The sequence below is a fragment of the Podarcis melisellensis genome (assembly GCF_964234715.1).
Source record: "Podarcis melisellensis genome assembly, chromosome: 8".
NCBI lineage: Eukaryota > Metazoa > Chordata > Lepidosauria > Squamata > Lacertidae > Podarcis > Podarcis melisellensis.
In genome coordinates this window covers 39483871-39546313 of record NC_138540.1, presented here as the reverse complement: position 1 = coordinate 39546313, position 62443 = coordinate 39483871, and the positions used below count along the sequence as shown (strand labels likewise).

General features: G+C 45.8%; 3 protein-coding genes and 1 pseudogene across 4 annotated transcripts in view; 3 read left to right on the top strand and 1 right to left on the bottom strand.

Moving 5' to 3' along the window:
- Positions 1-2068: 2068 nt before the first annotated feature.
- On the top strand, positions 2069-4194 carry LOC309375768 (NF-kappa-B-activating protein pseudogene; annotated as a pseudogene). The gene has a single exon. The product of its transcript is annotated as an NF-kappa-B-activating protein pseudogene (transcript).
- Positions 4195-6491: 2297 nt separating this feature from the next.
- Positions 6492-15987, bottom strand: KLHL36 (kelch like family member 36). Its single transcript, XM_081921632.1, has 5 exons — positions 15860-15987; positions 13883-13964; positions 11839-12912; positions 9716-9873; positions 6492-8012 (listed from the first exon to the last, which is right to left on the bottom strand). Exons 2-5 carry the CDS (start codon positions 13943-13945, stop codon positions 7457-7459), a joined length of 1851 nt encoding a protein of 616 aa, XP_081777758.1. The 5' UTR covers positions 13946-13964; positions 15860-15987; the 3' UTR covers positions 6492-7456.
- A 5979-nt stretch (positions 15988-21966) lies between these two features.
- Positions 21967-40935, top strand: COTL1 (coactosin like F-actin binding protein 1). Its single transcript, XM_081924136.1, has 6 exons — positions 21967-22073; positions 22240-22485; positions 22654-22732; positions 23204-23286; positions 34664-34821; positions 39323-40935. The coding sequence occupies exons 3-6, from the start codon at positions 22656-22658 to the stop codon at positions 39431-39433; spliced, it is 429 nt and encodes a 142-aa protein (XP_081780262.1). The 5' UTR covers positions 21967-22073; positions 22240-22485; positions 22654-22655; the 3' UTR covers positions 39434-40935.
- Positions 40936-62393: 21458 nt separating this feature from the next.
- MEAK7 (MTOR associated protein, eak-7 homolog) overlaps positions 62394-62443 on the top strand; it is a 14691-nt gene continuing 14641 nt past the window's right edge. The window contains exon 1 of the mRNA XM_081924082.1: positions 62394-62443. This exon is cut by the window's right edge and continues 159 nt beyond it. The gene's annotated coding sequence lies outside the window, so the exon portion shown is untranslated.

The window sequence follows — 62443 nt, the reverse complement described above, 5'->3', positions numbered from 1 at the left end:
AAGAAAGAAAAAAAAGCAAGGCGGAGGCAAACGAGAGACTGGTGATACATTACGCATGCGCAGCTCTTCCCTACTATTGCGCTGGGATAAAGGCAAATCAATGTGAGGGAAAAGGCGGGGCGGGGGTGAGGAGGGTTCTGCGCATGCGGCCCTCAAGGCGGGGAAGGGAAAGAATAAAAGTGCATTTTGCGCGTGCGTAGTTCGACCGCCAAGCTCGAGAGCGCGCATTGGGCTTGCTGTATCAAGAGATGAATGAATATTCCGCGCATGCCCAGCACTGTCAAGGGGTGGGATTGGGCGGTTCCGTTTGGTGCGCATGAGCAAAGAAATGCTGAAACGCTTGTGCTGCGCAGGCGCTGTGTTAGGATTGTTTCAACATAGTGGGCGGAATGTGAATGAATGAGCAGGAAAGCAACACTGACAGTTGTGGATGGTGCTTTTTCTTGTTCTTATCTTGCAATTATATCTTCAGTTATAATAATATATATACACACAACCGAAACAAAACTAATCCAACAGGTGCAGCAAGCGGCAGATTTATGGATCCTAGTTCTATAAATGGGCAATGCGTTTGAAGGAAATTGGTTTGTCATGGGGCGCGGTGGTCACATATATTGCAATTCCTCAAAAAAATTGCTGTAAAAGCAACCATTGTTCTACTGATTCTGTGCTGCAAGCAGGCTACTGCTACAACTAGTGTGGGTGAAGGAAAAAGGTAAAGGTAAAGGTAACCCTGCCCGTACGGGCCAGTCTTGCCAGACTCTGGGGTTGTGCGCCCATCTCACTTAAGAGGCCAGGGGCCAGCGCTGTCCGGAGACACTTCCGGGTCACATGGCCAGCGTGACATCGCTGCTCTGGCGAGCCAGAGCTGCACACGGAAACGCCGTTTACCTTCCCGCTGGTAAGCGGTCCCTATTTATCTACTTGCACCCGGAGGTGCTTTCGAACTGCTAGGTTGGCAGGCGCTGGGACCGAGCAGCGGAAGCGCACCCCGTCGCAGGGATTCGAACCGCCGACCTTTCGATCGGCAAGTCCTAGGCGCTGAGGCTTTAACCCACAGCGCCACCTGCGTCCCTTGTGGGTGAAGGAAACCTGGGTTCAAATTCCCACTTGCCATGAAACATACTGGTTGATCTTGAGCCACCTACCCTTTCACAGGGTTGTTAAAATGAGAGGGAGAATCACACACTAGGCTTCTCAGAGGAAGAGTCGCATAAAATTCAAACTGTAATACAATAGAATACAATGTAAGTAATAAAAGCAATGGATATATAATTAAAAAGCAACATGAATCTTTTACTGCAATGGATGTGCCATCTCCCATCTTTGGCCTCAAACCCAGATACCCAGCGGCACGGCAGACCACATGAATTGATGTTCACACACCACAATTGGGGAACCCCTGCACTACTAGGTAAAACCTCCCAAAAAGTCTTCAAGGGAAGCACCACAGGGTGTATTTAACAGTAGTCAAACCTGCAGTTTATAAAGCACAGATCAATATTTCAAGTTCTCAAGAAGGGTGCAACCTACACAAGAAACAGTACTGGTTGAAAGCGCTCTTAACCACTGTGGCATCCTGCCAAATGAAAACTCCCAGGCTACCTGTTCAGTTGGGGAAACTGAAACTTCATTGATCAGAGGCAAATATCAAGGCAGTCCAGATGTCTGCATGTTTACATTGTTATTACAGTTTTTTGTGTTTACTGCACCAAACACAACGTCCCATTCCCAGGGGTCCTGGGGGGGGCAGAGTTATTACCAGTCAAATCCTTGCATGGGTGGGGAGAGAAGTTAGGGGAGGGAAACCCATTTATTTTAAGTTATATATTTTGTTCCAGGTGAAAAACATTAAATGCCTGTTAGAAAGCGGGTGTGGTACAGGGTGCCTAAATTGAAAGGTGATTTTCTTAACCATGTCATGTGCTCCAGCTACAAAGGATTCGGAAAGAAAACAGGGGCTAGGCCTCCCCAGAATGGTGCAATTAGTAACAGAGACAGCCTGGCTGGCTTTATTAAAGGGAACTCCCCAAAAACAACTTTAGTGAGAAATGTATTAAAAACACTATAATTTGTGGGAGGGGCCAAGCTGTGTTGCAACGGATTGTTCGTACCCTCGGTGGAGCACATCTGTGGATTCCTCCCTTTTAATGGAGGGCTAGGGAGAAGAGAAGGCGAAAAGGGGGGCCCCTCCCTAGGAAAGGCTCCTTCTCCATTAATAAAGGTGTGCAAACGGCAATCCGGAGGCGCCGCTTCCGCCCCTCGACGCAGCGGAGGCACTTCCGCCGAGGCCATGGCGCCCGTGTCCCGCTCGCGGAGCCCAGTGGAGACGCCGCCCTCGCGGCGGAAGCGGAGCGGCAGCTCGACCAGCCCGTCCCCGCCCAGGTCCAGCCGCTGCAAGAGTTCCCGCGCCCGGTCCCGGTCCCGGTCCCGGTCCCACGATCGCGGCAGCAGCGGCGGGTTTCGTCAGCGCCCCGGGCCCCCTCACCCCTTCGGGCCCCGGCCGGGCTCCGAGCACTACGGCAAGGAGCAGGAAGAGTCGCTGAGGCAGAGGCGACTAAACGAGAGAGAGAGAATAGGTGAGCTTGGAGCACCTGAAGTTTGGGGGGTCTCGCCCAAAGTTCCCGACCGGGACTCTGATGAGCACACCCCTGCAGAAGAAGAGGGGGGCGCATCTAAAAAGAGCAGCTCCTCTGGTTCCAGCTCAGAAGAGGAGCAGAGGAAGAAAAAGAAGAGGAAGAAGAGAAAGGCTGCTTCACGTGAGGAGGGGGGGAAGAAAGTCAAGAAGAGGAAAAAGAAGCATAGGAAAAAGAAGTCCAAGAAAAGAAAGAGTAAGAAAAGCAGGGATTTGAGCAGCAGCGAAGACTCCGATGGTGACCAACAGCAAGAGGGGGATCTCTGGACTGAGAGAGTAAGAAATGCAGATGGGGAGGGTTGCATAGGACCAGAAGCTCCCATTACCCATGCCTCTCAAGAGGACCGACCCTTGAACTATGGGCACGCTTTACTCCCCGGCGAAGGCGCTGCCATGGCCGAGTATGTAAAAGCTGGGAAACGCATCCCTAGGAGAGGTGAGATTGGCCTAACCAGCGAAGAGATTGCGTCATTTGAGAAGTCTGGCTACGTGATGAGCGGCAGCAGGCACCGGAGAATGGAAGCTGTGCGCCTGCGGAAGGAGAACCAGATCTACAGTGCAGATGAAAAGAGGGCCCTGGCGTCTTTCAACCAGGAGGAGAGGCGGAAGAGGGAGAACAAAATTCTGGCAGGCTTCCGAGAGATGGTCTACAGGAAAACCCAGGGCAAAGATGACAAATGAAGTGGATGTTTCTTCTTGTGTATATTGACAAGCAGCACCTGTTAACAGCGATCTGCAAACGGGTGTCCAGCGCCACAGCCCGATTTGCAGGACATACTCCAGGTTGAACTTTAGAAAATGGTTTGTGTGTATCAAATAAGAACATTGACAGGTGTATGTGGACAGCCCGGTTTCACCAATTTGCTGCATGGTGTTGTCAGCAGCAGAAGGACAATGGTCTAAATGAAACAAAGCATGCTCTCTTGCAAACCTTCCCAAAATATTGCTAGGAATCCAATATATTGTGCAAGTTGGTAACTTCAAAAAACACTTTGTAAAATCCTGAGCAGCAAACCAAGACTTATGCAACTGAAACTTGGCTTTGTTTAAAATCATTTGCTAAGAGAATGTTGGGTTTGAGCCGCAGAGAGTGTGGATCAAAGAGATCTTCCTATCACCGCTACCTCCTGAAAATTCAAACACCTGCCCACCTAGTTTCAGTTCCTAGGAAAAACACTAAATATACTTGTAATTTGTGGTAGAAGTTAGGCCAGCTCCAGCTTCTTTTTCACCAGTAGGTGCACCTTGTAAACATTCCCGTTTTTCTGTTATGCTCACAAAACATAAACCTTTGGTCTGATCTGGCAGGCCTCTTCTGATGCAGTGCTGACATGCGTGTTGTCTTCAAAGGGCAATGAATTCAAAATTTATGACTACATGGCATAACCACTTCTTTGGAAATGGTTTGTGAAGTTGGTTCACAAACTTGTAGAATTAAAACATGCCCAAATGGAAAGCGGAGAAGAAATCGGAGTCAGCCCATGTTTAGTGTTTATACTAGAAAATGGTTTATAAATGTATTCAACTCCAGCTATATTAAACTCATTCTAGTACATGAATTAGTTATCAGATATTTCTCTCCTACAGATAACTTGGTATGTCTTTTAATGACAGAATTCCTTATTTTTTATTTTTAAAATGAAGCTTTTTCATTGGGTGAACACATCTTTAGAGAATCAGAAGCACTAAGTTATGCTTTGTATTTATTTTCAGTCGCTCCAAGTAGCCCTTCCAGGTCTGAGAAACAGGAATAAATCCCTTAACTCGGGAATGGAAACCTGGCAACCTCCAGATGTTCAGACTACAACTCCCTTCCTGACCACTGGCCACACTGATGGGATCCCACAGCATTTGGAGCAAGGGGGGAGGGGCAACTGGATCTACCCAACAGGCCTGATAGTTATCTGCTACGCCCACCCTGCAGGCCAAATTTCACAGGTGGGTAGGGCTGCATACCTATAAATCACCTGGTGTCAGGCAATACTTTTTTGCCCCCATGGTTGAAAGCAAACTGCAGGCAAATGCATAGCCTGCAAGTGCCTTTTAAAGCACTCCATCAGACCTGATGGATCATCAGGGCTCATGGAGGACTTTGCACAGGGCTTTGCAGACCTCCTCAATCAGGTGCCTGCAAACCTCTTTCAGCTGAGCCAGGTTGGTGTGGTTTGACTGAAATGGCCTTCCGAGCCCATTGAAGATGCTTCACAGCTCCAGTTATGTCTGCAGGTCAAAAATAACTTACCCCTGATCTAAATGGTCTTGGTTCTTCATCCTTTCCTTGACAAGTAATTTATTGTTCAGCCATTCAATTTATTGTTCAGCAGCCATGGAAAAACCCTACCCATCTTGATTCCCAACCCGGGGTGAAGTACTCATGTTGATCTATATAGGTATGGGAATCAGTTCTGTTAGCACATCACCCAAATTTGGCAGTGATTAAAACCATATCCTGTGCATGTCATGGACAGGACTCTAAATCATGCCCCATGACCATCATACATTACTGGTGATGACAAAAAGATATCCCACAACTCTGGGGGCTGGTTGAGTTTGGCTGTAGAGTTAAGCAGTTCTGTGGTTGCAAAGTTCTCCTTAAAGGAGCGGGAAAATGACATCTGACAATGAAGGAAAAGCAAGCTTAGCTTCAGATTTGTTTCTTGCTACAACTCCCACAGAAGCTCCCTCTGATTGGTTCCCCAAGGCTCCATCACTCCAATCACAGTTGTTTCCATGCCTCTCATTTCCATCAGCAGCTGAAATGCCAATCTTGGTTCCCATATTGGATTTTTTTTTTAAAAAAAATAGGCAGTTGTATAAACCATCAGGGATGGGGAGATCTCCGGGGCTGAGATGTGACTAGCCCTATTAGCAAATTAGCCACATTTACATATGGCAGAGTCTATTGCAAAACGAGGCAAAATCTGGCAATACTTTAGGGCAGGGACATCCAACTCCCAATAGACTGCAATCTACTCACAGTATAAAAAAAACTGGCAGTGATCTACCCATTGTTGTAAAAAGACTGGCAGTGATCTACCCAAAGTTGTGGAGCTTTTTTTAGTAAGCCAAAGTTGTTGTTTTTTTGCTTTTTTGTAAGGAGATTGCTGAGGGGCCAGATCAACCAGGATCTACCAGGAGCACCCCACAATCTACCATGCCTGCTTTAGGGTATAGACATGCCTGCTTTAGGGTATAGACATATTGACTCTGGATGGGCTCAAAAAAGTGGATGGAGAAAAGGTTTTCTCCCTCTGTCCTAACACTAGAACTCATAGGGATCCAATGTTGAGAGATTCAGGACAGATAAAAGGAAGTACATAGTTACACTATGAAACTCACTGCCACAAGAGGCAGTGATGGCCACCAACCTATATAACTTTAGAAGTGGAATGAACAAATTTATGGAAGGCAAGGCTACTGAAGGCTGCTAGCCGTGATGGCTCTGCTCTGCCTCAATGGTTGTAGGCAATAATGTTTCTGAATACCAGTTGCTGGAAGCTGCAGGAGGGCACAATGCTCTTGCACTTAGGTCCTGCTTGCACGTTTTCTACAGGCATCTGGTTGGCCACTATGAGAACAGGATGCTGGACTAGAAGGGATGTTGGCCTGATCCAGCAGGCTCTGCATATGCTCTTATGTAATTAGGACTTGTGAAAGTACTGTTACTTAGAAAGGTATTTGATAGCGCATTCACTTTTCAGTTACGCTGGTCTTGTTTTAGAAGAATGGTAGCCACCTAGCAATGCAAAAGTGTGTCCTTGCTTTTTCCAAGGCAAGATTTCACAGCAAAGTTATCCACACTGCCTGGGAAAGCTCCAGTGTGACACACTCCCAAACAGAAATGACAGGACTATAATTATGCATCGGAAGCTTTAAGAGTAATTAACACACCAGGTGACAAGTTACAGGCTAGGTATTAGCAAAAACGTGTCTCATTTAAAAAATGATACAAAAGGTTTCAAAAACTCTTAGAAAACAAACTTTCATTGTCTGGAGTGAGAATGGGGAATCTTCCCCACCATGTCATTGAGACTCCATCCAAATGGCAGCATTTAAGTTCTTATAAAATTATACAGTAGTACATTTGTATAAAATAAACATACTGGCTGATGGACACAGATGGACCATTCAAGCCAAAGACAAGTGACAAGGGCCTCAATGCAGCAGGAGACAAAAGCAATGTTTCCTTGTTTCAGGTAACCGACCCAGTTGCTGGAATATACCAGTTACTTACTCCAGAACAATGTCCAATTCAAGCTTGGGAGACTTTAACAAATGCAGCTTTTAATACTCGGCACACCTGAATTTTTAAACACAAGTAACCCTCACTTCGCTCTCACTTCAATGCTTTCCTTACACTTGAATAGGGAACACACATATTGCCCACAATTAAAGGCATACCTCCCAACTTGTAGCTACACTGGATGAGTGAGAATTGAAGGAGAACTCTTTGAATTACCGTTCCAGTTTCTTTTAGGACAACCTGCTTTTCTCTCAACTCCTGTCTCCTTCCTTTGATTTCTAAACAGATGTTCCCAACCACCATTTTTTACATACATTTTACCATTTCTTCTAATGGATTTTGTTCAATAATGACATGACAGTCCCAAGAACAATATGGCATTAACATTCAACTGCCTTTCCTGGAGCCATGAAGATATTTCATCATCAGAAATCACCCAGTCCAACTGACAAGGGGGTGGAAGGAACCCTTTGTTGTAGTTTTATGGAAGTTTCCAAAGCCGTTTACAATGCTATATAAAATATGATTAGAGGTTTGGTACACATTCTTTCTCCATGGCTGAACTGCCCAAAAGTTTGTCATCTCCCTTGATTCTGATGCCGTTTCATTTTTGGCCTTTTCTTTTTATCTTCTGATCTTGGTTTTAACGCGCACACACAAGCAGAAACCCCAGCAATTGCTTTTGGAAGATCAGTTCCTTTTTGCCACTTGTTCTTCTCTTTGTTGTACACCTGGACGGTTCTGGAGAAGACAGTGTCCTCCCAGCTATAGCCACCAAGGATGTAGATCTTGCCTTCCCACATGGCCACTCCAGATTCACTGTTGGCTTGCAGCAAGGGGGCCACTCTGGTCCACTGATTGCACTGTGGGCTGTAAGACTCCACAGCCAAAATGTCAAAGCGGGTCATCGTTTCAAGGTAATCGTCACTGCCGCCAATGGAGTAAATGTCATCCTCCAAGGTGCACATGCTATGCCAGCCGCGGGCGGTGATCATTGGCCTCTTCTCTTCCCACACGTCGGTGCGATAATCGTAGCAGAGCAGATTTTTGCGATAGGGGCCAATTTGGTAATCGTGGCCTCCTGATATATAAACCAAATCATTGTGGGCTGCGCCAGCATGGCCATAAGTAAACCTAGGACAGAAAGAAAGGGGAAGGGGGAAAGATATACCGTATTTTTTGCACCATAACACTCACTTTTTTCCTCCTAGAAAGTAAGGGGAAATGTCTGTGCGTGTTATGGAGCGAATGCCTATGGATGGCAGGGGGATCTGCTGCAGTCGTGAGCAGAGGATCCATGGTTCCTCTTCCCTCCTCTGTGGCTCACTTTGAAACAGCAAAGCGGGAGAAGAGCCGCTGAGTGGGGAGGAGAAAGGGACAGGGAGCCTGCTTGCTTTAAAGGAGCAAAGCGGGAGAGGAGAGGAGCCTTCTCCCCTTATACCCCTCTTCTGCATTATTAGCAGCATCCTTCTCCACACACCCCATGCGTGCTCCTTGTCCCCTGAGCGCTTTTAATTCCCTCCCCACCTAAAACGTGGTTACAAAGCATGCATCCACATGGATCCTCAGGATTTTTGCATTGGGCTACCCCAAACTCACCGTCAGATCACATGTCTGTGGCCACAGCATGAACCACAAAAATCATACACCCACTGTTTCGTTATAATATTTTTTTTCTTGTTTTCCTCCTCTAAAAACTATGTGCGTGTTATGGTCGGGTGCGTGTTATAGAGCGAAAAATACGGTAATCAGTTGTGGGGTTCCCTTCAAGGTACAGAAGGAAACCCTTTCAAACAATATGAATATTTTAGAAATCCCACTAAACTTTGAAGTACCGTTATCATAATAGTAATAGTGGTGGTTGGGGTCATAATAACAGCCTACAGGATGCAACACTAATGGTGTTCTGGTCCTGAATAGGGGCCCACACAATGCAGAAAGGCAGGACATTTGCTTTCAGCACCAAGGAGAGCTCCTAGAGACCCACTTGCTCCTATGAAGGTTGGAGGTGAAGTGAAGTATTTTCAACCTCAGCCTCCCATGCTCCTAGGCTCCTGGCTCTCAGCACCAAATAGAGCTCCTAGTGAGCAACTTGCCCTTTAGAGGGGCTGGAGGTGACCTGAGGCTTTCTGAGCCTCTGCCTACTGTCCACAACCCCTATGCAATGCCCCCTTTGTTTGAGGAAATACAGACAAAAAACTCTGCTTCTCTTGTGTGCCATGTGCCATGGACCCGATTCAGTGTCCCAGTCTCTGCTGGATTCCACTGCCATGACTCCCAGTTACTGCTGAGTTCTGCAAGCCAAGAGATCAAATTCCACTTTGCCCCTGGACAGTCTGAGGATCCTTACAGCTTTTCCTTCGAATTGCCACCACAAAGAGTAAGAGGCAAAAAGCAAACCACTTAATTTTGCAACTTTCCCCAGGAAACTCACATTGTTCTTTTTGCAACATAAAACAGCCCTCCACAACCTGGTACCTTGTTGGACTCCCAACTTCCACCAGCCCCAGCCAACATGACCAGCGGCCAGTGAGGATGGCAGTTATACTCCAAAAACATACAGAGGGTGCTGGATTGAGTGAAAGCCAAAATAAAACAAGGGTGGGGGATAATCTTCAGCCTGAGACCCCATTCCCTTCTGCAAAGCCTTCCAGGGCTCACCTGCCACTAGCGGCCATGGCAAGAGGCAAAACACACAGACACTATACACATACTTGACAACTGCAAAGCAGGGTCATGGCTTGGGGAGGATTGATAAAAGAGGCTTGGAGGGCCAGATCTGGCCCCCATATACACCCCCATATGAATGATTGTCTCCAGATCCTGATCCAGGTTACCTTGGCAAGCCTGCTACATAGGTCCATGTATCTTTCTCCGGGCTGTAGATCTCAACAGATGAAAGTGCTCCATTTTCATTCCTTCCACCGACAGCCACTAGCATGCCCTTGATGGCAGCCAGATAGAAGTCTACACGACGCTGCCTCATGGAAGCAAGCTGTGAAAGAAAAGGAAGCCCCACAACATACCTGAATAGTCATATAGACACACACACACACGTATTTATGTATCATTTTTTAATTTATGATTTTCAGTTATATTCATTTCAATAGTTTTACAGTCATTTTAACATTCCAATACTTGACTTCCTTCCTCCTCTTTCTGAGGTTCCTTAAATTTATTTTTATCATTTCCTGCATATTCTAAATTAACTTATATTTTTGATGGCCAGACAATAGTCTAGAAAACAGATTGGCTCACAACAATGCCAGATAAAGGAGTTGGTCATGTCTAGATTAGGCTATTCTAACCATATCAGAAGAAAGATATCTTCAGGAAGCCTGATTAATTCAATAACAGATGTATCCATTTACAGAGAGGCACCCAAACCCCATCCTCACTCGAACGTCTCTCTTGATGAGAACAGGAAATCAAGGAGTTAGTAAAATAGAAGTGACTTGCTACAGGGGAGAGACTGTTGGAACAATTGAGGAGGAAGAATTTGACACTTGTACTGTATTTAAATTTTTTTAAAAAGCTTTGATTAATTTATTCAGAATTTTGTACTGAAAACCTCTAGAAAGAAGCTATTTTAATTTAATATACAGTGGTGCCCCGCAAGACGAATGCCTCGCAAGACGAAAAACCCGCAAGACGAAAGGGTTTTTCGGTTTTTGCGACGCTTCGCTAGACGATTTTCCCTATGGGCTTGCATCGCAAGACGAAAGCCCATAGGGAAATCTCGGGGACCTTTTTTTAAATGCTGGCGGTGGGGAGCAAAGCCTTTTCCCCCCCTCCGGACTTCAGAAGAGGTCCAGGAAGGCCGGCGGGGGCGAAAGGCTTTGCTCCCCACCGCCAGCATTTTAAAAGCGGTCGGGATAGCAGGGAAGCGCTTCCCGCTATCCCGGACGGCTTTTGAAGCCTGCCTAACCGGGGGCTTTTAAATCGCCCCGGGACTGTCCGGGGCGATTTAAAAGCCCCCGGAAGGCTTTTGAAGCCTCCACCCGCCGCCCGGCTTCAGGGCATCGTCCCGATGCCGGGCGGCCGGGCGGGAAAGCCTCCCCCCGCCGCCCGGCTTCAGAACCATGTCCCGAAGCCCGGCGGCGGGGCGGGAAAGCCTCCCCCCGCCGCCCGGCATCGGAACGATGTCCCGAAGCCGAGCAGCGGGGCGAGAAAGCCTTTGTCCCCCCTGCCTGCCTTCCCAGGGGCTTTTAAATCGCCCCGGACAGCGGAGAAGTCCTCCGCTGTCCCGGGCGATTTTAAAATGCCGCCCGCCAGAAGAGGTCGGGGGAAGGCGGTTTCCATAGGAACGCATTAATTGATTTTCAATGCATTCCTATGGAAAACCGTGCATCGCAAGACGAAAAACTCGCAAGACGAAGAGACTTGCGGAACGAATTAATTTCGTCTTGCGAGGCACCACTGTACAATGTAAGTTTTGCTTTATTTTGAATTTTTTTTTTTTAATTTTGTGGTTTAGTATTTTGAATTAACTAGGAGGGGGAACACAATCTTTTCAGTACTCAGGGCATCCCAAGCTCTTCGAGTTACTTACTTCCTATAATAAACTGCTTTGTTATTTTCTTACTCCACAAACATCTCTGTGCACGTGTTTGCAACAAGTAAAGTCTACCTCTATCCAAACTCACAAGCCTATCAAAGCTCCAACACCACCCCTCGCCCCAATTTCTGACCTTTCTTAGAGAACAGTGCCTCATTTTCTCAGTCTTCTACGCACCACCATGAACGCTAAGAAACTGCTCCCCCCGCCTCCATTGAATCTGGAGGGGCATGATATATTGCAATATGGAGACCAGATTCCGCAGTTCACAGCATAAGCATTGCTGCACAGATGGCTGCACTCCTTGGTTTTCATGTTTTAAGGACAGAAGTCTTTTACCTTCTTCTAAAAGCATAAAATTTTACAAGAACATATATGTGCCCATTGCAGCTGAAGCCTCACCTTTATCCAGTGGTTACACCGAGGGTCATACCTATATAGAAGATTGGAGGCGGCATCCCCACCATTATCTCGTGAAAAGCTTCCTCCGGCAATGAAGATGAACCCTCCGAGCACTGCAACGCAGTGGTGGCTCCGTGGAGCAGGGAGCGGTGTTTCCCTCACCCACTGCCCCGTTTTGGTGTCCAGGAAGCAGGTGTCGTCACTCAGCTCCAAGCAATTTTCCGAAACCTCCCCGCCGACGAAGAGGAGCTTTTCTTCACTCGTGCGGAGAGTGGTCCGCTTGTTCTGAAGGACCGGCTGAGCCGCGACGTTGTTGTGGTAGTGGACCGCCTCTTCGACGAAGGTCTCACAGTTGGTTTCTTTTGAGAGGAGGGAGCAGACAGCCGGCTTGACGCGGTGCAGCAGGTCACTCTTTGGTATCAAGGGGAAATGGATGTTTTCCAAGATGGAGTAGGCCTCCCTCTCCCTCTCTGGTGACTGCGTCAGCCACTGCAACGCGGCCTGCAGCAAGTCGTGCTCACATTCCTGCTGGACGTCGTCACTGCCCAGGTACTGGCACAACTTCTGGATGGAAATGTTCTGCAGGAAGAGTGGCGTGAAAGACAGCGTACCAAAGTTCCTCAAGATGAAGGAATCAATGTACAAGTCCAGGCGCCTGAGGTTGTAGAGAGAGGCCAGCTCCTGCAGGTACAAGTAGTTCTCCTCGTTGACCTCGTTTTCCAGGTACTCGCAACAGAAGTCAACCACCTTCCAGATCTGCAGCAGGTGGGCAGTTTCCAAAATGTAATCAATGTTGCCACCATCGAGGGAGAGCTCGCTCCCATACAGGAAGTCCACGATGGCTTTGAGGCCAACATAGGATGCTCCAAAGAGCTCCACCTCTTTCTGGTAGGCTTCCCGCATCCCAATGGTGAACATTGAGTTGAAATAGTCACTGCAGACCGCTAAAATGTTCCGATGGGCGGGGACCCTCTGCTCGTCCGCAACCAGAACGACATCACAGAAGAGACCACGTTGCCTCTGTTCGTTCAAGCTCTGAAGAACTAGGTTGGAGTGGTCAGCCCATTTGTATACCTGAAAGGAAGAGAATGGGTGTCAAATTGCTATTCAATTGAGGGGTAATAAATCTATTCATTTATCTGGCAGAGGGCCACGCTCCCTCGGAGGTAATCTTTTGGGAGCAACATGGCAGCACAGGGAGTGGTTCCAGCGCCACCTCACACTCTCTCTGTTTATCTCTTAAGAAGACCACCACCCTTCCATCTCTTTCTTACGGGAGAATCAAGAGGGAGGGAGGAGAGAAAGCAAATACAGCAAATACATTTTCTTAGGAGAGAGAAAATGCTGGGTAGTGATGATCTTAACTGGCCGCCACCTTCCTGGTATATGCCTGGAATTAGGCAGGGGGTCACACAAAGCCCTGCAGTCACAGGTTGGCCGTTTGCCCCTCTCCTGGGCAGTTCAGGAGAGCCACATCTCAGAGTGGTTGCTATGCATGCAGAAAGTCCCTGGATCAATACCCAGCTTCTCCAGGTAGAACTGGGAGAAAACTCTGTACGCGGACCAGTGGTTTGACCAATATGGCAGCTTCCTATATCTCTTGGGAAGGGTCTTAGTTCATAAGGGGAGCACCTGCTTTCCAGGCAGAATGTCCCTGGCATCTCCAAGTAGGGCTGGGAGAGGACCCTGCCTAAAACCCTGGAGAGCTGGTGACAGCCAGTAATAACTGCAGTAAACCAGATGGATGAATGGTCTGACTCAATATATAGCAGCTTCCTAAGAGACAGTGGTCTCCTCATTGGACAACAGAACTATGAACCAGGGTTAGACATTTTTGGAACAAAGCAACTTCTAAAAGCAACCATCAGCACATGTGGAAAACAGGAGAGGTTCTTTTCATATATTATTTGAAAACCACTACATTCCACATGTAAAATGGGCGTTAATTCTGGCGTATTATACAGAGAAATGCAAGTCTCCCATATCTGTGGGAGAAGTTCCAGTCTGCCAACGTAACAAGCAATACGTGCAAAAAGTCACAGACCTTTGAGGATTCGCTTATCTTGTGTGGGCGAGAAATCCTTGCTTGTCTTGTTCCTTCCATCATTGTGCAGCTTCTTGCAATCCTATGAGTGTGGAAAATATACAACAAATTAACAACCCAGTCACCTTTGAAAGAGACAGCAATATGAACTCTAATTACAGGGGCCTAGAATACAGTCAATGAGTTCAAGTTTTAACTTTAGTCAATTGCTTAGATCAGGAATTGGGAAACCCTTTTTGGGCTGAGGGCCACAGGGAATTCCAATAGTGGGTGGGACCCAACTGAAAAGTGGGTGGGGCCCTACCCAGGAGCAAGCCCCACTGAGTTCAAGGGGCTGTGGGTATAGGATTGAAACCTCCATTGAATAAAGAAACACTTTTTAATCAGATAAAAAATTACCTCCAATGTTGTTTTTTAAACAGATAATATTGTTTAAAACTGCAGGCTGCAAATGCCATCTTAAAAAGGCATCCTCTTCCGTGCAATAAAGAAGTGAAAAGGAAATTGTTTTGAAGGAAATGAAAAGTTTTGCAAGCTTAGGACAACAGCTTAATCAGTTTATAGTGCAATGCGGTGGTCCTTTGCTATGCAGCAGGTAGTCTCCTACACATAGGATTGTACCAAAAGTCTCATAGGTTTCATTGACAGGTTAGGCATAATCAGGAGGCTCCCAAAAGGTTTCCCCATCATAAAGTTAGAAAGAACGACAAAGGTCAACTAGGCCATCCATTTGCTGATGCAAGAAAACTGCTGCTATAGCATCTGCAATAGGTAGCAATCCAGCCTCTGCTTAAAATCCTTTAACCAAGGACAGTCCACCATCTTCCAATGCAGCCATTATTTGGCAGGCAATTCATTCCCCCCCTTGCAGAATATTTCAACTGCCAGAGAGGAGGGTGCACTCAGCTAAGGTAAGACATCATTCCTTGGAATCTTGGCACAGCCTTTCCACTAGCACAGAGTGGTGCCTATTTATCTCCTTGCACTTTTTGGCGTGCTTTCAAACTGCTAGGTTGGCAGGAACAGGGACCGTCACGGGGATTCGAACCGCCGACCTTCCATCGGCAAGTGCTAGGCTCAGTGGTTTAGACTACAGTGCCACCCGCGTCCCTCTACACATATACAGGACTGCACTATTAACAAGCAAGCCCAGTTCTATGTGGTTTCCTTCTAGGTAACTGCATATAGGACTGAAGCCGCTTTTGGATTGCCCTTAGAGGCGTAAAAAGAAGATTTGAAACCAAAACATGTAAAAGAAAATGTCCTTAACAAATATTTCAGCATTCTAGTCAGTTAAGGATGACATTTTCACTTAACTAATGTGTTAGTTTGCTTTTAGGTTATGAAATTAACAGTGCAGTCCCAGACCTGTTTACTTCGGACTAAGTCCCTCTGATATCAATAGGGGTTACTCTCATAATGTAAATGGGCACAGTTAACAAAGTTGATTAATCTGACCCTTTCAGAAAAGGGGGAGGGAATAGTGGGTTCTCCTAGCTTGACCTAAACCTGAGCCTGTTCTGCAAAGCCAAAGGAAAATAGGGAAAGGAAGTTGGTGAAAGAGGCAGAAAAGGGAATTCAAATTCAGCAACTCCAATGCATAAAGAAGTGCGGGGGGGGGGGAGGGATAACTCAGTAAGCATGTGGGTGGGGAAAAACAAAACATCAATCTTAAAAGTGCCCAGGAAGGGATTGCAACACGCATATCCTGCCCAGAAAACAGCCAATGGGAATCGGCCTTCACACACAAATATATACACACACACATTTTCCACCACGCTTCCAAAGATCTGTCGTCACCCCAAATCTGCCCAACCACGCTGAGAGTCAATTAACATCACGGGGTAGGGGGAGGCAGCCGATGGTGAGGCGGGTTTGCTGCTGGGCTCAGGGGCTCGAGGCAGCGGGAGTTTCCCATCATGCTTCGCCCCGAGCATCTCCCCAAGGAGGCGCCGAGGGCCCTGCTGTTGCTCTTACCGCAGGGCTCAGGAGCGCTGCTGCTCTCGTAGCCGCAGAAAAGGCTACATTGCTCGCCTCTTCCTCTCGCAGCCATGTCTCCCTTTCTCTATCTTTTAAATCATCCAGGAACTGTGGCCCAGATTGAAAGGGGAGCGCGCCAATGAGAGAGAGGGACGAGGAGGTTGGCAGATAGGGTGGGGCTAGCTCGGGCTTGCGCCTCTCCGCCAAATCGGGCGCGAGCAAAGTGCGGAGCGAAAGCAAAGCTGATCTCGCTGCTGCAGCAAAGAGGTCAGGTCTCCCTCGGGCATTGAAATTCCGCTCAGGCTGCAGCAGTAAGCGGAAGGCGCCTCTTTCCTTTGCCTGGGTAGAGGCAAGAGAGCGTCTGCTTGCAGCCAAGGAAGAGCTTTTGCACTGTTTTTTTTAACAACAACAACAACTAATAATAATAATAATAGTTATAATAAAGCAGTCCTGTGGCATGCTCTTCCAAGATAGATTGGCAGGCGCCTTCTGTTTCCACCTCCAAATGCTTGCTGAAAACTTTCCCATGCCGCCAGGATTATTATTATATTAGAATCATAGAATTAGAGAGTTGGAAGTGACCAAGAGAGTCATCTAGTCCAACCCCCTTTTGGGGCAGGAATCTTTTTGCCCAACAGGCTCGAACCCACGACCCTGAGATTTGGAGTCTCATGCTCTGCTGACTGAGCTATCCTCAGTATATTGTTGTTGTTGTTGTTGTTGTTTTATTAAATAAAACCATACCCCAATGTGATTTATGAAAAACAGTAAAAACAAACAAACCCAAGAACAATAAATACATTTAAAACAAGACTACCACAAGTGTCTGTCTACCTGTTCTGGTTTTAGTCTTGTTTTAAATGCGTTTATTGTTCTTGGGTTTGTTTTTACTGTTTTTCATAAATCACATTGGGGTATGGTTTTATTCCTCTGGAAAAGCCTGTTGGACCAAAAACGTCTTCATTTGTTTCTGGAAAGTGCAGGTAGTGGGGGCCTCTCAAACCAGCTTTAATACAACTAGAAAACTTAAGCCTTAGGAATGTTGTGTGAATTTGAGACAGCCATTGCACATGTGCAGATGACTCCTTCATGAATAGGAGTTCCTGGGGCAGGGAAACCAAAAAAAGGTCATGCGCATCAGGCGAAGACCTGCCCACCTCCTCTCTAATGTGCACAATACCACAAACATGGCTTTAAATGTAGAAGAGCAAAAATGACCTCCCAGCATTGTAAGCCATTAATGTGAACACACCATAAATACAAATGTCTAGCAGTAATGCTAAGCACAGGTTGCAGGAGCTAAATCCCAGTGTGAGCTTAACAGCACCTAACTACTGATGTAACGTGCTCAGGATTTTGCTACTGTGTGGCTGCATCCCAAGCATACCCAGGGTATGGTCCCAAGCTTAAGGCACAAGAAGCCGCCACATAGCTGAAGCTAAGCTAAGCTAAGCAGGTGTGGATCTGGTCGGTACCTGCATAGGTGACTGCCTGGGATCCAAATGTGTGCCAGTAAATAAATGAATAAAAATAAATAGGGAGACAGCTCCCTTGAACTTAATTGGTCTGCTTATAAGCAAACACACTTTCAATTGTGATTTAAAGGTCCTTTCCAGGTGAAGAAGAAGAAGAGAAGAGTTTGGATTTGATATCCCGCCTTTCACTCCCCTTCAGGAGTCTCAAAGCGGCTAACAATCTCCTTTCCCTTCCTCCCCCACAACAAACACTCTGTGAGGTGAGTGGGGCTGAGAGACTTCGCAGAAGTGTGACTGGCCCAAGGTCACCCAGCAGCTGCATGTGGAGGAGCGGAGACTCGAACCCGGTTCCCCAGATTACAAGACTACCACTCTTAACCACTACACCAGTGTTTCCCAACCTTTTTTGGGCAAAGGCACACTAGTTTCATGAAAAAAATCTCGAGGCACACCACCATGCCAGATGGGGAAAGGTCACTTTTTACTTATGTAAAAAAAAATAAAAAAATAGTAACTTCCAACGAATTCTGTAGGTCTTGTTTCTGAATCATTAAAGCTGCATTTGGGAAGGATTCGTAAGGGCGCACAGCAACTCAGTCCCACCAACTCCACAGCAGGGTTCTCAGGTTCAGTGAAGGGCTCCCTCAGGGGGGCACATATATACACCTGGGCTCCCGAAAAGCTACCGCAAGAGCCCTTCAGGAGTTCACATAGCGCAGGCCTGAAGGCTGCAGCTTCCCACTTAGCATCCCGCCAGAGGAGGAAACCTCAAGTGGTCGACCTGTTTTTTTCCCCTCCCGCCTCCCTTTTGGAGCGCAGAGTTTTGAAGGCCGGCATCAACTCCGTTTTCCCGGATACTTCCCGCTCGAACCGAGGGCTGGGTGAAGCAAGGGCGGCGCTGCGCGTTTTACCTCCACGGCGCAGGGGCTCTGGCTCGCCTTCAGCCACCGCACGACAGCGCTGGCTGCCACTTCGTCCTGCAGCAACAGCTCCAAAACAGCCGCCATGCCCACCTCTCTCCTCCTCTAGCACTACCGCGCGTGCGAGCCTCCGGGGCGGCCGCACAAGGAGCGTGGGCGCCACCCCTCGACGCTGTCCCAAAAGCCGCCAAAAAGCCCTAAAAAAAGAGGAGCAGCAAAAAAAACACACCACACACGGGGGGCGTGTTCTAATTTGCTTCTAACTCCGGGTTAGAGCGCAGCACGTGGAGGATGGGTGGGGAAAGAGAGAGGAGGCGCACTGATAGAACGCCAGGCACGGGGGCCGCCAGGGAGAGCCAGCGCGCGCCCCGCCCCGGACGCTCGCGGCCACCGCCGTCCCTCCCTCCCAGGGAAGGCGGGATTAGAGCAAGCGCCCGGGCAGCAAGAAGCGCGCGCGTGCGCCGGCCCTGCCCTGGATCCCTCAGAACTGCCAGTCTCTGGGAAAGTGGGCGTGGCTTCAGAACTCTCAGGCAGCAGCGCCCGCCGCCCGGCAAGGCTTCCCATTGGGAGGCGCGAATGCTTTAGTGGACGGGGATTGGTGCAAATATAGGCAGGGCGGGCTGAGAGGAGGAGCCGCCGCCGAGGAGCAGCGGCACCAGCAGCGTTTCCTCTCCCCCCTCCCCTCCCGTGTCAACAAGCGGGGCGCCTGCGCCGGGGGTTTGCGCGTCAGGCAGGCAGCCAGGCAGGCAGACGGCGAGAGCCCCGCGCTGGGCGGCCTCTCCTCACCGCCGCCGCCCCGCCTCTCGCCGCCCGACTCGCCCGCCTCCCTCCCACGGCACACCAGGCAACGCCTGGCGGCACACTAGTGTGCCGCGGAACACCGGTTGGGAAACACTGCACTACACCACACTGGCTCTGGCACTGAAACACTGGTGGTTTCAAGGGAGCCTTTTGAGATGCTCCATAAGATGGGGGACATTTAATAATAATAATAGTAATAATAATAATAATTTATTTCTACCCCACCCATCTGGCTGGGTTTCCCCAGCCACTCTGGGCAGCTTCCAACAACAAATTAAAAATACATTAAAACATTTATCCATTCCCTATCATCACTGTGGCTTATGTGCCCCCCACTTCTCCCAAGTTCTCTCAACCCAGGAGTATCAAAACTTCTGCAGAACAACAAGGCAGCAGTAATTTCAATGAGCCAGATAGGAGGGGAGGCCTGATTCCTAATCTCTGCTGCAACCTAGATGCCAACCGTCATGCTTAGATTATTATGCACCTGGGTTTCTGTTACCCTAATGCCTCTCTACCTGCTCTTTGTACAGCCTTGGGATCATAGAGACTGGAAACATTCTAGACCAGCAGGGGGAGATAGCTGCATCTGAAACAAAGCGGGAGAATTATACTTCAAGGATATCTTTACATACATTAAGTAAACTAGAAACACCACCCCCACTCGCCATTCCCCCCTCCACCTCTTCCCTCCTTTTCTTCCTAATGTAACCCTAATGTCTCAACAAATGAAACTGACCTATGGAAAACGTAACTTGAAAAAAGAGACATTGCGCATACCTTTGTAAACTGAGAAAACTTCATATTATTATTTTTTTAAAAAACTCAGCCTTAGAAGGTAAGAACATAAGAGGAGCCTCCTGGGTCAGGTCAGTGGCCCATCTAGTCCAGCATCTTGTTTTTACGGTGCCCAGCCAGAGGCCTGTGAGAGGCCTGTGAGACACGAGTGCAATAAAGTTGTTTTCATTTAATACAGTATATGATGCAGGCACATCACAGGCTCAAACTGCCATTCAGGGTTTACTAAGAGCTGCAATGATTTTCTCCTGTCACAACAGTATAGTTATGAGATTGGACGTCTCATACTCGTATTCATCTGAATGCCATATTTTGGTTCCCCCTCAGGACTGTAGCTTTATATCTATAAAGTGGGATTTTGTAGAATGGCACTTCCAGCTGACCTGTTTATTCAGCCCCATTTGTTGGTAGGGAGATTAGATGACGTTTGTGAGAACATGTGTTAGCTGATGTTGCGTGTCACCCTAAATTTTCCAGTGCGTTTTCCCCATCACTTTCCATATCACAAAAAGTCCAGCCTTATGGGGGATGCGGGTTTGTAGGCAAGACCTCTCTGCAGACTGTAATTGCATGACCAGAGATAGCTGATATGTGATTGAGTCCCACCCTAAAATGTGACAGTCTGAAAGCGTGTTAAGAAGAGGCAGTGATCAGACTTTGGCTGGTTATACACATTAGCAGCTTCAAACTTCTTTTCTTCTTCAATTCAAAGCTGGCTTGGAGGTAGGAAACACATCCACATGAAGCATTTCATTAAACAATTCTAAAACAGGATACAGGATAGATGTGGATTGTGGTTAATGTCATGTGTACATCGCTCCCCAAATCAGCAGTGGGGGCACATTAGATGCAGAGCAAACATGAGCGTGTACACAGCCTTTGTTAAGTTAAAGGCAATAGCTGGGACTGATAAGTATCTCTTTGCAGGACTAAATAATACAGCAATTACTAACTGGAGATGCTAACAGAAGGCATGCCTCCTCTGTCCCTCCCCTGACTAGAGGTGATGTCATTAAAAGAAAACAACAGACCAGGAGCTGGTTTTGTCTTGAACCTCGGCTGGCCTGAATCCAAAGCTATGGCTTTGAAGGATGCCGTAGAAATATTAAGAATGTTGTGGCCCACAGGCCCAATTTTGCATCAGGTTCTGGTAGACTTAGTATAAAAACAAATATAACATTTCAGGGGATAAGGTCTGATGTCAAGAGGTTTGGGGGAGGGCATCAAGAGCAAAAAAGTTTAGTAACAGGCCAAGGTCTCTCTCACACATACACAGCAGTCAAGTTCGCAGCAAGGAAGCGGTCAAGAAGCTGGAGTAAGGAAATTGTTCTAGCAACTTTCTTCTTCTTTCCTGTGAAAAAAGGCTTGTTGATCACAGTGGGACTTCCTTTGGGGGGAAACATGCATATGGTTAGGCCAGCCTTTCCAGAACAAAGACCCACTACTTCAGATAACTTCTGCAGCTGCTGCGTGAGAATTATATTATAATAAATTCAACTCCTGATAAAGGGCACTGTTTATTTGCCTATTCTCTCTCCCCGTGAACTACCAGCCATTTATCATACCTTCAGCCTTTTGTTCTTTTGTTGTTGTCAGTATTCCAAACATTGTTAAGCCTTCTTGTCTCTTGACAATGTGCAAAGGTCGCATTCAGTGCTATTCATAGTAGACACACTGAAGTTAAGGGATATGACTTTCAACGGGTCTTCGTTGAATGGATGCAGCCCTTGTGTACAGAAAACGGGTCTAGCGTACAATTCATTATGGAAAAAAATTAGGGGGAGGGGATGTGTTTAAGGATTGGGCTTAATGGGCTCCCGTACCGTCAAGGGACACCCCTGCCCCAGATTGCGCCAGAGCACATATCCTCTCCCCCCAACTCTTGTCACACTTTGTGCTCCAGCCAGAGATTGGTTAGTTGCCATAGCAACCTCTGCTCGACATCCAAAGGACAGCTCTAAGAACCATCAGGGTCTACTTAGGCAAATTCCAAGTCAGTGGATATAATTTTATAGACCCACATAAACACATCATGTCTACTTAGACAAGTCGGTGAATATTATACGCACGTACATTATATATATATATGCACGCGTTTCAAAGACTTCCTACGTCTTTTGCAACACAGACACACACACCCCAACCTATTGCATCACCGCACAGAAATCCTAGCAATGCTTTGCAGAACAGAAAAGACACAGTCGGCTGGAGTAGGCGGTAAGGAAAAGACCACTCGGTTTCAGAGAGAGGGAGGGGGTGTTTCGTAAAGGAGCAGAAGGTGGGAGGGAAAGGGCACCCCCCCGCCTCCTCGTGACAAAGGGACCAATAGAGTCGCGCCAGACGTAGGCTGAGCTTTTCTTTTTCTTCCTTTCTTCTCCGCCAGGCAGCGAAGGGGTTAAAAGCAGGATCTGCTCTGACTGATCATTTTCAGCGAGGCTGTGCGAGCAGGACCGCATGAGCAACTGCAGCAGCAGCAGCAGCAGCAACCGGCTACATCAGCAGCAAACCTTTTCCTTTCTCTTTCCTTTGGACTTTTACCAATCGGCTCCTGGGAGCGGATCCGAGCAGCCGCTCTGAATGAGAGGGTCGTCTCCTTGGGGTTCTTTTCAAGTATCTTAAGCCTATATCGGTGAGGGGGAGCATTATCGGTATTACTATTAAATTTAAATATATATAAATATATTATTATTCGTCCGGATCCCATCTTTGCATTTGCCCACCATCCCTGGAATCGTGAGAGAGGAGCCTCCCCTCCACCCCGCGCCCCACTCTTCATAAAGAAGTTTTTCCTCAACAGAAATGGCAACGAAAATCGACAAAGAGGCGTGCAGAGAAGCGTACAATCTCGTGAGGGACGACGGCACGGATGTCAACTGGTAAGGCGCAGCGTTAGACTTGGGGTGAAAATAATAATGACGATTAAAGACCAGTGCAAATATAACAGAGAGACAAAAGAAAGGTATCTTGGGGGCGGGGGTGGGCGAGCGAGCGAGCGATCTCTTAAGCTTTAAAACCCAGCAGTACCACACCCCTTGGCTTAAAGACTGAAGCAGACGCCCGTGGACTTCAGCCTTGCTCCATGTGCCCATATCCTTGACCGGTGGATATAATCACTGGCAAAAAGCAGGCAGTTATGATGAATGCCCCAGAGGTTAGCATTAGGCCGCTTATACACTGGTGGGGAAGATTGGAAGTTGGGAATCACATTACTCATTCCCCCCTCCCCCCTGTGTCCAGTGTGTGGTCCATTGTGTGTGCGTGTGTGTAGGAATTTTTTTTCAGAGTCAAAATGCAAATATCTCCCCCACATATTTAACGATGCTTTTTCCTCCCCCCACTTCTCCAAGGGTGACGTTTAAGTATGAAGGATCCACCATCGTCCCAGGGCACCATGGAGCCGATTATGAGGAGTTCATCAGGCAATGCACAGGTAAGAAGAGGGGAGAGATGTACTGTACTTTCTTCCGAAGATGACCTCATAGGGTTGGGGGTGGGGAAAGGAATACAAAAGGCTGAATGAGAGGTGAGCTGTGGATTGCAAATGGTTTTTACATCCCCCAAATGTCTCATTCTTTCAAGATAGTTTGAATGTCTGGCTTTTTACATGATCTCACCCTGGATGTCTAAGCAGCCCAATGGAATGATCTCATTCAGCTAATCCTTCTTTTGTTTCACCCTTGGCTTAAGTTGGGGAGGGGATTCCTCCCCCCCCCCCTTCAAGAACAATTTCTTCCTTTCTTCAGGAAATGTTCTCCTTTTCATTGCTGGAGTGTAAATGATGAATTCTCTTTACTATGGGCATCTTTTTCTTGTAGGGGGAAACATCTTAAAAGGTAATGCAATTAAAGTGTAAAGCAAATGGAGTTTTGTTTTAAACCTCCTCCCCCCCAAAAAAACTTCAAACTAATGATGGCAGTTTTTATTACTTTTTCCATTGGTGACCCCTCCTATCTCTCTTTTTGGTCTTTTTAAAGTTATAAACTTTCACCCAAGAACCAGCAGTCTTTTGGTGACGAGAAGGCAATGAATGTAGAATCCAAAAATTGTTGTATTAATTAATTCAGCAATCCACCCATTTTATTTATTTGATTTTTTTAAAAACCCTGATCACGCCCCCTCCCAGAGATAGAAAGAGAGAGAGAGTGTGTCTCCCAGAATCTTATGAATCACAGTGATGCCTTCAGTCTTACAATCTAAGAAGACATGCCATAAAAGGAAAATGAGTTGGAAAGGAGAAGGAAATTAGCTTTGTTACAAGAGGCTGGAGGATGGTGGGCTTTTTTGTTTTGGGCTGTTGTTTTTTTTACAGGAGGTTATACCTTCTTGCTTGCATCCCTTTTGTGCTTATGGAGCAGCTCCCTCTGTTGAAACACCATCAAAGTCCTAAGCACACATTCCCTCTCTTTGTGCATCTGTGCATACATGGAGCTCTGTGTGAATATTTTGTGGCAGTGGTGGGTTCTGGAGCAAGAGAAAGCTCTGAAAATGAAATACACTGCAACTTTTTAAAATAAAAATAAATTCATACATTTATACCCCAACTTCCTGTTACCACGCCTCCATGTAAGCTTATAAAACCAGCATATTGCTGCAGTGCTAAGGAGCAGAGCCCACTAGGTGCAATGGAACTTCCTTCTGAGTAAACATGTATAGGGTTGAACTATTTATAAAATAAACAAGAAACTATTTATAAAAGAAATAAGGAACTGTTTATAAAAGAAATAAAATAGTTTATTTATAAAATATTTATAATATTTCTTTAATTAAAAAAAACAAAAAACCTAAAATTTATCCAGCTACACAATCCAGTAAAAGAAATGGCAGAAGCAATGGGATAGCAATTAGGGTAACACAATTATCTATAAGATGCTCAAGAAACCAGCGGATTGTCCACACTTCTGCTTGTCCTGTGCCTAGGACTTGAGGGGTTTTCTGCTTGTCCAACTGCTTTCCTCCAGGAAAACTGCTCTTTATTGTTGAATCTGAGCAAACGTCAATCCATTGAAAACCCCATTGACATTTCCTCCAATTCAGCAGTAAAGAGCGGGTTTTCCTGGAGGAAAGCGCTGGGACAAGTAGACATGTGGACGAGCACTTTGTCAGTTATGAGTTGGCATATAAAAGATAGATCGGTCAATGCTAAATGAATATTTCTGGGCAGCTATTGCATGACCAGGGCACCACATGGAAAAGGCCCTTTCCCTGCTCTTCAGCAGATGCACCTGTATTAATATTAGTGTTATTAATTTGGTTTATTTAATTACTCTAGGGTACCTAGAGTATATAGAAGAGAAGGCAGTCCTTCAGATACCATTTAGAGCTAGCTGGAATATTGGGCCCAGAAGATCTTGAGGAAGTGATTCAGACAAGTTGCTTTGTATGCATTTCAGATCGAAAGACTTGTGTCTTAAAATACAGCTGGACGCAGTCTTAGAGAGCGAGTCAATTGCACTCCTATGAACTTTTGGGTCACCTGCTTCCAGGGGGCTTTTTATATATAAATTCAGCTGTGAAACGGAGGGCCTCACAGCCTTCTGGGCAACCTTCTAAGGGCCACATGCCAGGGGTGGGCGGGGCCAGAAGCAAATGTGAGCACATCAACCAATGGAAATTGTACAGTAGGCTGGTTTCTAGGCACATGCAACACACCCCTCTTTCTCCTCCATCCAGGTAAGCAAGAAACATCATCAGAGTTCAAGGACACATTCCACCATGCAGAAGCCATTGGGGGGCCATGAGGGGTGTGGCCTGGGGGCATTTCTGATGACCAGGGAAAGAGGCCTGGTGGGGCGCATTCAGCCCTGCAATATTAGCTAGATACCAAGACACATTGCACCAGGACCTCTAAAATGGAAAGAAAGAATAACGTCTTGCTTTGCAGAGGAAAGTGAAATTGGAACAGACAGTCCAGAGGATTCCTTATCTAGATAGAGCCCTCGGCAAGTGTTCGTGTGTGGCTCAGAGTGCTGGGGAGAGAGCAGGTGTGTGCCTTCTAGCTCTGCTCGCCACTTGCTGTTCCAGTCATCCTACACAACTTGGAGGGCAGTGAGCTGAAAAAACAGGGAACAGCCTGTACTTGCGGAGGCTCCCCCCGCTCATTTTATAAGAACCGGGGTTCAAAAATTACAGGGAGACACCATGAGTGACAGGAGGCTTCTCCACTGCAGGCACCCTCCAACTTGTGAAGGACAACGCAGGTAGAGCCAGAACATTTGTGAACACCAGAATAGGGATTTTGTATCAGTCACACATCAATCTGCAAGGAGGAGTGAGCTGTTTTGTTTGAGTCACACACACGTAAGGATCACTGAGTCACAGCATCTTTGATTTGGCTGGGAGAAAACTGATTTGGATTTGCAGGTTGGGCAACAGAGCTGATGTGGTCTTGGGAGCCGCATGGCTCAACTGTGTGCTTCCTTCTACAGTATCATAATACCTACTCAGCCTACATGTTTGTAGGAAGATGGAGTTGTATATGATGCTTGTACTCAGAGCAGACCCACTGAAATTCATGGGCATGAGACTTAATGTAGGGCACTTCCAGATTGTGACTTTTTCAGGTGGGATAGTCAATCACATAGGTGATTTGGGTGGTGTTGCACAAGAAGTGGTGTTGCTTCCTTTTTTGCACTGGAAAGTGTGGAATGCAACACTGTCTAACCTCCCTGCACACAAATCAGAATGCATATTCAATAAACAGGTTGTCTGGAAGTGAACTGAGCTTCATCAGTTTCAATGGGTCCACTCTGAGTTAAAACTTAGTTGGAATACAACCCATTATTGCAAAAGAGATGTTCACTCTCCAGTGTTCTCTCTTTTCCAAAGTCTGCACAGAACTTCATATTGCTTGCAGAAGGGGGGGGGGCACATGCACCATGAAGCAAACTTGCCCACAAAATTATCCCAACCTCCAAGTATTGCATCTTGAGCCTGAACAATTTCCTTATTAACTTCCTCTGTTTATTTGCAGAGCTGTACATTGTGTTTGGCTCTGTTTTTTTCCATCTGGGAGGCAGTCAGTGGTTCCTGCTTGTCTTTAGATTTAGAATAACAAAGCAGAAGCAGAATGGCTCAGCAGGAAAGCAGAAAAGATGTGTGTGGCTTTGTCAGAGAATGAATGACTTTGTATGAATCTTTTGAGGAATGGCTTCATGTGCATCTGTTTATTCAGGCAGGCGGTTGGGTTTCCCCCTCCTTTCCCCAGCCAATAACCTTTGGAGGGGGTGTCACCCCCTTCTTATGGGGCATCAGTTCACATGAAGAGAGACAAACAGCACAACCTTGCAAGGAGAATTTGCCTCCCAAATGCTGTGAGGAAATGTTTTCATTCCGAGGGCCACATTCGATTCTAGGTAACCTGCCGTGGGCCACATGCTGGTGGTGGGTGGAGCAAGTGGCAAAGTGGGTAGAGCAGGGGTCAGCAAACTTTTTCAGCAGGGGGCCGGTCCACTGTCCCTCAGACCTTGTGGAGGGCCGGTCAATATTTTGAAGAAAAAAATGAACAAATTCCTATGCCCCACAAATAACCCAGAGATGCATTTTAAATAAAAGGACACATTCTACTCAAATAAAAACACACTGATACCCACACCACCCGCGGGCCAGATTGAGACGGCAATTGGGCCGGATCTGGCCCCCGGACCTTAGTTTGCCTACCCATGGGGTAGAGTAACAGATGCCAATTTTGCCATGGTGCAGGAGGGTAGTTTCAACACACACTCAAACATGCATGAGGAGAGAGCGAGGAAGTTCCCCATGGAACAGCCAAAAATCATTGGATACTGTCCTGCACCTACTTTACTGTTTTTTTCTTTGGGTGGAATTGGGGTGGTGGTCAAAGTAGGCCCCCAAACTGAAAGTTAGGCACTCTTGGGTCAGGCCATTAGGTATAGCATGTGCTACAATGAAAAATCATAGACTCATAGGATTGCAGAGTTGGGAGGGACCCTAAGGGACATCTATTCCAAACCCCGCAATGCAGGAAGGACAGCTGAAGAATCCCTGACAGATGGTCATCCAATCTCTGTTTAAAAACCTCTGGTGAAGGAGTGTCCACCCTCTTCTGAGGTAGCCCAGTCCACTGTCAAACAGCTCTTCCTGCCAGGTTTCTAATCTTTAGTTAGGATTTCCTTTCTTGTACTTTGAATCCATTGGTTCAGGTCCTACCCTCTGGAGCAGCAGAAAACAAGCTTGCGCCATGTGACAGCCCTTTAGATATTTGAAGATGGCTCTCACATTCTCCTTCTCAGAGCATGTTACATCCATGCCTCTCATATGCACAGCATCTGTCTTTCTGGTGGCTTTCAGATGGGTTCCCTCCCCCTCCTCCCCCGAAAAATAAAGGAAATGGCTAGAATGTGTTTGAAGCTAGTGTGCAATCAACCCCATCCTGTTTCAAGAACTCCTCTTGCAGGGCCTGGATGGCTCTCTGTGGGCTCCTTGAGCCTTAACTAAGGATTTAATTCAAGGCTTTTGAGCCTGCTCCCTTTGGTCCATGAGGGATGGCATCCCTCCAGAGGCAGCATTAATAATGGGCATCTGTGAGCCATCAATCCACTTTGAAACTAGGGAAGGGTGCATTTCAGAAACGTCTGCGATAACCTTCAATGCCTTTCCATCATCCACTTTTTTAAAAATAACACTTTAATGCACTTATAATTGAGGTTAAAAATGAGGTCACTAAGTGGGAAAAGATCTGATTTTATAGGGCACATTTAAAAAAAGAAAAGAAAAGAAAGGACAGGGATTAGCCATCACTTGACATCTCCAGATTCAAGCCGTATTCTTATAGAAAGCATATTTTTTGGCCAACTTTATTGAGATATAGCAGATTGTTATGGCTCTCTGTTGGAGTGGGAGGTTGGCCTGGCTGCAAGGTTCATTTGATTAAAAGCTTTTCAAATGACTGAAAAAAATTCATTCATTTTTAAAAAAAGTTATCCTGCCACACCTTCTCTCACCTACCATTGCAATGGATCCGGATTAACTCAGTTGACCTTAAGTCAACTCATTGATTTCAGCAGACACTAAGTCATGTGTTACTTAATACTAGGACTTAGAGACATTCAATGAAGCTGAATGTTGGAAGATTCAAGACAGACAAAAGAAAATACTTCTTCATACAGTGCATAGTTAAATTATGGCATTTGCTCCTATTGGATGTTGTGATGACCACCAAATTGGATGGCTTTAAAAGGAGGTTGGACAACCTCCTGGAGGATAAGGCTATCAATGGCTATTAGTCACGATTACTGTGTAGTGCCTGCACTATCAAAAGTATTATGTTCTGAATACCTGTTCTATACTGGGAAGCATGGATGGGAGAGAGTGATAGGCACTTATGTCCTAGTCATGGACTTCCCATGGGGCATCTGGTTGGCCGCTGTTAGAACAGAGTGTTGAATGAGATGGGCTTTTGGTCTGATCCAGCAGGGCTCTTCTTATGTTCCAAACTTGTTCCATTGAGTTCAAAGGGAACTAAAGCTTTTAACTCAATGGGGCATTGGAAGAAGCTTCCCATACAGAAGTGTGTTGTTACCGGTAATTATTTCATTTCTGTAATGCTCTTCAAAAAAAAAAAAGTGAAGTGGTTCACAAATAATAGCATAAAATAGATAATACACACAACTAAAACCAGCCAATCATCATCATCATCATCAAAGAACACCAAGATATATTGCGTTTCGTAGACCATTCAATCAGTTAGTGGTCTTCGTGAGCTCCTTAGGTACTGGATAGCTCAGTTGGTTAGTGAGTGGTGCTGATAACGCCACGGTTGCAGGTTCGATCCCAGTATGGGATGGCTACAGATTCCTGCATTGTAGGGGGTTGGACTAGATGATCCTCAGGGTCCCTTCCAACTCTACAATTCTATGATTTCTGCCACACCAGCACAGTGACCCAAAGCCCTGAGTGAAGAGCTGCACCTCCAGCAATACATTGCCACAAAGAGGGGGCCACAACCAAAAAAGCCTTCACTTGGGCCACCACCCAGGGCTGTGACCACAAAGAGGGCTCCCTCCACAGAACTGAACTGGTGGACTGTCAAGTACTGGGAGAGGTGCTGGTCTCTCACTTACTTGGGCCAAACCATTTAGGAGATAGTCAGCTGCTGCCAGCCAAGTGGGCCAGTTCAGCAGAAGGTCAGGGATGTTGTTAGGGTGTGGCACATGGGCCCTGGAACTCCTGGCACTTTTCCCTCCTTTTTATTTTTTAAAAGCTCTGCTTACAGGGTGGCTTCTGAAAGTCAATCTAAACTTAGTCTCTATGTATAAAGGAACCTGTGCAACTTGCATGCAAATTCGTGCTATGGTCCTGTGCCCTTGGGTCTTCTAAGGGCCTAGCGGTGTCCTTGATGCTCAAGAAGCCCAGCAGACCTCAATCACTCTGAAATGACTAGCTAAGATCTTTGGCGGTGTGGCTTGATGAGGATCCTTTCCCACTCCTAAGGCCTGCAGCGGAAAGCTTTTGGCAGGAGGAAAATATGCAAGGGTTAATGGTTTACCCTTTGGTTTCTAATCTTCTCCCAACTTCTGCTTCTGCTGCCAGCCTCTCTTTTTCATGTTTACTTTAAAGGGTAAGCCTGTAAGAAAAAAAGAAGGAAGAAGAAGCAGCAGCAAGATGAACCCTCCTTATGGCAATGATTGTGGTTGCGATTCTCATTGACAGGCTGTTCCTGTCTGCCTGCAAATCATTTCCCACCTCCACCCCCTCCTTTTCTTTCTGCCTTTGCAAAATGCACCTCCCTAGGCTGTCAGGCAGATGCCATTTCACTTGTTCCTCTGCTTCCCCAGTGGCCATCTGGAATTGGGTTTTGATTCTTCGTCAAATGCAAAATCTCTAATTGCAAGGCCTTCTTCTCAGAGACATTGTTTCCGTGAACACACAAACGTAAAGGCATGCATGCTTACGCTTTAATTTATTAAGATTTTTTAACTTTCCTTTCGCTACAAGGTCCCAGGGCAGGCTGCAACAGTCTTATGCCTGTAAAAACAAGTACAGCCCTTCCAAGCAATAGTACAGGATAGTACCATATCAGAGGTGGGCAGCTAATTTGTGTTTTTACTAGGACCCACCCTCCACCAACCAGAAGCGGCTAAAACTCATATTTTTCCCAGTGGGAGTGGCTCCATTGACTCTACTAGACCCGTTCCAGTCTAAATGGAGATTGTCGCTTTATGAAAAATTGAAGGGCCTGGGGCTTTCCCCACAAGAACTTATAGCCTCAGGTTTTGAAAAGGCTAAAAGGATGGTGAGCCAGCGAATAGGAGATGTAGAGCTTCAGGACCATATGAGCAAGATAGATAAATATCCAGCTATCCAAGATAATGGAAAAGGGTTTAATCTAACACCATATTTGCTGGATCTACAAATCGCAAAATACAGGCGGGCGTTTACCCTTACCAGATTTGATGTACTGCCATCTGCCTTACTAAAGGGCAGATACGAGGGCACACCCTATGCTGAACGAGTTTGCCCATGTGGTCTGAAAGAGGTGGAAACGGCTTCACATGTGTTGTTACACTGCGACCTTTACGGGGATATTAGGTCACTGTTTATCTCCCCTATCGTTCAGAAATTTCCAGGTCGATCTGAATCTCAGCGGCTGAAAATCCTACTAGGAGATAAAAACCCAGAAGTAACACTGAAAGTGGCCAAATTTTCTGCGGCTGCGATCAAGCGGAGGGCATTAGCTGTAAAAAAGTAAAAGACTTGACCCCTGGACAAGCCCTCCCATTTTTTTAAGTCTATACATATACTGTAGTGCATATATATGTGTGTGTGTGTGTGTGTGTGGGTGGGTGGGTGGGTGTGTGTGCATATGTGTATTGCTTTTATGTATAATTTTACAATTTTTAATTGACACCATTATTCCCTTTGTAAACTATTGTTGCTTTTTATGTTTTTTCTGGTCTATGACCGTAATAAATTCATTCAAATTCATTCATTCATTCATTCATTCATTCATTCACCAACCAGAAGCAGTGTAAAATAGAGGCTGGTGTGGATGGGAGGTGCATACACTTACAATGAACCATCAATATACTTCTGAACTACCTCTCAGTCCTTTCACACAAAAAGTCCACTCTTGGTTTTCCTCCAACCTTTCTTTTAGCAGTTTGATTTATTAGTACAGTATTAGTTATTGCCTTTGTTAACCTTTTAGAGTGAGAAATGCTTGCCTGATCTTCTGTAAATCACCAGGCTGGCAATCTTAGCTACTCTTACTTGGCAGTAAGCCCCATTTAACATAGTGGCACGTACTTCCAAGTAAACCACCTTAAGACTGCACTGTATTTGCACTAGAACAGGGGTAGCCCATCTGATGTTCTCCAGATGTTGGGCTCCAACTTGTAACAGGCAGCATAACCAGTGTTCAGGGATTATGGAAACTGTAGTCCAGAGGGTACCACATTGGCTACATCTGCACTAGAATATTTCAGGTTTATTGGAAGAAATTGTGATTCTGGGTGGTTGAGAATTGACCTGCCCACTCAGGAAACCAGTTTGGTGGAGAAGAAAAAGCCACCCTCTGATAAGTGAGCAATGAACTTTGGAAGAGCTGATTAAGTTGTGTGTCTTTTAGGTGTGAATTGCATGGTTACTCACTCATGTGCAAAGCAGCCCCAGAGTTTGCTTAGATGTCACTAGTCTGCAATCCTCAATACATCTGCTAGGGACTAAGTAAGCCTCACTGGACACAGTGGGACTTACTTCTGAGTAAAGACACATTGCGCTCTAAATCTCCTGGTCACATCACCACCATACATTTAAAGTGCATGGCTTCCTTGAAAGAATCCTGGGAACTATAGTTTGTTAAGTGAATTGTAGCTCTGTGAGGGGTGTGTGGATGTGAACAATGCCTGCTCATTAGTAGCAAAAGAGCTTTTTGTTTATGAGTCTTAGGGCTGTTCCACACACACCAAACATTTAAAGCACAACCAATGCCTTGCAGGTTTGTTGTGTGAGATTTTTTTTAAAAAAACTTCTAAAAGGAATTTTTTTTGGGGGGGTGTCTTCTATGGCTGCAGTCACACAGCAGGTCTCCCCCATTTTCACAATGTTTCCCTAATTCGAGCTCCCCCAAATTCCAGAAACACAGTAGCGTATCATGCTAGTTTAATGCTCATTTCTCTGTTGTTTGTTCCCAAATAAAATCTGTGTGCAAAGAACACATAAATGAGTGCTAAACTTGTGCTATAGTTCGCTATGTTGCTAGAAGTGCCCATTATGTTCTCTGGAAGCTCAAAAAGAATATGGAAATTCAGAGTTAGGTAAACATATTGAAAAGTGAATACTGTAAACTGCTGTGGGAAGGCAGCCTGCATTGGGTCCATTCATCCTGGCATTATCTGTGAGACTTCCCATTTTTTGTTTATTTTGGACCTCAGCAATGTATTTTCAGCTACCTGGCAAGGAAAGTGGCTTACCTCCCCTCACACCGCCTGCTTTTTATTTTTTGCATGGTGACAGTGGCGTTTCCTCCTTCAAAGGGAAGTTGCTTTCTTACAAAAATACTTTGTTGCAAGCATTGCAGAAATGCCAGCCAACTGTGGAAGAGTGAATTAAACTCCTTTAAGGGCTGGTGGGGAGGAGGCTTGTACAGGGTGTTTGGGGCAGGTTGGAGGGGGGGGAGGGAGAGAGGCTTCTATTAGGAATTTAGAGTGAGTTTAAGAAGAAGGTTGAAACTGCAGTCCTGCCCCATTGAAACCAATGGCACTTACTGCTAAGTAGACTTGCATACGATGGCACTGAGAGGTGGTAGCAGGGGCTGCAGCATCCTTCAAATATGTGAAGGATGTGGCTCTTTGTAGGCTACACTGCACACAAGTACACAACTGCATTGTGCATTGAAAGCACATTCAATGCATGTTGCTCCCCCGACCCAAAGAATCCTGGGGACTCTTAATTTCCCTCTCAGAGCTACAGTTCCACTTGTGACACATCATGCAGGGCCATCTTTAGCATATGCGCTGCCGGGGTGCAAAGATCTGCCCAGCGCGCCCAAATATAGTTTAGCTCCCACATTAACTTTTATTATGCTTATGGCCTGTGTAGTAGCGACCTAAGTACTGAGTAGTTAGTCAAAGAAAATGCTGACAATTAGCGAAAACAAACATTTTTTTTTTAAGATTTCTCTAAATGAATTTGAACTGTAAGTGATGAAATAAAAATGCACCATTGTGAATGACAAGTGCCGCCGCTGGGGCGGCGCCAGTGCATCTTTGGTCAATGAGCACACAAAGTCGAAAGTCGTTTAGTGAAACAGTAGGTATACATTTTGTTAATACCCAGGTATATATGTATTTTGTTTTTCTAGCTTGATCAAAATTATTTATTATTTCATAACAGTTAAGAGCTTAGGTGGCTTCAGTGGTGGGCGTCTAGCACCCCCCAGAATTTGGTGCCCGGGTGCCCCGCACCCCTCGCACCCCCAGGCAAAGACGGCCCTGACACCATGTACTGTATTCAGATGGTGTCAGAGCCAGGAAACGGATCCTCCAAAGAGGAGGTTAGCACTTTGATAGATTCATAGAGCAATAGGCAATCCTTAAGGAAGGGTTGAGGAATCTGCGGCCTGTTGGACTCCAGCTCGCATCATCCCAGGCTGTTGGCTGGGGCTGATGGGAGTTGGAGTCTGACATCTGGTGGGCCACAGGTCCTCCCCCCCCCCCCCGTCCCTGCCTTAAGGTATCCTAGGTCCAGGCTCATTGCATCTGCAAGCTGTTTGGTTACACATTCTTCAGCTAGTCTTATTTTACTCCACCAGCTTTGTAACCTTTCTTTCGTTTTTTCTCCCCATCCAGATGACATTCGGTTGTTTGGCTTCGTCCGATTCACCACTGGGGATGCCATGAGCAAGAGAGTCAAGTTTGCCCTGATCACATGGATCGGTGAGAGTGTCAGTGGTTTGCAGAGAGCCAAAACTGGGACAGACAAGACTTTGGTTAAAGAAGTAGTACAGGCAAGTTTAACTATTACTAATATTAGTCATTGTATTGTTGTGTTTCTATACCGTAAACCACCCTGTGACCCTTGGATGAAGGGGGCGGTATATAAATTTAACAAATAATAAAAATAAAAATAGTAGTAGTAGTATCCCTACTCGTGTGCCTTTCACAACAGCCTATATTTACATATGTGTAAGGGGGTACGTTTGCATGAACATCCCCATGCATGATCTACATATTAACCTTGATGTTCCCCCTCCACTTAGTAATGGGCCCCCTGGATCTCCAGGTCCTGGAAGTGTATCCATTTCCACTTTCTCCCGTCTCCATGCTTTGTGGGGAGCATTTGGCTTGACAGTGAAATTGAGGAGGCTAGAGCTATACTGGCAACACGGAGCATCTTGCCTTTGACAATGTTGAATTTTACATCTCCTTGGCATTCTCCTTTAGTCTCCAATATTTATTTAAGTTACTTTATCTGCTGCTTCTTATCAGGGCTTGGTAATGTGCATAATGGCATACCATGGTTTAGCATTAAGTCACAGGCGTGCATACTTCCCTCCTTTCCCCCTTCTCTACCAGGTCCATGAGAAGGAGATCAAGTGCTGCTACTTCTGTTTTGGATTAACCACAGTTTAATGTGACGACCGGACCCTAAACTGTGGCTAATCTTAGCTACAGTTAGTGAAAACAATCCAGCCTCACAAACTGTGGTTGGCTTGCTTCCACTAACCACATTTAATACTTCTCCCAGTTCATATATCATGATAAGCTTGTGACCACACCAGAGGAGGAAGAAAGGTGCAGACCCACTGTAACACTTCTTACATTGCCAAACCATGGGTAGTGATGATGATAATGATAATGATAATGATAATAATAATAATAATAATAATAATAATAATAATAATAATAATAATTGTTATTATTTATTATTTGTACCCTGCACATCTGGCTGGGTTTCCCCAGCCACTCTGGGCGGCTTCCACAAGGACCAAAAATAAACTACGATGTCACACATTAAAAACTTCCCTGAACGTTCCCTAATAGTGAATGTGGTGACGTCAAGATGTTGTGGACTAGTAACTCCCATCAGCCTCAGACAGAGATGATGGGATTTTTAGTCAATTACATCTGAAGGATAATTTGTTGGCTAAACCATGGCTTGGTGTTACAAGTGAACACAGCTTACGTTTTATTGTATTTTATTGTCTTATGTCATTTTATTGTGTTGTTGTTGTTGTATGCATGTATGTATTTTTTGGAAGAATTTTTTTCCAGGATGCAATTTTTAAAAGATAAATTCAGGTTTCAAAAGACAGATCTCCTTACTATATATTTAACATGACTGCACACAATTCCATCTTTCCTGGATTGTTCTGGGCAAACCAGTGAGTGTCACTTGGCCAATCTTGTGCTGTCATATGAACACAGGAAGCTGTCTTACACAGAGTCAAGCCATTGGGTCTATCTAACTCAGTGTTGTCTACACTGACTGGCAGCAGCTCTCCCAGGTCTCAGGCAGGAGTCTTTCTCCCAGTCCTGTTGGGCTCCCAACTTCCATCAACCCCAGCCGGCATGCCCAGTGGTCAGGGATTATGGGAGCCATAGTCCTGAACATTTGGAGGGTGCCAGGTTGGCTGTGTCCCTGCAGCCAACTAAAGGTCCATCTGATCTGAAGTTAAATCCGGTGCCTCTGAGTAAATTGCAAGGTAACCAGGCTTCCCTCTTTCTTTACCACTGAGTCATGGCCCTTTGATTCCAGAAGACTGGAAACACCCCAGATAATTTTATCTGACTGTGTGCAGGCTCCAGGGGCTGTTCTTCCAGTCCAAACTAATTAACAAGTGAGCAGCTTTTAATAGTTAACTAGAATATAGGAACGGCCTCCTGTTTGACGTTGGACGGAAACAGGAAAACAGTGGTGTGTGTGCCTAATCCTTTCCTGATGGGAGTTCATCCACCCCCAGAATCAGCTGCAGTTGCTAATAAGCACAAGACAACTTGTCATTATTTCTTTTAAACACATCAGGGGCAACTTTCAGCCAAAGCTTCCAATATTTTGGAATTAACAGTATATGTTTGTAAACTGCCCTTGTGATCCAAGGGTGAAGGGAGGTAAAAAAACTTTATATATATATATATATTTCCCAAAAACAACAGCGGCATTAAATAGCCCAACCATTTAAAAGAAAGTAAAATCAAGTGTAACAATAAAGCAACAATATGACTAAAGTGAAACCATCTGCATAACAGCAAACTGTAGCAATAAAACAAGAAACCACCACAATATCTGTTAAAAGTCTGGAGAGAGAAACATGTAAGGGGAAGGGCTGTAGCTCAGTGGTTAGAGCACCTGCTTTTCATGCAAAAGGTCCCAGTTTCGGTTCCCAGCATCTCCCAGTAGGGCTGGGAGAAACCCTTCTCCCATCTGAAATCCTGGAGAGCTGCTGTCAGTCTGTGTTGGCAGTACTGAACTAGATGAATGTCTCTGTATCAGGCAGATACTATGTTCCTATTCTTGAGATAGTGCTGAAAAGATCTAAAGAGTCAGTGCTGGTTGAGGACATTCTACAGCCAGGGCACCACCACTGACAAAGCCCTGTTTCCATTTGCCACTCAACTACTTATGGGACAAGCGGTAAAAACAGAATACAGTATCTTAAGGGCCCTTCAGCAACTTCAGCCAAAAAGCTGCAGAGTGCCCAAGAACTTGTATTTATTTATTTGGAATAGTCAAAGCACACCATCCCTATGGAAATCTCCCTAGAGAAGGAATGGGGGAGCCTCTTTTAGCCCAAAAGGCAACCTTCCAGGAGGTGCTTGTTAGTGGTGGATGACGCCAGAAGAAAAGTAGGCGCAATAATCATCTGGCCAGCAGATGATATTCCAGCCATGCAAAAGCCACAGGTTTCTACACACTTGATGCCACCCGCTTTTGCTACTGGTGATGCCACCAGAGCTTGTTTTACATAGCTGTTGTTTTGACGGAATGAAGGAAATAGAGGAAGTCCAGCGAAGCTGTGCTTGTGTACACAGGACAGACCCCTTTCTAATTCAGAATGTGGCATTTGCACATGTTCTTAATAGCCCCCCCAAAAAACAAGACTTCCAGATTAAGGAACCGTGGCGTCCCTTAGCAATTCTGATTCATTGCAGCAGTCAATGGATCAAATGAGAAATTCGGATGGAACATTTGCTGTCGGCTTCTCCACTTCATTGCACAGACTTTGCCTGCTGCCGCTGTTGTCTTTGTGAAGCGATTCAGGTTGTTGCTGCATCCCGGCCTCCTGGCCTAAAATAAATGGCCATGCTTGTTTGTGGTGCCCATACGCTCTGGAACAAACACAAAGGCGGCAATTCATTCCTGGGGCACAGCCGAGGTCAGGATGGGAGGACAGAGAGGTGGGGGCAGAGAGGCGAGCTGAGAGGCTCTTGTCCTCAGAATGCGTGTCTCATGCCTGGAATTTAAGAGGAGCTAGAAACAATGTCTACGTCAAACAGAGGAGAAGGATTTCACGAGAAGCTGTGAGCGATGGTCCAGGGAAACAGACATGACCACCCTGCCTGGTGTCCTTGTAGCTTCTGATGCTCCAGTGAACATGAGAACGGAGCCCTGCTGGATCCAATCAAGTGCCCCAACTAGTCCCACATGCTGTTTCCCATGGTAGCCAACCAGAAGTATCTGGCAGGGCTTGTAGGCAAGAAACCACATGACATGCAGCAAGGTCAGCAAGAGGCAAGGGCCATAGCTCAGTGGTACAGCATCTGTTTTGCATGCAGAAGGTCCCAGGTTCAATCCCCAGCATCTCCAGGTAGGGCAGGGAGACATATAATAATTTAATAATAATAATTTATTATTTATACCCCCCCACACAAATCTGGCTGGTTTTCCCTGTCTGAACCCCTGGAGAGTCACTGCTAGTCAGTGTAGACAAGTGTCCTAAGTCCTGTGAGGACATTGTGGTGGTTGGGGGTCCAGATGAGGAAGAGTGGGAGGAGATCAATGTTTTAATCAGTCTGAAAAACACTGAAAAACAACATCCCTGAAATATTGTACAACTGCTTAAGATATTTTTAAAAAAATAAATACTAGGATACAGATTTAACTGGCACCAGGAATTCATCAGGCCACATCGGCCAGGGAAGGGCATTTTTCAGCCATCGTGCCACTACAGAGAATGCTCCCAGTATCTGAGTTGCAGTCCAGCAACATAGGAAAATAGGAAGCTGCCTTATACCAGATCAGACCATTGGTTCATGTGGCTTAGTATGGTCTACACTGACTGGCAGCAGCTCTCCAGGGTTTCAGGCAAGGGACACTCCTAGCTCTACCTGGAGATGGCAGGGATTGGACCTGGGACCTTTTGCATGCACTGGGACCTTTCCTTGCCACTGAATTAAGGATGGGGTGGGGACCCTTACCCTAATCGCAGGAACAGAACGATTCCTATCACTGAAACGCTTGCACCGCCTCCCTCCATGAGCCTCATGCTTTGCTTTTGTCTCTTGCAGAATTTTGCCAAAGAGTTTGTGATCAGTGACCACAAGGAGCTGGATGAGGATTATATCAAGAGCGAGCTGAAGAAAGCTGGGGGTGCCAATTATGATGCGCAGGCGGAGTAATTGTGTGTGTGGGGGGGAATGCACTGTGCCTCTCACAGCCACCTGCCTGCATCCAGAAGGGGAGGGAGGGGGGAAAAGCACAATGTATCTTCAAAATCAACACCGGGAGGTGAATGGAGGCCAAGTGGGAGGACCAGCCTCCTTCGTCTTCTGCACCTTCAGAGTCCCTTCCTGCCTCCCAAAGTGGACATTGATTTTTCATTCCATCCAGTGAAACATCTCCTTCATACATGATCTCTCCTTTTTACATTATTGGGTGTTTTGTTTTTTTTAAAAAAGAAATTATTATTATTATTATTGCTTATCTTTTGCTTTTAACAAATGCTACATGGGTACTGGGCTCCATAACACATTGGCTCTTAGACTTTCTTGACAACAGAGCATGTTGACATGTTCCAATCTCAATATTTTGGCAGATCTGTTGTTGCTCTGGGAAGCCTGCAGTTGCAGCATAGGGGAAAAATATGCATTTTTAGTGAATTCGCACTCGACCTTCCAACTCCCGGACAGAAGTGTTCCCAGGAGCAGTGCATGCAGTTAGTTAGGCACAGTCTGATCATATGCACACTTATTCGGAAGTAAATCTCATTGTGCTCATTGGGACTTGCAGTGCAATTCTATAATTGTCTGCTCAGAAACAAGTCCCAATGCATACAGTGGGGCTTACTCTTAGGAAAGTAGAATTGTAGAGTTGGAAGGAAGCCTGAGGATCATCTAGTCCAACCCCTTGCAATGCAGGAATATGCAGCTGTCCCAAACAGGGATCAAACTTGCAACCTTGCCATTATCAGCACAAAATCCTAAGCAGGAAAGTAGATATAGGCAGCAATTCTAAGCAAACTTTATGGGGAGTAAGCTCTAGTGAAATCAGCGAGACTTCGGTTTGGGTGAATACAATTGCAGCCTTTACTGTCCTATATGGAACATGTTCTACTGAGTTCAGTGGGTTTTACTCCCAAGCAAGTTTGCAAACGATTGCAACCTTACAGCACAAACCTAAACATGTTTATTCAAAAGTAACTTCCTCTGAATTCAAGATGACTTATTCCTAGGCCCGTGTGTATAGGACCTAAGCTTTAGGCAGCAATCCTATGCACACTTAATTTACCTGGAAGAAAGCCCCATGACACAGCAAGACTTACTTTGGGATAAACAAGCATAGGCATGTGCTATTAGCAAGTTAGGAGGTTGGTGTTTTTAAAGAACATTTTGCTCCCCAAGTCTGTGATCAACTCAAGCCAATGCCAGTCAAAATCACATGTTGAATCGAAATATCCAGAACTGTTGAGTTCTAGTCATGAGAAGACATAAATCTATATTTCAGCTTTTAAAGGAACAAGAAGAAATATAATTTGCCTTAACAAAATTGCTTGGCTCTGTGCTATATATGGGTTCTCCCTCTCTTTTAAACAAAGTGCTTTGTTTTTATTGGATTTTTTTTAAAGGTTTGCTATAATAGCAGTAAACAAGGAAGAAGTAAAATATCTCCTCTTTTGATTGTACTGTTTTGTATGTATGTGTGTGTGTGTGTTAATTATGCATTTGCATTTTGGATACTGTTGCGTATAAGACAAAATATGCAATGGCATTGGCAACATTTGTTTGAAGGTGCCATTCTGTTTAAGTGTTGCAAGCCACCCCAATCTCTGAGTGGTGCAGGATTCCAGGGGGTTCCAGGGTTTGTGTTTTCTTTGGAATGAGGGACAGCTCAGAGTGTGGTGTCTTTATGATATATGGTTTATTTACACATTTATACAACCTGGGAATAAATACCAATGAATTCAATGGAAACATTTCCAAACCTATGATAGTCTCTTGCAGCAAAAACAACAAAGCACCTTGTGGCATCTGGAAGATGAAGAAATTTACATTTACATTTTTTAGTCTTTTAGGTGCCACAGGTTTGGTTGAATACGATAGGACTCACTTCCAAGTAGACATGCATAGGATGATTTTTATCAGGAATAGGGAATCCCTTTCCACTCGAGAGTTACTTTTCATGTGAGACAACTTTCTGAGGGATGCTTGCAGTGGTGAGTAGGACCAGCAGCAAAAGTGGGTGGCAAAACAAAGGTAAAATTTATGTAGTCAACTGGTTTGTATAGTCAACTGGTTTCTGCACACCCTCAACCCTGCCTTCCATTTAGACAAGCAAGAGTTCAGGGTCTCATACAAGCCAGGCAGAGTTATCAAAGTTCAGGGTCTCATACAAGCCAGGCAAAAACACTTGGGGGGCCAAGCAGAGCCAGTGTCCTCTGTGGCACAAAGCAATGAAAGCAGCAAAAACAAGGAAAAGGAGGAGACCCCTGCCCTTGAGAACCTTATATTCTAAAAGTGTGGGTTGGGGACTTGGGAAAGGGGGAACGATCAAGAAGTGGGGAGCATTGGAAGGGCAATTGAAGTGATGACTTTACCCTCCCTTGGGTCACTATCTTTTTCAAAGTTTCATCAGAACCCTATGTATGTTTAACTCAGAATGAAGTCTTCCAGGACTTCGTCACAAGTGCATTATTACTGCTGCCTTTGCCTCATTCATGCAACAGCCTTTCAGGGTTGGCCACTGATGTGTCCCTTTCAGAGTCAGCCAAACAACATCTGCTCTCATCTGTGGGCGGTCTTACCCCCGCAAGAGCTTTCATGGGCACTTGGGTGCCATGTGTGCTCTAGGGCTTCTTTCTTCAAGGAAATAAATGCTGGAGGGAACCCTGCGTGCCTGGCTGCTGAGATGCTTCACTTCCTGTGTTCCTCTTGCTAAGCATCTATGTGCCAGTGCACCATGAACTCATCTGTGCCACTCCTCCAGTGATCAGGAATGCTGAGCAGATGCCTGGCCATCGGATGAACTGAGAAAAGGGCTTGGCTGTGTACATACTACAGTGGTACCTCGGGTTAAGTACTTAATTCGTTCTGGAGGTCCATTCTTAACCTGAAACTGTTCTCAACCTGAAGCACCACTTTAGCTAATGGGGCCTCCTGCCGCCGCCGCCGGAGCATGATTTCTGTTCTCATCCTGAAGCAAAGTTCTTAACCCAAGGTACTATTTCTGGGTTAGCGGAGTCTGTAACCTGAAGCGTATGTAACCCGAAGTACCACTGTACTTTTAAAGCGCATCTTCACCCCACCCGCCAAAAGGAAAATAATAATCCTGAAAAGTTTAGTTTGTTAAGGGTGCTGGGAATTACAGCTCTGTGAACGTAAACTACAGTTCTCAGGGAGAGATGTGATTTAACTATATGGCGTATTTGCAGCCTTTGGGTCTCATCCCCAATGGGATTCTTTTTAAAAAGAATAAATTAATGACTGGAAAAAGATTGGAGGAGAGGAGCCACATTCTCAACCTTTGCAATTGGCTGCCCTAGCAGAGGTGTTCCTAGATGCTTTAAAAAGCAACAACACCCCACCATGATTCTGCATAAAATGTGCACACATTAATTCTATCTATTATTACACTTATATCCCTCCTTTTTCCTTCAGGGAAGCTCAAAGTTGCATAGAGAGAGACAGTGACTGGCTCACAGTGACCCAGTGAGCTTCACAGCAGAGTGGGGGTTTGAACCCTGGTCTCCCAGGTCATTGTCCAATAGTCTAACCAATACACCACATTATGTATATGTAAGGAATCAAACTTGGGCCAACTTTCAGAGCAAATAACTGAGGGTGAAGTCCTAACCTCATTTACCTGGGTGTAAGCCCCAGTGGATTCATTAGAACTTTGGGGCCCTCTGAAAGGTTTTTGCAACATGATATTGACACAATAACAGTGCATTAGCAGTGGATTTATTCTGCTTTAGTTTGTTCTGCTATGCTTTCCCACATTTCTGCTACCCAGAGGGGCTGAAACACAAGAAAAGCAAATGAAAATAAACCAGAACAATTTGTTGTCCCACAAATTTACAGGATTTCACCACGAAGTTGCAGGAAATGCACAGACTGGAAATGAAGCAGGGTTACCACCTGAAAACCTTTGCAGGCACAAGTAATATTTAAAGCAGGTGACTTCTGATAGCATCAAGGGCACTAATCCTCAGTCCTGGAGGTGGCCTAGCATAGGGAGCTGCCCTATACTGAATCAGACTATTGGCCCATCAAGCTGAGTATTGTCTACACTGACCGCCAGAGGCTGTCCAGGGTTTCAGACAGGGAGTCTTTCCTTGCCCTACCTGGAGATGCTGGGGATTGAACCAAGGACCTTCTGCATGCAAAACATGGCCTTTACCCCTGAGCCTGTCCCCCTACTTGTGACTAGACATGGTTAGGATGGTGCTGTAGCTTCTTTAAAAAAAGAAAATAAATGTCAGGAATTAGGGACCCTGTGCAAAAGGCTACCTGCTAACACTTTGCCCTATGATTCTCAGGTTTCGACTGAAGACTCCTTGCAATCTATGGAATAACAGCCCCTGACCCACATACATTTTTTTCGACACCCTGGAGACTGGGAGCACATTAAGCTGGATTAATGGTTGGTGGCAAAGCAGGACATAGCGCCCTGGAACCCCATGGAGATGCTCCTAATCTTTCCTCCTCTTAAGCGTCAAGGGTACTTAACATCCAAGTAGGTGGATGGCAATTCCTTGGTAATTATTCTATTTGCTCTGGCTGCTTTTCTGTGTGCTTTTCAAGGCTCCAGTTAATTCTACTGGAGCTTTTCCCCAGATCACCTGAAAAAGCAGTGTGTGCAAGTGCAGTCGTATACTGACAAATTCAAGAGTGCAGGGTCCCTTCGTGATACTCCCAGTCACGCCTCCCTCACAGCCCCTTCCAAGGATATTCAACCCTCTAAGATCACACAGTAATCTTATAATTGTACAAGAATAACAATTAGGGGTGCATTGCAGCAATCATTTCAGATCTCCACATCTTGGCTTTCAGCTAGATCTATTTTCTGTGCACGTGCATGGGCAAATGATTTGGAGCACCTCAATTTCTTTCAGAGTGATTTAAATTTTATTTTATTTAGACATTTTTAAACCTGTTACTTAAAAAAACCCCCACACCCCTGCTTTCAGTTTTCCCCATCTAGAGCTGTAGGTCCACCTAGCTTAGTGTCGATTATTGTCAGGGACAAAGAGGAGGGGTGGGAGGCACTGGCTGGGAAACCCCGAAGGGAAACCCCAGAGGAGGAAGGTTCAGACCCTGAGGATTGGTGGTGGGACACTGAGGAGAGGTGGGGGGGGGAGGAGCTAGATGCAGAAAGGGCAACAGGGTATAGTGAGCAGGAAGAGCTGGTGGCAGGTAGCAGTTCAAACTCTGAGGCAGAAGCAGAAGAGGGGGGAGGTCAAGGGATTGCTGAAAACTCCAGGGAGTCTACCTCTCCTGCTGCGACAGGCTCCCTTCCCGCTTTGTCTCCAAGAACGTGCAGAATAATGAGGAGAGCAGAACAGAGGCCAGAGATGCTCAGGTGCTGTTTGAGACTGTTTGGGAAATATCCAGGAGAGGAGAAACTATAGAAAGGTTGGAAGGCAGGGACCTCCAGTCCTGGCAACTGCTCCATAAGGGCAAGACCTACTGGGAAGTGTTGCTGAGTTGTATGTCATTTCCTTGAATAAAGAGTTAACTTCAGAGTTGACCTGAGTCTGACTCCAGCCCTGACATTCATGCTGTACAAACAGGGACCAGCCTGACCTGGAGATTGAATCTGGGGCTTTCTGCATGCAGAGCAGATGCTATACCAATGAGCCAGGGCTCTTCCCAATGGTTGGGGAACCTGCAACACAAATGACCACAGGGGATGCTAGCCTTAGTCCTCCAGACATTGCTGCACAACAATTCCCAGCATCCCTGACCACTGTCTCTGCTGGCTGGGGCTGATGGGAGTTGGAGTCAGCCAGAAGTGAGCCGCTCCAGCAATACTATATATAAAGAAAGCTGGAAATGGTTTTCTCTCCGACTGCAATACATTGCTAACATGTGGCGGCATGTCACACACTTGGCTGGTCGTCCCATTCTCAAGTTCTGGCATGTTCTGAAGGGCCTTTTCTCCTCCAGCATGTGCTCCTGGTGCCTTCCATGCAAAGTGCTCGCCCCTTGCAGGAAAGCACAGCCGCTGCAAAATTAATTCGAGCACAACGGCTGAATGATTGAAGGAAGAAACTTTCCCGTGACCTTCTGGAATGGCACAGTTTACATCTGAGCTATAAATCCCTCAGGCCGTAAAAGGTTTACTGTCCTCATCTCTCCATGTTATTAAATGGCAAAGACGATGTAGGGCAGCCGACCGGTCTTGTGGCAGTAAATCAAGGGTGGGAAACCTCAAGCCCAGGGGCTGGATGTGGCCCTCCAGGTTTCTCTATCTGGCCCTTGGAACTCTTCCCAGACACCCCACCACCACCACCACCTCACCAACACTCCTTTGTAACCTGCTTGAGTGTTTTTTGGCTGGTCTGGAATTTGCCCTTGAACTGATAATGTCTCTGACTTACGTGGGTGGAGAATGGAAAGGGATGCGTGTGTGCAGAAACTAGACTATTCTTGAAATATTCGCATTCATTGCTCCACTCCTTTTTGCCACCGGCTCCGCCCACTGCTGGCATGTGGCCTTTGGAAGGTTGTCCAGAAGTTAATGTGGCCCTCCAACTGAAAAAGCTTCTCTACTCCTGCTAGAAATCATTATACTTAGGAGAGACCTCCTCCCACAGAGATGATGAGGGTGGGAGGAGAGCCTTGGAGTTAGCAGGATACTAGCCCTCCTAGCTGGGTGGGTAACCCTCAAAGGCTCATCTTGTTGAGCATCCTGTTCTCACAGCGGCCAACTAGATGCCTATGGGAAGCCCACAGGTAGGAGATAAGCAAAACAACACTCTCCCAGCTTGAGATTCCCAACACTTGGTATTCAGAGTGGAGAGAGAATATAGCCATTGTGGCTAGTAGTCACTGATAACCTGATTCTCCATGAATGTGTCATCTCCCTTTTAAAAGCCATCCAAGTTGCTGGCCACTGGTATATCTTGTGGCGGCGAATTCAATAGGTCAACAACGTGGGCTGCATGGAGATGCACTCTCTCTGGCCTGTCTTGGACCTCCCACCTTTCAGCTTCATTGGATGACCCCTGGATCCAGTGTTGTGTAGTGCATAGAGCAGGGGTTACCAGTCTGGGGCCCTCTAAATGCTGCCCGTCAGCCCCAAACAGCATAGCGAATGGTCAGAAATCAATGGAGGAATCTACAAGTTGTAGCCCAGCAACTTCTGGGGCCATCAGGCTCCCCATCTCTGTGGTCAAAGGCTTTATGCAAAAGGAGGGGTTTAGTGAAAGATTTGAAGGAAGTGATAAAGAGAGCCAGCATGGTGTAGTGGTTAAGAGCGGTAGTCTCGTAATCTGGGGAACCGGGTTCGCGTCTCCGCTCCTCCACATGCAGCTGCTGGGTGACCTTGGGCTAGTCACACTTCTCTGAAGTCTCTCAGCCCCACTCACCTCACAGAGTGTTTGTTGTGGGGGAGGAAGGGAAAGGAGAATGTTAGCCACTTTGAGACTCCTTAGGGTAGTGATAAAGCGAGATATCAAATCCAAACTCTTCTTCTTCGTCATCATCATGTAAGCAGAGGTGGCATTAGAGTAGGATGACCAGTTTGGCCGTACTAGGTGCCCCATCACACAGTGTGCTGCAATAATGATGTAGAGCAGAGTGCAAGAGGCGGTGGCGGGGGGTTGTTTTGCCAAATTTTAGCATCACACATGGCGCCACTGAAATTTGAGAGCCCAAAGTCCACAACTGCACATAGGTGTTCTGGATAGCAGTTCCAAGCATAATGGGAAGCCAGGGGTGCCAGCACAAAATGACTGCCACAAACCACAAAAAGAAGTGATTGTACACCATATCAGTGATGAGTAACAAAAAATTTCTCTCATCATAAAAATGCAAACTTTCTGCAACAGTATGCAAACTGAAACACAGCCATCCTTCAAAATTCACAGTTCTCTGAATTTTGCAATGCAGTTCTCCAGCCAAGCAATGTGTACAAAAATTCATATGATAGAGGGGAAATGTGCATAGAAATGCATATATTAGTGAAAAATAACATGCAAAATGCATGGGAGCCAGCATGGTATAGTGGTTAGAATGTTGGATTAGGACCTGGGAGACCAGTGTTCAAATCCTCACTCAGCCACAAAGCTTCATGGGGTGATCATGGACCCGTCTCTCAGCCTAACCTACCTCACAGGTTTGTGGTGGAGGATAAAATGGGAAGGAAGGGAACCAGGTATACCATCTTGAGCTCCCTGGAGGAAAGGTAGGCTATAAAGGCAACAAATAATCGCTCTGCAAAAATGTGTAGATTGCATACAAAAGGTGTACAGTATATTTGGAGCAATATGAACTAAAGTGCAGATAAATTTTCATTTTGGTTTTATGTTTGGTTTGATGATAAACTGTGCTTGTTTTATTCTCCCATTTTCAGTGGATTGTTTTATGCACTCTGCTTAGAAATGTGAATAATTAAACAGTATAGAAATGTCGTAAATAAATAAACAAATGAGGACTTTTTTTTTAAAAAAAGAATAATTTGCAAAATGATATGGAAATACAGAGACCTGATCTTAATATGGGGAAATGGAGAAACACAGAGAACGTGAAACAAATGGATGCATCCATTCCTAGATTGAAGGGAACCCTTCTATTTTTCAATGTTACAAAACCATCAATAATAAGACAGTTCAGTCTAGGGCTTTTCTTCTCAGTAGTGTTTGTCATCCGCTTGAATTTAATCAAGTGAGAGATTTTCCATAACCACCAAGCACAACTGAGCAAGCTGCATTAGGGATTTAAAGTCTCCTTTGGGCGGTTAAGTATCTGTCCCCAGGCAGAGTTCAGCTCCTCGTGTTGTGAATCCCACGGCAATTTACTTGGAAATAGAAGCTCAGGTATCCTGGCCACACTCCAACTTGGGTAATTACATTCAACTGACCTAAATCCTGCCAGCTGTTTCCATTGGATGCTATTCTCGATCTGCTCTCTGAACTCAGTAGGCAGCGTTGCTGAGAGCTGTTAAGCTTTGCCCAAATCTCGCCCCCAGAATCTGGGATCTGCATCTTGGAAGCAGTTGAGTAACGCTCATCATCGCCATTATCTGGGTTACAAAGATATTCTTTGCTGAGAAGTGGTTCGATGCTTTAAGCGTGAAGTCAATGGCACAAAGTAGGTGTTGAAATGTATATTGTGAAATGCTGTGCACTGCCTCTCAGGGAATGTTGCAATCATAGTGCAATGTGGTTGATGATGCTTTCTTTCTTTCAGCAATTAAAGCATAAAGGCTGCTTCGAGATTTTTTTGCTCTTTTGTGGGTGGGATTCAATGGCAAACCGGCAAATTCAGGTCATGCAATTAAAGCAGATTAGGCACTCTTGTGAAACAATTCTGCTTCCAAAAACCCCAGTATCAAAGCACTGATTTTATGCAGACAGAGAAGTGCACCAGAAGATGCACCAGAAAGTGTGGAATAACAACATCATATAACTTCCTTGCAAATTGTTGGAAGTTTAGGTACAGGTCAGCTTGCTGAGAGGGGTTGCAAGGGTTAAGGCAGAAAGAGTGGGGGACCTCCAGCTTCCCAGACTACCCTTGTAACTTTATCTCTATGCTGACTTCCCTCTATTTCTTTGAAGTTTAGAGTGATATTCTTAGGTTGCATCCAGTTTACAACTTCCTGCCCCTCCTCGCATTCTTTCTCGGAACCTCCAGGCAAGAGGTCATCTGGAGCCATCTTCTGAGAATGAATAGACAGGCATGTCTCTTTGTTTCTTCAACTAGATGGTTAGCTGGGAGTTATAGAACTCTTTCCTGTCAAGAAAGTAAACTTCTTAATAAACACAAGCTTTCTTATTTTATACAAAATCTCTTTTTTTTATAATATTTTTATTGATTTTCCAACACATATTAAACATACTACAATACACTATACAAAGACAAAACAAACACATAAACACACACAAATATAATTTCACAACCTTCTTTTCATAAATATTGCTTCTCCGACTTCCCCATATCTCTCCTTTCTGCATCCCTATTTCCAAATTTCTTTCAGCAAATCCTCACTTAATTTATCATTTACAGCTGTAATCCTCTTTTTTTCTTAACCTCGACATTTTAGCACTCATTAATTTTATAATCATTCTTAAGATAAACTTTAAACTTCTTCCAATCTTCCTCCACCGTCTCTTTTCCTTGGTCACGGATTCTGCCAGTCATCTCAGCCAGTCCCATGTAGTCAATCACCTTCGTCTGCCATTCTTCCAGAGTGGGTAGTTCTTGTGTCTTCCAATACTTTGCTATAAGTACCCTTGCTGCTGTAGTGGCGTACATAAAAAAAGTCCTGTCTCTCTTTAACACCAGTTGGCCGACCATGCCCAGGAGAAAAGCCTCTGGTTTCTTATGAAAGGTACATTTAAGTACCTTCTTAATTTCATTATACAAAATCTCGATTGGAATTCCTTTCAGCTAAAGGTGTGCTCCAAGCAAGGATTCAGTTAACCTTTGCCGCTGTGTGTAAACTCTATATGCTAACACAAGCAAACCAGAGTGAATGATCAGTAGCCTGTGGGTGTTGTATAACCCACCAATAAACATTGTGCTTACAAAGCAGGATGAATGTTCAATAAACGGGTCACCTGGAAATGACCTCAGCGGACTTCCACCGGTGAACAGGTAGGTCAGGTAGCCCGAAAAGAGAGATCCAAATCAGACCACTGTGCCACCTCTTACTTCCTGACCTGGAGCTGAACCCTTGCAAAGCTTTCAGAAGGCCAAACTTCTTAAGGTCAAATTCCTGGATGATATGTTAAATGCATTTAATCTGCCTGTTTTTCCTTTAAAACGATGTGTTTGCTTGTGTTGAAGAAAATCCTCCCCCTCCTGAAGCTGCTATCAGTTCCACAGTTACTGGTAACCAGCAGGGGACATGACCTCTTGCAAGGATGTAGCAGCTGCTTTCTCATAACAGAAAATTCCTAACACTTCCCAATTAAACACAGAAATATTTACAATTCTCTTACCCACTACCCTACAACCAATTTATTGCAAGAGATCTCGACAACCATTGTCATGGCAACCTAACATTACCCCACGCAAGAGACCTATTTATGTATATAATAATGGACTAGCCAAAAAATCCCCATTAGGAAGCTGGTTTGTGTGAACTGTCCCCTGTACAGGCTGGAAGATGCAGGTCAGTCGGGGGATTGGTTCTAGTCATGATGTATGTTCTAGCAGGGATAGTGCCATCAGTGGAGTCAACCTTGCCCAGAAAAGTCCAGATTTGTCCTGGATCCACCCGCAATATCAGCGAAACAACCCACTGTCGCAGTTCCTAGCCACCAAACCTTAAACGCGGTCAAGTGGAATAGCTAAAGTCTTGATGAATGAATGGTTTGCCTCTTCTGTCAGAGGCAGCATGGACTGGAGGCCCCTCCCAACTCTACAATTCTATGATTCTATGAATGTCAGCTGCTGGGAAACACAAGTGGGAAGAGTGTTGCTCTTGTGCTCAGGTTCCGCTTGCTGGTTTGACCATAGGCATCTGGCTGGCCACGGTGAGAACAGGATGCAGGAGTAGATGGGCAAGGAACCTTGGAAACAACTGTTGTGTTTTTTAGGCTGAAAATATTGTTGGATGGGGGCGGCTTATGTGGGGGCTGGAAGGGTTTGCCATGGAGAATCAAAGAAGAGGAAATTCAGCCTCCCCTCCTCACCCTCGCATTCTCTGTCTGGGGACAACATGCAAGCTTGGTTTGCCCCACAGTGGCATCCTGATTTGCACTACTCTAGGCTGCTGTGCTGGGAATATCTGAAATGTGACCTCTCAGGTCGAATCCTGCAGAAATGCTGAAGCAACCTATTGGTGTTTCCTGTAGCGTAACCCTTCCCAGCCACAGAGGAACCGGCAGTGCGGAGGGAGCACTTTTGTCGCTCGTCTCTGTTAACTCAGCAAAAACCAAGAGGGTCAGCTCGCGAAGAGGTCACTCTTTGTGGGAAATGCCTTTCCGACTTGGCTGAAGCTCTGTTGCCATTTGGGCTGATAGGGCTCTGCCGCGGGTGCGGAAGGAACGGGAGGATTCCCAGACGCTGCAGTAGCCGCTGGAAACTGAGATGGGAGATCAAGGAAAGCAGCAGCAACAACAATAACAACAACCCGCAGTTCCTGGAGGATGAAAGCAGGACAGGGAAGCATTCAGATTTGAAGAACATTGTGTTAGTTTTCTTTCCCATTTTCTAATTTTCTGTTTACACTGCAGTGCCTGTGGTGTCATGGAACTGCGGCTCTTCCGACAGATACACTAGCATGCCGCACTGAATTTCATTCACAGCAGTGGGCGCGGTGTGACACAACAACAAGCATCACTGGACAGCATCGCTACTCTCTCACCACCCCAAATTTTGTCACTTTACTCCCACAGTTTTCTGGGTTGAGGGGGCTGCAAGTAAAAATTTTTTTTTCCTAGAATCAAATAAAATGGAGAGCTAAGCAGGCCCTAGGTAAAGGTAAAGGTACCCCTGCCCGTACGGGCCAGTCGTGTCCGACTCTAAGGTTGTGCGCCTATCTCACTTAAGAGGCCGGGGGCCAGCGCTGTCTGGAGACACTTCCGGGTCACGTGGCCAGCGTGACGAAGCTGCTCTGGTGAGCCTGCACCAGCGCGGCACACGGAAACGCCATTTACCTTCCCGCTAGAAAGCAGTACCTATTTATCTACTTGCACCTAAGAGTGCTTTCGAACTGCTAGGTGGGCAGGAGCTGGGACCGAATGACAGGAGCTCACCCCGCCGTGGGGATTTGAACCGCCGACCATACGATCGGCAAGTCCTAGGCGCTGAGGATTTACCCACAGCGCCACCCGCGTCCCTGTAAGCAAGCCCTAGATTCTAATAAGTTTCCCGAAGTGGCTTCTAAATCATGTGAAAGCCCCAATTTCATGGGGAAACTAACAGGGAGGAAATGGAATAAGCTGTCCTGTAGATGCAGCCTAAGAGTGCTGTGTGGGAAGCAGCAGGCAGGCAACCAGCCAATGGGGACTGCGGTGTGGGAGGTGGCAAGCGGGCATCTATGGTAGTGGGAGAAGGAACAGCCTGGTGACACAGAGGATGGGGCCGTTTTAGCTCAATGTTTTCAACCTTCCTTGTAATCCCAGGCTGTGTACACACCATGCATTCAAAGTGGATTCCCACCCACCACAGAAAGAACCGTGGGAACTGTAGTTGACCCCTCGCAGAGCTACAATTCCTAGCACGCCTCAAGGATTCTTTGGGGGAAGGCATTTGTTTTAAATGTATACAGCTCTAGAATTTGGGAGTGAAATAGACTGGTTTCCAGGTCCTCACGAGACACACGGTAGAGGCCCACGGGGACAGCTTGCGTTGAGCTTGCTTCTGCTTATGTATAGATGCAGATTTAGGTTGACGTGCAGAGAGAAAGAAATGAAACTCTGGTTGTCCCTGTCAGGGCTTGTTCTGAGCTGTGGGGCACAAACAGGATTCCTGGGGATCAGTATGCTATGTGTGGATTGGGCCCTCCACAGTTGAAGAAGGAAGATGCCCAGGGTCTCACTGCCACTTGCAGTGTGTTTATGTGATCCATAAGCTTTTTTTTAAAAAAAAAAGTTTTAAAGCAGGGGTGGGGGGTGGAAGGCAGGAGATCCAGAACCTTAAGGCAAAGACCTAGGGCTCAGCCATTACCTGACAACAACCCCGACTGGCAGTATGGAGAAAGTGGACAGAGGACAACTTTTCTCCCTGCCTCATCATCCTGGAATTAGGGGACAACTGATGAAGTTGAATAATGGAAGGTTCAGTGCAGGCAAAAGGAAGTCCTTCTTCACAAGGCACATAGAAACTACGGAATCTGTTCCTACAAGAGGCAGGGATGGCCACCAACTCAGATGGCTTTGAAAGAGGATTAGACAAATTCATGGAGAAGGCTACCAATGACTACTAGCCCTGATGGCTATGTTCTACCTCCACTTGTGAGAAACCACAAGAGGGGAGAGTGCTGTTGAGCTCAGGTCCTGCTTGTGGGTTCCCCATGGGCATCTGGTTGGCCACTGTGAGAACAGGATGCTGGACTACATGGGCCACTGGCTTGATTCAGCAGGATCCTCTTATGTACTCAAACTCATTTCATGAACAGGAGACCCAGTCTATTATCCCCATCATGTTGGGCTTCCCGGTTCTTTTTCCACATTTGGCAAGTTAAGGAAGTCTCCAGATATATTTTCCTTCAGACTGCAAAGCCCACTCTCCAGACTGTCTCCCATCTCACCCAAAAAGCAGGCAGCAGCATTGCAGTATAACACCTCACCCTGTGATGCTTCAAAGCTGCTAAGAAATCTAATCCATTTTTCATTTCCTCTTTGCCCTAGCATTTAAGAGACCTGTGAACTCTTGACAGATCTGGCTGCTCCTTTACGAGATTCTGCTTTTTCCTCTTTGTCTTAAAATGTCAAGCTTTTGTCCCTTTAGGTGTGAGGGGGCTCCAAGCAAAACAATTTAACGCTGAATTTGACCACTGAGAGGGTCTGAGGAAAACTGATCCATCTGCAGCTCTCTCCGACATTGTCCCTTTTTTAACCCCGGGTTTGAGAATGACTCCCTCTGCTTCTGAACGTCAAAGAGCAGCAGCTGATGTCAGACTAAAAACCAAAGTCTGGAGATCTCGTGGGACACTGTCCTGCTTGACTCAGTCAAAAATCAATCACAACTGAGAGGAGATTAATTAGGCTCTATGGCAGCGTTTCCCCTCTAGTGTTGACAGGCAATGGTTTGGCATTTGCTCACATTATTTGTCAGCCACAGACAAATAGAGACACACTGATTGGCAGCATGATTTAAGATAAGAACATAAGCAGAGCCTGCTGCATTAGGCCAGTGGCCCATCTAGTCCAGCATTCTGTCCTCTCAGTGGCTGGGAGTTGTTAGGAGACCCCCATTTCCCTTCCAGAGCTACAATTCACAGAGTGGTTTAACAATCAATCCCTCCCAGTGTGGCGTAGTGGGTAAGAGCGGTAGACTCTGTAATCTGGGGACCCGGGTTCGCATCTTTGCTCTTCCACATGCAGCTGCTGGGTGACCTTGGGCTAGTTGCACTTCTCTGAAGTCTCTCAGCCCCACTCACCTCACAGAGTGTTTGTGGGGGGAGGAAGGGAAAAGGAGATTGTTGGCCACTTTGAGACTCCTTAGGGTAGTGATAAAGCGGGATATCAAATCAAAACTCTTCTTCTTCTTTCCCCCAGGAACTCTTATGGGTTCCTGGAGGCTTCTTATTAGCTACTGTGGGAAGCAAGATGCTAGGCTTGACTAAGTTCTTATGTTCTTGACTCTTCTTATGTTCATGAGAGCAGTTTCTGTGTGTGAATCTATTGCTCCCCAGGGAAGGGCTGTAGCTCAGCAGCAAAAAGGGATGGGGGAGAAATTTAATCCCATTCTTCCAACCTAATTCAAACTTTCCGAAACAGAACACAAACTGAAACACGGCCATCCTTCAAAAATCCACATTTCTCTAAATTTCGCAATGCAGTTCTCCGGCCAAGTCATGTGTACACAAATGAGTATCCCAGCATGCATAAAGAATGTATATATTAGTGGAAATAGCATAGGAAAGTACATTATATGATGGCTAATTGCTTTGCAAAAATGTGATATACAGTGGTACCTCTGGATGCGAACGGGATCCGTTTCGGAGTCTCGTTCGCATCCTGAGCAGAATGCAACCCGCGTCTGCGCTTCTGCACATGCACATGACATCATTTTGAGCATCTGCGCATGTGCGAGCGGTGAAACCCAGAAGCAACCTGTTCCGTTACTTCTGGGTCGCTGTGGAACACAACCTGAAAATGCTCAACCTGAATCTACTTTAACCGGAGGTATGACTGTATTAGGCATAATTGCATTAACACGTCTATATTAGGAGAAATCAACATTACGTGTTGAGTGATTTTCATGAAGTTTTATTATTATTATTTAATTGCAAGCTGATGTGGATAATTGGATTTAAGACTGGGGGGAGCATCTGTTCTGCATCCAGAAGGTCCAAGGTTCAGTCTCCAGCATCTTCAGGTAGGGCTTGGAATGTCTCTTGTTTGAAATCCTGGAGAACTGCTGCCTGTCAGTGCAGGCAGTACTGAGTGAGATGGATCCATGGTCTGACTCTGTACAAGACAGCTCCCCATGTTGCCGCTCTTTGCCCACATGACAGGGAGAGATAATTAAAGGCAAGTTATAGCCTTGCAGCCAAAACACTAAGGTCAACCTGCATGTTATGTCCAGTGAAGCAGCAACAAGAGAGATCGGTCGCACTAAAATCGAAAATCAAAAGAACAGAGAGGAGAAAATACTAGTAAATCATCATGAGTTTATTTGGAAGGAAGCTTCCTCAGGACATGAGTTGGTTGGCAAAGGTTGCCTATAAATTAGTAATGCTCGAAAAAGGGAGTTTCCTTCAGCTGTGAAATTCCCAAACAACCCAGTCCTGAGAAATAGAGCAAATAGAGATCATTGCTTAGATAGGGAGACCTATGTTTCTTTTTTGAAATGGACCCTAGGAAAATATGATAGCTTCGTTTCTCCATGCAATAGCATAATGGCAAATTCAGGGTCGCTTCGTGATAGTAACAGCCACACTCTTTCCCAAGATTATATAATCTTGTAAGGTTATGCAATAATTGTATACAGTAATAATAATTCTGAACGCAGTACAACAATCTATGCAGATCTCCACATGTTGCCTTCTAACTAAATATACTACAGTGGTACCTCGGGTAACATACGCTTCAGGTTACATGCACTTCAGGTTACACACTCCGCTAACTCAGAAATAGTGCTTCAGGTTAAGAACTTTCCTTCAGGATAAGAACAGAAATCAGGCTTTGGCGGTGCAGCGGTAGCAGGAGGCTCCATTAGCTAAAGTGGTGCTTCAGGTTAAGAACAGTTTCAGGTTAAGAACGGACCTCTGGAACGAATTAAGTACTTAACCTGAGGTACCACTGTATTTTCAGTGTACATACATTGACAAATGATTTGGAGTGCTCCAATATATTTTTTCCAAAGTGATTTAGGCCTTGAAGGGCCATTATCTTTAACAGAACTTGCACCCCATTCTCTTCAAACTAAAACATGTTCACTGTTCCTAAATGCGTACAGAACGTTATCCTTTCTTGGTGTTCTTTCCACACATCTTCTCCAGGGTAAGCCCAGGAGCCAATCTTCAAGATGACTCACCTCTTTTCACTCTGAGAGGCTTCAATCAGCACAAAGGGTGAGAAGATTTGTCAGGGGCTGTAAAGCTTCCTTTTCATGCTGATTGGGCAGTCAGAGGCAGTAACCTTCTGAATGCCAGTTGCAAGAGACCACATAAGGGAAGAGAGCGATCTTGCCTTTGGGTCTTGCTTGCAGGTTTCCCACAGAGGCATCTGGTTGGACACTGTGAGAACAGGATGCTGGACAAGCTGGGCTGCTGGCCTGATCCAGCAGGGCTCTTATTATGTTCTTAAAAATGAGAGACCAGGGAGAAGAGTCGGTAGAAGAAGACTGGAAGAAATTTTAAGACTATCTACAGAAACACTGTAAAATTAAGGGATGTTAGAAGGATGCTGGAATGAAGTTATGTGGTTTTAGCAGTAATGCTATAAAGGGTTAAGTAATAATGGATTGTCAACAGGTCAGAATGTAAAGTTATAATATATTAAGATAAATTAGTAAGATAAAAACAAGGATGGAAAGGATTTGCTGAAATAACCAATTGAACTAGAATACAAAAAAGGGAGGTGTGAGGAGGTCAAGGAAACAAGTAAATGAAAGACAAGATATGGAAAGATGGATTTGTTTTTAATTGTTTCTATTTTTTGTATTTTCTGTTTTTCTTTTTCTTTTCTTTCTTTTTGTAATTTTTTGAAACTTTAATAAATATTATTTAAAAAATAATAATATTATGTTCTTAAAAATGGAAGCCTCTTTCACAGTGAGGGGGGAAAAACTTGTGTGAAATAGGATGACGGGTTTTGAAACAACACTAGGCTTGGCTGGGAAACAGAGCATCCGAGCTTCCATTGCCACTGTGGTACACATTCTGGGTGCTATCTTTCTCCAAGTTTCAGTGCTGACCGACTCTCTAGAGACTGAGCTGGCTAAGATCTCGCTGTTCCTACACAAGTAGTCATAAAGAAACTGCAGTGTGGTCAATTCATTTACCCTGCAAAGTCTTGCTGCTGCTTCAGCTGCTGATACATCAAAACCATCATGTTTGAGTCATGACAAAAATAAGGAGAGACCTCCCCACCCCCCACCTAGTTATTTAAAGTAGCTGCCTCAGTTGTGGGTTTTTCTCTCCCTGCACTCAGCCTGCTATTGATTTGAAAGCCTTGTGGTTGGCTGTAAATCACTTACTTATAATAGGCAATTTAGTTGCTGCTATGAGACGCATTATGGCGTGATGGCGTTGTTACTGTTAAGGACTCAGCTGGGGGGCAAGAATCGCCTCTGAAATCCTCCTCTTCCTTCAAGCAAAGGGCCCTTGCATCATTCAACGATGAACCTGAGTTTTCTGCTGAAACACACGACCCTCCCCCATGCATTTAAAGGGCATTCAACACACATTTGAAGCACACAGCCTTCCCCAGAGAATTCTGGGAGCTGTGGTTAAGAGGTTAAGACAAGCCCTGCTGAAACAAGCCAATGGCCCATCATTCTCTTCTCTCAGGGGCCAACCAGATGCCTGTTCAAAACCCACAAGAAGGACTCAAGCACAAGAGCACTCTTCCCTTATGTGGTCTCTTGCAACTGGTACACAAAAGCATTACTGCCTCTGGCCAGGGAAGCACAACATAGCCATCATTGGCTAGTAGCCTTATGAGAGCCTTATCCTCTTTCAATTTGTCCAAGTTGGTGGCCATCTCCATCTCCTGTGGCAGTGAGCTCCATATGTTATCTATGCACCAAGTTAAGAAGTTCCAGTTGCCAGCACCCTGCACAAAATACAATTCCCAGGACTCTTTGCAGGAAATTGTGTGTGCACTGGAAGTGCTTAAAATGTATGGGATGGATCTGCCCGAGAGTCTACTCAGCAAGGAGGTCAAACCAATCTTCTCCACTCATCCATGCAACTGCATCCCTTTATTTCAGGGGTGGGGAATTGGATGTGGCCAGCAGACCAGATGGTGATCCTCTCTACATTTTCCACGTCAAGTTTGACAGGTCACCATTTGGGACAGTTGGTCGAGCCAGAGTCAGTGGAAGGCAGAGGCACACCCTGTCTGGTTGTAACTAAGAAAGAAGGCAAGTGGGGACAGGCTGAGGTTGGTGGGAAAGTGCCCCAGTCCCCAGCCTCCACAGGATGGATGCAAGCTTTATCTTTTGTATAGAAGCCTACACTCCAGCTGCACAAAAAAGCAGTGGTTTCTATACACCCACATACATATGCCTCCCGACAAGCAACAGCCTGCTATTTGCTTTTGAATTCTTGTACATTTCACACTGTGCTCTCCAGACTTTGTTAGCTGCATTGAATGCTTTGGACTGAAAAACAGGTTACAAAACCTTCCGTCTGCAAGCAGGATACAAATATACTAAAATCCAGCACTTAGGAAGGGCTGTGGCTCAGTCGCAGAGCCCATGCAACAGAAGGTCCCAGCTTCAATCCTCAGCATCCCAAAGCAGGACTGGGAATGCCTCCTTGCCTAAGACAGACAGGACAGCCGCTACCAGATAACGTGGACAATATTGAGCTAGATGGAAGGGTACAAATATATTGAAACTCATCCTTCTGCCATCAGGCATTCTGCAAGAGAGGGTGGAAGTTAGAGACACCAAGGGCAGGCTAGAGAGGTTCCCCACCCCTGTTGTGAACAATACTGAGCCAAGTGGTCCAGTGGTCTGATTCGGTATATGTTTTCCTGCCATTTACAAGCAGCATCGCAACCACAGCACAACATGTAATGCTTACACAGCAATGCCTATGTGATGACTCGGGCATCTCCCCAACTCCGCCCTGCCCCACCCACCCACTATAGCAGGAGAAGAAAAAAGTATTTCCACTTCTGTGCTAATCTGCAGCAGGATCTGAAAGTCTATTGCAAAACCGAGAGACAGAGAAAGGGAAAGAAAGTGTGTGCTTGTGTGTGTCTGTGTGCTTCCTCTGTGAATAACACCCAAAAGACACACTTCTGATTCAGAGGAAGTTTTTTCATTCTTTCCCCCCTTCTTTCTCTCTCACCATATATGGTCATATATGTTATTTGCAATCGAATCAGGTAACCTATCAGCACAAAAGACAAACCAGGTCACTCTGAGTAGAAAGGAAAGCCACAGGATATGACTTGAGTGAAGCAAACCAGGCCAGCTGGGAGGAGGTTGGGGCGAGGCCTGCCTTTTATGGTAAAAAAAACCTTCGCTGAAGACCAAAGGTCAGATGCATCCGGCATTGCCCAATAGTCAAATACAAAAAGTGCAGCAATACACAGTTCCCATTGCAGGGCTTGCACAAGTGGTGCCACCCAATTCAATGCATCAGTCATGTGAGCTGTGCAACGCACCCCTGAACATGTTTCCTTAGAAGCAAACCCTATAGAGTTCAATGGGGCTTATGCATTTTGTGGACACATTAGAGAACCTTCTTTGCATGCAGAAGAGATCCCTGCCTGAATCCCCTGGAGACCCTCTGCCAATGGTCTGACTCAGTACTGAGACAGCTTCCCATGTTCCTATGACTGTAGCCTCCACTGGATATGTCTGTTTGTGTAATAATAATAATAATTTATTTATACCCCGCCCACTTCCCCAGCCACTCTGGGCGGCTTCCAAAAAATGTATCTGAAGAATATATATATATATATATATATATATTAAAAAGGCAGTCTGCAAACAGAACCTGGGTGCAGTGGCACTTTCCTCACTTGGGATCCCCAGCAACTGGAATCAAGGGGCACATTTTTCAAAAGAAAGTACTTCTTCACATAGCAGCACTGTGGGATTCACTCCTGCAAATTCATGGAGGAGAAGTCTATCAGTGGCTACTGCTGCAGTGGTTGTGATTTAATTCTGCTCAAAATGTTGTTGTGTTCCAACTCCTGCCTGCAGGCTTCTCACAGCCATCTGGCTGGCCACTGTGAGAACAGAGTGCTAAGCCAATATTGAGAGGCATAATGCCTGTGACATCAGAGCCAACACATTCCCTGTGAATTTTCCTGATCCTCTTTTAAAGTCATCCAAGTTAGCGACCATCACTACCTCCTGTAGGAGCAAATTTCAACCGTGTACTGTGTGGAGAAGTACTTTTCTTTGGTCTGGACTGAATCTTCCAACATTTAGGTCCACTAGATGGTTTGCTTAGGAATCGAGCCTTACGTTTGTGGTTTCTTAGCAAGCAATTAGGTAGGATTCTGACATTATTTAGTGTGTGCATGTATCTACTTGTTGCAACTGTCACAAAAAGGTAAAAGTAGCTGTGTTGGCCCAGAAGAATATAAGTTCCAAAAAGCCACATTAGGACGATGACTTTGCTAGGTTCACCAAGATGTCACAGAATAATATGCATCATCATCATCATCATCATCATCATCATCATCCTCATATTATGCCTTATGTAAGCTTTGGAGTGTTCAGAATTCTACATCAGGCTAGATGGAGAGGAAGAACAGATGGAATATATTGTCTAGTGTTTAAGCAGTGATGGATGGTTTGAGCACCAATCAATTTCCCCCTTCTTCTCTCTCCGACCCCTCACATTTTTGCCTTCCATTTGAAAAGAGGGTGGAAAAACATAGGCCCACATCCGCCTATAAGAGACAGTACCACAATTTTGCAGGAATGCAGGGCAAAACAAAAAAACACACAGATTGCTGTATTGTATTCAGCTTCCATTGATTTCCAGCTTTCATTAAAATAAAAAAAATGGCTAAGGGTCTAAATACTAAGTGACTAAATATATGCTGAAAGAGTCCAGTTCCTGGACTAGGTTGTGCATTGATGGTAATAAATATCCCACTGCCACCTTGTGGACATTGGGTTCATGTTGCGTCAGGGGATCTGTACACATCAAAGCAGCTGTGGTACTACCTAGACTGGATTACTGTGACATGCTCTATATGGGGCTGCCTGTGAAGATTGTTCAGAATGTGCAGCTGATGCCGGATGCTGCAGGCAAAAAGTTGATGGGAACCAGGCGAAGAGACACCTAATTTTGACACCTCTAATTTGAGGCCAGCCTCCATTCAAAATGCTGGTTTTAACTTCGGGCTTGCAGAAAGGCACCATAGGCAGATCCACACCATACATTTAACACACACCCAATGCACATTTGAAGCACATGACTCCCCCCCACCAAAAGAGTTATGGGAACTATAGTTAGGACGCTGGGAACTGTAGCAGCGAGGGTGAAATCATGAGCTCGAAATGTGCCAGTTAATTACACCTGCATGATTGACAGCTTGCAATAGGTGTCTGTAACTCTTGCCCAACCTCACACGTCATATTGTGCTAACAGTGGCAATGTATGCATTAGTCAGGTGGAAGCCAGGTAAAAACGTCAAGAAATGCCACCCAGTTTCTTTTTTGGTGCTAGTATGACTGTCCAAGCGCACCCGGGAATCGAACCCGTAATTCACCAGCGCCTTCAATTGTTCTCCCGCTGCTCCACGAACGCTCCTATTGGCTACGACCACAAAAGAGGGCGGGGCACCTAGAAGGAAGTTCCCGCGAGAGAGAACACATCTCGGCCTTCACCTCAACATAGAGATTAAAATAAAGAGTCGTCTACCCTTTCCGTTTTTTATCAGAACTACCGGCCTAGGGTCGAACCCTTTCCCGTTTTAACTCCCAGGACAATGCATAGCGGGGGAAGGGTCACCATAGTGAATGGTAGGAGGAGGAGCCCATGTAGCATCACTCTCGCGAGTACGCTCCACTCACTCTTCCCTTTTTCTATCTCTATGCCAAGTCTGTCGATTTGATGATGCAGTACAGAGCGCGGACGGCGGAGATGATGCCAACCTTAGTAGCCGCCTCTGCGCAAAGCTCGGCGTCCCCTATTGGCTGAGCGTT

What these genes read in the sequence shown, in the direction of transcription:
- KLHL36 (XM_081921632.1), bottom strand. Translation starts at nt 13,945, where the DNA reads ATGATGGAAGGAACAAGACAAGCAAGGATTTCTCGCCCACACAAGATA. An exon ending in GGTGTAACCACTGGATAAAG is followed by an intron (nt 9,874 to 11,838) that starts GTGAGGCTTCAG and finishes TTTCTTTCACAG; the next exon opens with CTTGCTTCCATGAGGCAGCG. An exon ending in TATGTAGCAGGCTTGCCAAG is followed by an intron (nt 8,013 to 9,715) that starts GTAACCTGGATC and finishes TTTCTGTCCTAG; the next exon opens with GTTTACTTATGGCCATGCTG.
- COTL1 (XM_081924136.1), top strand. Translation starts at nt 22,656, where the DNA reads ATGGCAACGAAAATCGACAAAGAGGCGTGCAGAGAAGCGTACAATCTC. An exon ending in GACGGCACGGATGTCAACTG is followed by an intron (nt 22,733 to 23,203) that starts GTAAGGCGCAGC and finishes CACTTCTCCAAG; the next exon opens with GGTGACGTTTAAGTATGAAG. An exon ending in GTTCATCAGGCAATGCACAG is followed by an intron (nt 23,287 to 34,663) that starts GTAAGAAGAGGG and finishes CTCCCCATCCAG; the next exon opens with ATGACATTCGGTTGTTTGGC.